General features: G+C 39.5%; 1 protein-coding gene across 4 annotated transcripts; it reads right to left on the bottom strand.

Annotated features, from left to right (window-relative positions):
• Positions 1-11,645: 11,645 nt before the first annotated feature.
• Positions 11,646-48,527, bottom strand: GYPC (glycophorin C (Gerbich blood group)). Of its 4 annotated transcripts, XR_014590536.1 has the most exons (5): positions 48,274-48,527; positions 22,905-22,955; positions 19,843-20,688; positions 13,152-13,261; positions 11,646-12,256 (listed from the first exon to the last, which is right to left on the bottom strand). XR_014590536.1 is itself a non-coding variant. In XM_083865252.1 (3 exons), exons 1-3 carry the CDS (start codon positions 48,305-48,307, stop codon positions 20,492-20,494), a joined length of 282 nt encoding a protein of 93 aa, XP_083721378.1. In that variant the 5' UTR covers positions 48,308-48,527; the 3' UTR covers positions 17,586-20,491. The 4 variants fall into 4 exon arrangements, 2 of the variants coding, with proteins under 2 accessions (XP_083721378.1, XP_083721379.1); XR_014590535.1 differs by lacking the exon at positions 13,152-13,261; XM_083865252.1 differs by lacking the exons at positions 11,646-12,256; positions 13,152-13,261 and having other exon boundaries at positions 17,586-20,688.
• Between the last annotated feature and the right edge of the window lie 23,562 nt (positions 48,528-72,089).

The following is a 72,089-nucleotide window of genomic DNA, read 5'->3' on the forward strand; positions in this document are numbered from 1 at the left end:
AAAACTTGAAGTCTGAAAGTCAGAGAGTGGTGATCAGCTCAGTGCATGCTCATATACAAACAGCTTAGAGAGCTACATGCTTAGAGAACACCAAAAGCTGGAAAATAGCAATTTACATAAGGTAGGGTAATACAGGATCGTGGCATCTCTCTTCTCTAATAGAACTGGAGAGTCTCTTCGGATTTGTAGTTTTGAAGAGAATGGGAAGGGGCTGTGCCATATGTCCCTGCCAGACCTCACTTTGTTAGAGCTTCCTCGTCTCTCACACCTCCAGTTTTGTCTGCTTTTTTTAGCAAAGGACAATTAGTCTTCAAATTATAACAACCCCATTACAGAAACAGCAAGCCTTTCTAGGGGAGACAAGAGCAGCTCAAACCCTGCCATGCAGGGAAAAGCAAATCTCAAGGTTTCTTTCTAGACTTCCCCTCCCACCCTGTGGAATCCTGCTGCTACCTCCAGCTTTAACCTCTCTGCCTTTCCCTCAAGAGGTTCAATTACTTTCATCTTTGTGTTTACAGATCTCACAATGACCTGTCACAACATGAGCTCCCAGCAGCAAAAGGAAAGATGCTGATTTAGACTGGGGGTGGCTGAAAGCTCACTCCTTTTATTCTTCTTTCAAATCCCATTGAAAAGAAGAAGTAAGAGTTTTCAGAGAGAGAGGTAAGACCTCCTGGGCTTCCCAAAATCCAGCTGTCTGTAGGTGCCTACTTCAGAGCAGTTCATCTGTATTTTACCAAGAATCCTATGATTATAAGTACTTTATGAAATAAATAAGAGCAATCCTGCTATCCTGGAATAAAATTTAATGATCAGGTAGCAGGCAATTTTATTTAATTGCCTTGCAGGAGGGAGGTCTGCAGTCTAAAATGTGATTATGTTGATATACATGGCCTAAGCTATTTCTATCACCTTTCAGTCATTTGAATCTTAATGGCTCAGTTTTCACAAAGCCACACTGAGATAAATAGAAACTTATTTATGCTGGGTAGGGAGGGATGGCTGCAAAAGTCACCCCAGAGTCCATGTCCTCCTGTTTGCACTCATGCTGAACAAAAACTTCTGAAAAATTACACAGAGGAGGTACAGAAATACCTTCTCCTTCACTTATTTCTACTATAATGTTACCTTGCAGGAAATGTGCCAAGACTTTTGGCATGTTCTGCCCATTGGGCTGAGTTCATAGCCCAGCAAATGCTAAATTTAGGGTTGCAAAATGCTTAGAATGCTTTTTGTCCAAGGCATGATGCACGCTTAGATGAGAGTTCCCAGTGCTGCAGTGAGCACTTCATCCAAGAAAAGGGCAGGGATCCATTGTAGCATTGCTCTAGGCAACACTGATCTAGGATATGTGAGAGGTTCTTGGCTAAAGGATTTAAAATGCAGAAGCCTGCCTGGACACAAACAGAACAAAAGAAGGCATCAGTGATGAGCTGCTAACACAAGTGGTCAAAATCCTGGTCTCCTAACTCCAGGAAGCTCAGCAGGAGATAGGAAGGAAGGATAATGTTGTTGTGTTTTCAGTGCACAGATCAGGTGAGAAGTGCAAAACCCTTTTAATAGAAACAATTATGATTGTGAATTGGTATGAGAAAAAAATATTAACCACTGTCATTTCAAAACATTATCAGTTAGTTCAGTTTTATTTATTTTGTTAAAAGGCAATCTGCAGATAGAATTTTGATGGAATGGACAATAAAACTTTAAGTCAGTCACATCAAAATAGGTATTTTAAACTTTTATTTCTTCAATGAAAAATGCTTTTCATGTAAAAGTTTTGTTAAGATAGACTAATTCTTGGTGAAAGTTTCACTTCCAAAGACACAAGCATTTTTTTGGAATAGAATTTCCACCTCCCTTTAAAAAACCAAAAAGCTTAAGAAGAACATCCCAGCAGTGTTGCTAGCAGTTGAGGTAATGTGCATAAAAGGGTTATTCTGTCTGATCTGTCACAACTGCTTAGGCTGAGTCCCCTGAAAAGTGCTGTAAATTAATCTTTAGAAAAAACCCCACATATAACATGCTATGTTCTGAGTTCGTGGACTTTATTGCCAGCTCTCTTGATTTTTCAGGACACACATTCATTTTCATCAAAACACTTTTGAACTCTTCACAAATGTACCTGGAATAATTTGGTAGGAAGAAAAGCCTCTTTAGGACGATGTGTGCGATAGGCCTATTTATTTGCTGCCTACCCTAAAGGCTGCTGAAATAAGTGAGAGGTTTTCTATTGATGTCCTTGGGCTCTGGCACGAGCCTGTGCAGGGGTCGCATACTTGAAAATGGTGGTGTTAGAAAGACTGGCAGATGAAAACCAAATTTGCTAGAGGTATCTAAGATGGGAGGTTATTTCATTGGGCAACTGAGTTATGAGACAGCAACGGAGAGCTCCTGCTGATTTATAAGTTGTAGATCTCTGTACTTTGCTGTGAGGGCCCAGTTTGCTGCTGCCTATTAACTTACATAGTTCAATTTGCAAATAGGCAATGTAACATGTAAGTTATTTCGGGTGTGCTGTTATTCAATTTCCATAGCAAATAGAGCCTGGGACATGCATGAAAAGCTTTCTGGGCAACTCCACACAAGCTTTTTGAAACTTTGGTTCTGCCTTGAGACATGCAAGTGTCTGAGTGTCATCTCAAGGAAAGGATGAGATTTACAGCATTCCTTTTACAGGTGTTTGCTTAGAAAATAATATGCTAAGGTTGTTTTGGAGCTTCCTCAGCTTAAAGAATTTATGACACAAAGTGTATGTAACTTCAGTGCAAGTTTGGGGAAAGTCTTCACATCCAACACTATAGAAATTTTATTCCTGTATGGATGTGCTTCCTTCTATGGAAGTATTGTCTTTCCATGAGTGCATTTGAAGAAGTGTTAATTCAGATTCTCCTTAATCTATTTAAATAGTGACTCCACACCTCCTTGTCAAGACCTTTTTATTGCATTCTGACTAACTCCTGTGGTTGCCATTGGACAGAAGGTCTCATGTTTCCAGAGTGTGGATGACGCCCTGGAAGAGAGGAACCACCCTTTGATGCACTCTGAGCTGGACTGTCTTCTCTCCTGCTGTCAGTCAACTCTCCCTGTGGCAATCCATATGGCTGCTCAATTGGAAAAGAAACACCAGGAAAATATTTATTCTTTCAATGTCTTAAAGCAAAATTAGCTACCTAAGAACAAGCAGAAGCCAATTTCAGAATAAAGTATCCTTGGAAGATCATAGACCCCATTTCAGTAACCTGTGCTACGTTCATGAATGACTACCTGCCTGGAAGAACTTCCAGCCTTTTGCCATAAGGTAGCCAAATGGTGTTCCTGGAACCAAGCTGGCTATGGTAATAATCAGTGTGACTCCCAGTAAATAATTCCTCCTTTCATACCAGACACACTGCAGATAAATGACTGTGATGCCAACAATGATTATGGAACTTGGAAAAAGATGAAACAAATTTCAGACCCCTGTGTCACATCCTTTTCCCAATATCTAGCTGGGATTATGCTCTTCATTCTTCAGCTGTGAAATGAGCCCCCACTGCCTCCTTTCAGTGATTCAACTATGTAGCACAATATCTCACTATCAGCAAATTTTCATTAAGAATAAACTTTCCTTTCCTCAGCTTGGTTTTAATAACTTTCTCTGTCAATTCTCTCTCCAAGAGATAGGTCTACACTTCCCAGTTTTTCTAATATTTTCTTACAGATGCTTAGATTAATAATGATACTCTTTTAAACACATTTTCCCATTTAGAAATATTTACTGCCTGGAAATCTTACTTAGGCAGAATTTTAGGATGTAGGAACTTTGTCCAGAATTTCTAGCTGCTCTATGTACATATGCATGAGCACAAATGACCCAAACCATCCTGTGTTTCACAGTTTCTTCCTGATTTTATCTATTTATAGCCTGGAAATCTCCGCTTGAAATTTGAGAGTCCCATTCATCAGGCATAAGCTCCCATATAGAGTCTGCCACTGCACCAAAGCTGAGTAAGCAGCCCAGATCAGATAGAGCAAAATTTGTCAGCTGTGGGGTAGAGCTCAGGTGTACACAGAAGAAGCACCTAAGGCACAGCTCTAGAAGAAGCCATTCTGTTGCCAACAATGAAGCATGACCTTTTGCAGGCAGGGAAAAGGGATCCAAGTCATGGATTTAATTTGGAGGGGGAATCTGTGAAGCATTGTATCTAGGAGAATCTGAGGCAAAATAGTATTTGCATCAGCTTCTACATCTCTGCTTTAGGTGAATTCTCAATAACAACAAGACTATTCTTTAATTCATCTCTTTCATCCCCCTATTTGTCATTCCCATTTGCCTTCTCTACTGAATTGATTCAAGCAAACCATAGCGTCTGAAGCATGTGCAGAAAAATTGCAGCATCTGTCTTTAAAGTGACCTGCTTTTCTTTTCAAGCAATTCTGTTCCTTACACAGACTACAGAGGCTCTTTGCTAGATAATGTAAAATGACACTAACTGGGCTATTTATATCACTGCAAAGTAGTACATGATGGGATAATTAGCAATGCTATATCTGCTGGAGTGAGCGATAACACTGTAACACGTTTTTGTGTTAAGCAACACAAACAACAATACCTGCAGGTTAAACAGCACCTGAGAAAGCTGATAGGCCTCCTGCACTTTTATTTCCAGGAGGCAATAGCTACTGGCTTCACTCATTCCTGAGGCACAGCTGTGATGCTGTTGTATTATTTCTTGCAGTACTTGCCCTCTGTGAAGGTAAGTGATTTTTGCAATCAGGCTTGCTTTGGGAATTGTGGGTATTCAAGACATTTGTGAACAAGGAAGGCTGTATAGATTTGTAGATCTGCTAACAAAACATCACCCTTGGATTGAAAAGACCAAGTGCTTGGCCGGTTGATCACACACTTTTATTCCTGGATGGAGTCCAACAGCCTCTACTGTGTTTTGGCTTACATATTGCTTCAGAAATGTGTAAGACAACCAGTCTTGACCTGAATCCATAAAAGTGTGACTGTGATCCATTTAAGCCCACATCTAGGCTGAAAGACTATAACTTTGCTGATGAGAGCCTGGGGTTTTTTTTAAAGTATTAACACAGACACAGAGATCAAGAACTTGCTATGCTCTGATTGTGTGTGTTTCAATGGTTAATCCCGCTCATTAAAAAATGTTTAGTATGAATTTGCTCAATTTCAATTTCTATAAATTTTCCATTATGCCTTTCCCTGCAAGATTAAAAGACAATTTTGTATATTCTATTTTCTCTTGAGGTAGGTTACTAATGCAGCAATCATGGTTGTCTCAGGTCCTCTTTGAGATAAGATCAAATTCGCTTCCCATAAATATTTTTCTCCATCCCTTGAGCTATGTTTGTGACTCCTCCCTACACACCCTGTAGTTTTTCAACATCCTCTTTAAAATGTCAACACCAGAACTGGACATGTCATTGAACTATTCAGGAAATGTGTCAGCATCAGGTGAGCAGGGCCAAATAGGGAAAAAAATCATTGCAGTTCTTGTCTGCTGGTTCATCCAAGGAAGGCGTCCACCCATTATATCACTCTCGCAAAGTATGTTGAGTTGTTTTGTTGTTATGAACTATAAATATATCACACTAGTTATTAGTGTTCTGTTCCTGACTTCTTTAGCTCAGTAATGTTACATTGCACTTAATGAAAATGGACTGCGTGAGATGGACCAAACTTTCAATGCAAAAACCTGTAACTACCCTTCCTGATCTTTATCCATCAAATCACTGATGAGGAGCAATTCTACATTTACCTTCAGTCCACTGATGTGATACCCCATGGGATGGTGGACTAGGACTTCTACAGGCTTGTAATTCCCTGGTTCTAATGCAGAGATAATTCATGTTTCATGAAAAGACAAGAGAAATCCTATTTGACGTTGGTAAAGAATAGCTTTATGATTGTGAAAAGAAATGGGAGAGTGATGTGTGCAACTCTGACACATTCTGATAATGTTCCCATGCTGTCCACTAGTGAGAAATTTGCTACCTCCATAACTAGAATTTACCCCATTTGCAGCCTACAGCTGTTTTGTGTTAGCAGAGATTCCTGCCACCAGTTTATCTGTATACCATAACCAAGTCCATCTAAAATAAGACAAACTTAGGGCTCAGGTATCTTATTTACTCATCAGTGCTTTGCTTTGCAAATTGTCTTTGTTCAGGCCAATGAGTTCTGTTCCTTATCTGGGGAAGAGAACAGCTTTACTACAAAGTGTGGAGGCCAATTTTATTTTTTTTTTTACTATCAAAACTGCACATGAAGACTGTCCTGAAAACCCTCTAGTGGTCTATAATAACATGAAGATTAAAAGGCTGTCTGTTGCATAGAAGCCATGGATTGCAGAGTGTTATCTTGAACAAAGCTGCTGCCACAAAGGTAGTGTCTTGCTGACTATATTATGCAGAGAATGGATGTCAAGCTTTAAAAGACTCATTGAACAGAAGTTGAGAGCAATGCAAAAAAAATATCTAAAGAATGTACCTTTCCAGCTAATTTAACATTTTTTGAAACTGCTGCTGTAGTTTTCCTCACACAAGATAGGTCATGTTACTGCTGCTGTTTTAAATAGCTTTGCAGAGGGTGGACAGGGCTTCATAGTGATAGAAGGACCACCAAGGAAGTTAATGGAAATAACTCTTCTTCATCTGTTCTGATGCAAAGACTATCAGTAGTCTGCCGAGAAACTCGAGTACAGGTTCAGAACAAAGAAAAGAAAGTACTGCTTTATTAAATAAATAAAATTGTGCAGCTTATTGCTTCAGCATGTCTGAGACACAAAAAAAGAATTATGGTAATTCCAAATATAACCTATTATATATGAACTAAAAAATTAAAGGAGGAAATCCCTTACAATCTGAAAATAAAACCTTTCTCTGAAATGAGAAATCTCTAAATCATAAATATACAGAATGTATTTTAGAGAAATTGCACTGAAAGTTTCCTCTGTTCTTGTAGCCTTCTCTCATAGACCTGCTATCAGTAAACATTTGGAGATGAGGTACCAGGTTGCATAGACCTTTTTTCTGTCCCACTACAGCTCTCTTACAGAGCTACACACATTCCCTACATTACCAGAGTCAGCCTCTGACTGCTTCTGAAGTTTACTCAGATGTCACTATGAGGAAGGTGAGAGAGATTTGTTGACCCGAGTCACTAGAGACAAAATAAGCTGAAAGAAAAGCTCACCACACAGGGAAGCACACTTACTGTTCACTGGTGGGAAGCAACCACTCTAGTAGCAAAGAAACAAGGGCTGGACAAAATCAAGATACTGGTTGTAGGGTTATGAAAGGACAGCAGGGTAGAAGAGGCACTGCCCAGCAGATCAGAGTGTGTGAGCTGTGCTTGGTGTAGTTAATTCCTCAAGGGAAATGGTGCAATGCTGAGGTCTGACTGAAAAGTCCACCCCACATTGGATGAGGTGAGTAGGGAAAGAAAAGGAGGCTGGAAGAAATTGCTTTCCCTCTAAGTATTCTGGTCTGCCAGAAAATCAGCCTTACATAGAAAGGCCATTGAGAATTATACAGAAATATGGACCTGCTCTTTTAATTCAGTGTCCTGTTCTCCAAGAGCTATTTTTAAGTGCTCTTCACTAAATATCACTGTATCTTCACACTGCAGTTTTACTTCCTTCAAACTTTTCTCCATACTTCATCTTTGGCTACAAATACATTCTGAAACCCAAATGAAAACCACGCTGTTTTGCACCCCTCTAGTCAAATCAAAGGATGACTGAAAAACTTCCTTATAAAATCTTTTTCCCAGCTGTGACTATTTGCTAAATAAGAGAGGATTTGCTCCCTAGTGGAAGTAAGCACAGAAATTTAACTACACCTAGTTTCTGTGCTAGATTGCAAACCCTAGGTGACTGGTGGGATTCGTGACTCTTGGATAATAGCAGTATTTTGGGGAATGAAGTCTAGGTGTGCAGCAATTGGGTCAGTGTTAAGAAGCAAGGTGTGCTGGGAGTTCTGAGTCATTGATAAAATGCTTCTGGTCATTGAAGCCTAAAATAGCTTTGGTGGAATATGAGTTTAGGCGAAATGAGTTTGAGGCACTTAATGGCAAAGTACTATTGTCAGTCTTAGCAGCAATGCATAAATAAAGTCTTTGGTATTGACCCTACTTGTCAGTAAATCCAGGCTTTCTGAGATACCTCAGGTGCAGAGGTTTACCTCTCAAATGCACTTCTGTTCAATTTTCTCTTAGGTCTAAAGGATCCAGCTGTGTATCTCTATTGCTTGCTCTGAAGCAGCTACTGATAGGAAGGCTGCTTCTGAAGATAGGGTTCAACTCTGACTTAAAAACTCTAATCAAGTCAGGGGTCTTCAGGCAGCTTCTGTTCTCAGTTATCTCTGTGGAAATTGAGCAGCTTTATCAAAACCAGCTGATAGTTTAAGAGCAGAATGGTGGGCAGCAACTGCTCTATGTAACTTTGTCTTCTAAATAACCTTCCTTGTGCTGCTACTAAATCACTATATTCCAGTTCAAAGTGTACCTGAAATCACTACTCTGCAGAACCAAAGGAGCAGCAAAATTTAGAGTATTCTTCTGGATTGTGTTTCACTCAGTCGTGCACTTAATTAAAAAGAAGGAAAAAAAAAAAGAAAAAAAACCTCTAATAATTCAAAAATAAACAAAACTAATTTAGTGAGCATTGGACCTTCACTTGCTGTTCACAGATTGGTGTGGGAGATGAATGTTGATTTTCCTCTAATTTTATCCTTTAAATTTAAGGGTGATATCTTTACTTTGCAAAATGCTTGGGTTATGTATGATGGTAGAACAAATTCTATTTCCAATTTCTAATTTTATCTATGACTAACTCCAAGTTTTACCATCCTTTTCTGTCTGTGGTAATTCCTGGCTGCCATACGAACAGGATTAACCATTTGAATCATGATAAATCCATCAGTAAACTCCCAGATTGCTAGGAATTCTGAGTCAGAAACTATATTGTATGTGGCCTTTAAACAGTAATAGGAAACTTAGATATAGTTGGGTTTTAAAAATGTATTTCTTCTAAATCAATGACTTTCCAGGAATTTTGATCAAAAGTAATTGCCCTTATAAAATCTGTATTTTTTTCTCATCTGTTTTAATTTCCAGCCACTAACTTATGGTGTTGCTCTTCACAGAAAATGTGAACAGTTGCCTTCTTTAGAGAAACTCTCCAGCTTATACCCAATGCAGGATTTTGTGCAAGAGGTGAAAAATCAAGTTAAATTATTTTTTTGGTCCTCTAAGACATTACACTCTTGTGACATAAAACTTTCAAAGTTTTCCCCTTGATCTGAATATTCCTGTGAGGTAACCAACTTTAGACAGGTCCATAATAGTAAAACGTTGTAAGTCTTCCTTTTCAAATGAGCAGAAAAACTTGTTTGAAGCACCTTCCATCTTTGAACGCATTTTCCCCCTCATAAACCTTGAAGTGCTACAGCAAAGCTGGCACTGTCTGCATACAGCAGCCTGCCTGTCACTTATGGAAAACTCAAATTTCATGTATCAAGAGCTTGTGTGAAAATTGCTTTGAGTGTTAATTGCCCAAATGATTCAGCTTTATAAGAGGCTCTCTTATGTACTGAAGTATGTCTCATAGCATGCTGAGTGCCAAGCTCCAATAGAGAGCCAGCTGTGCTCTGCTCCCAGATGTTTAAAGAAGATAATTCTTGCCCATCATTTCAGTCCTCCATCACAAAATCCTGAAAAATTTGTTTAATGAAGTCATTAATGCCCAATAGCATATTTCTTCCTTTTATTTTGGTGATACTCTCCCTAGAATGCATCCAAGTTTGCCTTGGCTTATAATTACAGTAGCACATTGTCAGATTAACTGTGCTGAGATTAAAAAAAAGCCATTGGTTCTGCAAAATTAACACTCTGCCAACATAATTTAGAAAGCATCAGAACCCTCTGCTTTCAAAGATGCTGTTTTTTTGCTCTGTTTAAGGTCATTTTCATTCTACAGTTTACATATTGCAACATTAATTTTTCCTGGAAGCCTAACAAAAAGTACACTTCAGTCCTAAGTGTTGGATTCAAGCCTTTTCATAACTTCTCTTCATGCAGATCTCATTTTTCAATGTGTTCATTGGTCCTTGAAAAATGTACACTGCTAAGGTTTTTTGATTTTGGTTTTATTGTTTGTGGGGTTGTTTTTGAGTCAAAGTAGCTGAAGTGAATGGCATTGAAGTGAAGGGATTTGTGTTAATTTATACAAGCTGCTTGTGGGCTGAGTCAACCCTCTGGATACAAATAAGAAAACAGCTTTTACAGGGAGATCTTGCTTGGATTTTGCTTGTCAGTTTGCAGGTGCAGAGAATTTAATGGAGAGGTTTTCTGTGCTATGTCATGATAAAATATTTGTGAGAACCACAGCTTGATCTTCACAGCGAGTGACTACCATCAATTCCTGCTGCTTTCTGACTCAGCTGTCAGAAGAGATTTCTCTTAGATATTGTTGTAGCTGAATTTGAACAACCACAGATAGGTGGGACTGGGTTAATTTAGCCTGTCTTTGTGGCCATGCTGCTCTTGAATGCAGGTATGTAGCTGTGTTTACACAATGAGGTGCAAGGCAGTAGGAATTTACTTTTCATCATTCCCAAGGCACCAGGAGAGAATTCAGTGCTTTCCCAGGTCCATGTGTTTGTGTGTTCACTCACCAATGCAGCATTTCATGATCACAGGTTGCTCTGGTTTTTCTGCATCTTATGCAGTTGCTCCTACAAGTTATGGACTCTGCCCACCATCTGTGGCCTCTTTCAGCTGTTACCAAAGTTAATGCAGAGCCCATTTTTGCTGTTTCAATTGCAGGTAATAGGACCCTCTGGAAAGCATTTTTTCAGAAGCTGATGGCCCTCAAGTTGGCAGCAGATGTTGGTGTGGAGGTTATTGATATCTGAGATTTATGAAACATCAGAGCTCCTTGTGATAGAGGTGGGATGAAGCAGCTGCTCTGTTACAGAGCTTCTGTCTCTCAAATGATCCCAAATTAGGGCACACACATCTGGGGATAAAAAAAATTCCCTGATCTTGTTCAGAATGGTGTTACTGGGTACAATGGAGCAAAGCTTAATTTTCTCTGTATGGGTTTAGCATTAGACCATAAGAATGGACATGTGTATGTTCTTCATTCCAGCAGCTGGAGGAGAAAGCTATGTATCTTTGGATGGATTGTTTTGTTTTACTCCTGACATGAATTTTGCTGGTTGGGTTATACTGCTGTTTGGAAAAACCTCCAAAAAACAACAAAGAAACAAGCAAAAAACTCCATAACCTCCCCCTCTTTATTGAAATCCCAGGGCAAATCAAAGCAGATGCAGAGGCATTCCTCATGGGACTAATGGAGTCTCTCATTCCTGCTTTTCCAATTCGTTGTAGACTCTGTTGTCTTTTTGGCTGGGAATTCCAACTTGACAGAGATACATGCTAAATATACAATTTTAGGAAAGTGTATGGCATTTTCTCAGCAGTTTAATTTGCCATAATAATATCAATAAAATGAAAAAGAGCACTTGGAAGATGGGAACTTGTACCTGAACTCAGAGCCAGACAATGAATGATTATATATATTTTCCCATCTCCGCCTTAAATACAATTCGCATATAGAGAGGGAAAGACCCTGAAAGACACTGCACAAAAAAAAATGTTTATTGGCAAAAATGACACAAACACACATTTCATGAATGTTCCTGCAGAGGGAAGATGAAGCAAAACATTATTTTCTTTGTGCAGTCTTAACAAATTTTACTGTACAACACAGAACTGATGGAAAGGAAATTGTTTTAGTGAATAATGACCTCTTATTCATCTAGTTGATTAAAAATGCTTTTTCTTCAAACTGATTGTTTATTTACTCTTTATTTCAGAGAGGAGAAAATTATGAGGAGTTCAGAATTTTTTTTTCAAAAACAATTAAACTTTAGCCAAGAATCTGGTTTATAGAAAAGAAATTGTTTGATCCATGTCACAAAAATATTCTAGTACTGTTTTCTTTTAAATCTTCAATGCCCCTATGCCCCTAAATCAACACACACAAAAAGCCTGACCAACAGGAGTTTAACAAAACAGTTTTGTCAAGTTTTAAGTTTTTTTTGTATGGGAAAAAACTCTAGCAGAACCAATAAAACAACAGTCTCTTCTCTCTCCTGGAGAGTGCATCCACGAAAAGATCAGCCAGAGTCTAATAAGAAAATTCCCAGTCTTACAGCAAGAGAGAATGAAAACAGGACTTGAAGGCTGGAACAAAATGAAAAAATAAGGACAGGCTTTCAAAGCCCATGTGACTTATACCTGTGAGTGGAGCTGGTGGAGTGAGCTGACTTGGTGGGTCTGATAAGGTTTGAAGTAATCTAATCCTGAACTATTTGCTCTTATCCTTGCGCCTGTAATCCATTTTTCATTGCAGTCAGTAAAGTTGCCGAGATGAGAGATCTGGTTAAAGTTAAACACAGCTGCCAGATGTTTCTTTACAGGGAAGAAGGTGAGAGAGGTATTGAATGAGAAGACAAAGAAAAATAATGCTGTGGATGCAAGTGTTCAGCATCTTGCTGTTCAAGGGAATCCATTTGTTCCTGACTCTGTGCTGTGCCTTCCATTTTTCATTTTGCTTTCTTGCATCCTGGTGTCAGAAGCATCACTCATGTCATGCATGAAGAAAGACTGAAAGAGTTCTGAGCTCTCTTCATGGAACAACAGTCCCTATCCCTTTACCAGAAAACTGAGAGATATAATAATCTCTGATTCTTCAACTTTTGTTCTGCTAGGTGAGTTGTGCTGCTGCTGAACAGAAGGGGATCGAGGTATTTCTGCTCTATGGAAGAAATTCTGAGCACAAGGCTCTATTTATGCAGAACATTACAGGAATATGAGAAAAGGTATGGAGAGCCCTGAGGGTCTCTCATGGACTTATGAAACAAAATCTTATGAATGGAGAAGAAAGCAAAAATTGTCAGTAAAGAATGGAAGAAAGTGTAATTTAATTGGAATACAATATAAAATCTTATTTATGATAAATATGAATAATAGGGGAGGTTATTAAAATGCTATTGATCACTCCATTAGGTGTTAGAAGGAATAAAGATGATTGTTCCCAGTGACTAAGGATATGACTCTGAGTATTTTATCAACATACCCATGCGTCACACTGAGAAGTCCTTCTAAGTGAATTTGGTAGCAATCCCTCAGCGAGATTACATACCTTCTTTTCAGGGTACTGGAAACTGAGTGACCATTCAGGTGTTCCTGGTCATTAAGCAAACATCAGAAATTAAGAAACATCTCTATGCATAGTTCTAGCAAGATTAGTTGCTAAGGTGTGAAACTTTTCTTTTGAAGCTGAAATAGAAAGGTTAATCAAAATATTTGCTGGGAAACAGATTTATTACTTCAAGCTATGGACCCTTTTCTTTCTCAGTGTAGTGAAAATTCTTGCACTGAAGCTTTAGGTTCATAGAATAGGTATGAAATGAATCATATGTTTGTGTCATGCTATGGTCATGCTATGTGATGGCACTTCATTCTGAAAGCTCTTATTTTCATGTAATGCCTTTTATTTGCTAATCTTTTCTTTATTCACCTCTTTGTTTCTGCTGTAAGCTCGTCAGCTACTACCCATCCATAAAGGATCCATTTGGTGTGAACACAGTTTAATTATTTCTTGTTAACTAGCCTGTGGCCAGTTTCCATGGAATTGTCATGCAGTGCCACTGCTAACAGTAAAAGCCATCACAGATTTGGGCTATTTGAAGTGGAAGCACCTCCAATGGCACTGAATCCTGTTGTCTGATGGGGAATGAAGTAAAGGTACAATTTACGCAATGTGCTGGCTAATAAAGGATCTGGTCTGTAGTCTTCAGCAGCCTTTCCTCCTTGCTTATCTTTACTTCATCATTAGAACATTGCTGATGAACCTCTTGGTTGGTGCTGGGCTCCAAACAGTCCACACATCAAAGTCCTGTGGCACATTGAAGGCCCATTGGAACAGCTTCTCTACAGATATCAAAATTTATGTGATCCACTGTCTTTCTGGACCCTCAGGTTTCACCACTTTGAGGTACCATTTTGGCCCAATAACATATTACCTGAAGACCTTTTGTCACTGACAGGAGTGATCTTTGAAAAAGGGCTTGGCAGTGGCAAGATTATTCATGGTTGGAGTGGATGATCCTACAGGGTTTTTTCAATCTTAACTATCCTATGATTCTATTACAATACTTGTTATACCAGGCATATCCTCTCAATACTCTTTAACTGGGAATATATTAGGATAACAAATAAGTTGTATGGAAAGCATGAAGAACAAAGCAGAATTATTCACATTTGGTACTAGCTGGGTGGAAGGCAGGTCAGCCAACAGCAAATAGCCATTAGATGTTTATAATCTGCCCAGAATTTTTAAGAATACCATGCCTTAGATCACAGAGCACTGCACAAGTCCACACCAGCATCCACAGAGTAATGTTTCTTCAGAGAGAATAGTTGTTTGATTTCTCATTTGAAGATTGACTCCTTCTTAGATCTATCAAAAGCTTTTTAATGCAAACACCAGCAGTATATCTTTTAGGGGTTTTGCGCTCTATTAAGAAAAATTCTAGCTGACTATTCCTTTTTGATCTACATTCTCATGAAAGCAGCATAACTGGCAATTCTAAAAGTTCATGATGTTTTGAAAAAGAAAAAAAATATGAGAAGAGCCTTTTAAATGCTGAAAATTACAACTTTAATTATAAACTTATTAATTTCTTCACATTTTTTCCATTCAAAATATAGTAGATTTACACCATCAGTGTATTAATAGCTTTGGCAAATACAAACATTATAGTCAGCTTTAACATAAAATCAGCAGTAAGCTTTGGATGCTCTTTTTCTCTGTTCTTTTCATAGCAATGCTGCAATCTAAATAGACTTCAGTACAACATAGTACTATCACCTACTAGTAGTACACCTACTATCACTAAGGTGTATTACCAGTACACCTTAGTACATATCAGATGCTTTCCATTATATACACAGTTTGAAACAACAGAAAAGGTGTGAAGGCAAGGAGTTATGCTGAAAGATCAGCATTGCTAAAGATTGCATTTTAATTTAATGTGTTTCTTTCTGACATGCATGGAAATACAATCTTTTTGCAGGAAGGATAAATGTGATCAATAAAATTGTTGTCCCACTGAATTCAGTGGGATTGTGTCCCAACCACACAGGGAATGGGCACATTGAATAAGGTTTCCTTATTTTAGGTCACTTAGAGTACTACTGTTGTGAATTAGAGAAGGATCTCTACTACCACAAATATTTAACTTCTTTGTAATATGGTTGGAAATTTTACTCACTATCTATATTTTATTTTGATATTGTTAGCTTTCTTTATTTACCCAAATTTCCAGACATCAGATGTGGGTATATTGCTTGTTCAGGTGTTTAGTATTCTGTCCTGAATGAACTGCTGCTGTGAGGCTTTGGCACTTTCTAAACATACAAAGCTTTCTTATGTGAAGAACTAGAGATTTTAGAAAATGCAATAAACAGCTTTTAATACATTTAATGTGAGTGTTCCATTGGCGTGTATGTACCATCATTTTTTGACTGGATATGCACACACAAGGAATCCAAACATCTCATTTAATTCAAAGAAAACATCTCATATAATTCAAAGAAATTTGTTGTCAGCAATTACAGTGAGCAGATACACTGATTTCTCCAAACAGGAATATCTATTTTGTTTGAAGAAAAACTTCTCTCCACCCCTATTAGCATCAGATTACCTTCTCTTGCTATGCATCTTTTTACTGATTTTCTCAGCATCTTGTCTCAGTGTTTCCTCTGATCTGTGAAGGATTCTTGCAGGCTTTAAATAGTTCAGTCCTTTCCTGCTTATCCTGGAACTATAAATGTTTCAGCACTTTGTCTGCATTCCTTGTTGAAAGAAAGTAGTACTTTTTATTTCCATGTACTGGTGTACCCTCATGATCCCTACATTTAATTTAAGAGAAATCTTGATGATCTGAGAAATCCCATGGTCCTATTTTTAATAGTATCCCAAAGTGATTTGGTCTTGGTATTCTAAAAAGAAAAAAAATTACACATATGTACATTTATACGTCTCATTTCCGTGGCAAGTGGCTGACTAAATTCTCCTCAGGTCTGTATTAATGTGCAATGATATACTGGACCCGAGGAAAACCTGGAACAATAGAAGCCAAGCTCCAAAAAAAATGCATACCAGGTCCATGGTCTGGTTGGCCAGATGCATAATTGGGACTGACTTCTTTTGCACAGACTTACTCTGCTGAGCTGCAGTGATGCTTCAGAGGCTGAGATAGACAAGCAGCCATTTCAGTGCAGGGGAGGACTGTCAGTTATGCTCGTAAAATTAGAAGAAATTGAGTTTCAGATGTTAAGGCAGAGTGTCAGAATATTGAATCTGTGAAAACTTTTTTCAAAGACTGACAAAAAGAAATGGCTTAAAAGGAGATTAATTTTGCTTTGCAAGGGATTATTTTTATCAGTGAAAGAATTTGAAAGCTTCATGAACCCACTCTTTAAACTCACTAATGTCACCAGAAATACTATGTTTAATTCTTGTCATTTCCATATATCTTAAAAAAATATCCTGTGTTCCTACAGGATCATATTTATTTTCTATCTGCCAACTTAAGCAAATATTGGTCATTTTGGTGCACTTCTTTCCCATACATCATTGAAACATGACTTATACTTGTGAATGTGGACCTATGGCTTCCTATGGAAAGTGGGATTCAACAAGTTTTCACAGGTCATTAAGGCATGGGGACAAAATCAAGCGGTTTGAGAGATCATTATAATGCTCCCTTGTTTAGGGAGAAACACTGGAGATGATCACTGGAGGTTTATAGCACTAAATTTAACAACTACAGAACTTGCAGGGCTAGTTTTAGACCTGTTGTCTGTAAAAATGTGGCATATGTGATCACTCTGTAAATCTGTCTCAGGTCAGATTGCTCAGGTTTGCTCAAATTTGACATAGGATTGGCAATCCAAACCTAAAACCATTTTGAAAATTTTTATTTGGTAGCAGAAAGGGGTCTTCATCAATAAAAATAGATAAATAAATACATAAGTAAATGGCTAATCCTTTGCCATAGAGAAGGCAGTAGAGATCCAAATGGGAGCAGGGTGACTGCAAGCAAGAACAGCAGCCACAGCTGAGAAGATGGGGCACCAAAGAGCTGCAGGACAACAGGCCACAGCATTAGAGGGACCCCCACATAAAAGTATGTGGGGGGAAGAAGAATCTGTTTCATTAATCACTGTATTCAGGAAGCAAATTTTAAAAAGTCATTTAACCATCAGTGATGAAAAGCTACATCTGCCAACTGAGATGTCTCAGCATTGTACACAATGTTTGTTTTAGCACAGCATGCTGCTTGCAGAAGGATGTTTTGCTAATTAGTTGTAAAAGTTATAGGAAATTTGTAATGTGCTCTTTTTACAACTAAATTGAATGACTCAAGACAGTAGAGTTATTGTATGAGTAAAAAACAGCAGGATGAGGCCATTAGAATCTGCCCGTCACCAGATATCATGAACAAAGAAGTTTTTCCTGAAGAAAACAAAGAAACAGAAAATCTCCACAAATCATTTCTTCTCTCTGTTGAGTGTGCTTGAGTAATTTCTAAATACACAAGGCCCTGAAACCCAGGAGGACACAATAAGGAAATAAATTAACTGAAACCACAGCTCATGACAGAAGTGCTACTGCCCAACTATTCAAAGTGGCTCCTTACCAATAGGGAAGCTGTTCCTGAATGTTTGGACTGTTTGTCAGCCTACATAAATAGGGAAAATGGGATAAAGATTGTTAATTAAGCTACTAAGAAGAGATACAGTCAGAGACTGGAAGTTGCATTCAGTTGAGATTTAAGGGAAGCAATGGCACAAAATCTGAAGTTGACTGAACTAGAAAGAATTGGCTGAGTTCCTCTGAACTCATGCTATACCACCAGAAAAGCTGGCCTCTACAATTCCAGTGTGGCACTTTTTCTAAGGCTATCTCATAATTGAAAAGCTCACAACCACACCAAAAGAAACACTAAGTCAGGTTCCCGTGTCTAACAGGTACGACACAGATGTATAATTAAAATCTGCAGAGTCAGCTCAAAAGCCAGAATTTCATGACTGGGGAAAGAGGCAGGAATTTATTTCCTATGTCCATCACAATTTTCTCTAAAGTCAATTTTCTTTAACAGTTATAATAATGTTACATGTTCTGAATGTATGAAAGGGAACAAAAGGTTTGTAGTCCTCTCTAGGTCCTGCTAGGGCTGGAGGAAAATTCTTTGGTGTTCCCACATGTTGTATGGGAGAGGCAGCAGAGCTCAAGCCACCTCAGTTATCCTTTTCTCAGAGGAAATATTTACATTTTTATTGAACTGGAGGGTTAGGTGTCTTCATTGTTATAAACTCATTCTTACAGTTAAGATCAGTGATTTTTTTCTAACACTTGTCCTGGAGAAATAAAATACTTCCTATTTCAAAAGTAGTAAAATGATGAAAATATAGAGGGTCTAAAAAGGAGACAGTCAGGTCCATAATATCAAAATCTTTGCGCTCTGTCAGTACTCTGTTTTGTGCATTTTATATTAGACTAGCCACAGAATACAATGTGGTTCTGCAATGGTATGTTACAGAAACTATCTTAAGCATTTAATAAATTTGGCACAAGTTTCACATTCTTTGGTTAAAATGCTAACACATGCGGATTTAAGATTCAAAATTAAAGATATTGGGATTCTAAAAATAATCCAGAGTCCATATTTTTCATATAGTGACAAAAGACTGAGATTGTGATTGAAAAAAATATCTTGTATCTTCAGTAGGGTCCTCAGAGTCTTGCCTTGCTCAGATCTTTTACAGTATTTTTGAGACCAACATCAGTATTGAACACCAGAGTCCAGGAGCTTTCCAAGCTTTGGTGCCAAGAAGTGAGCACAAGTGATCAGCAACAGTGTCGTGAAAGCACAGCTGTAGATGAGTTTATATATATGTACATACATATATAGATCAAAGCACAGGAAAAAATATATCAGCTTGAGCAGAGCTCATCAGTATCTTATTTGTTATCTTGTATTTCTCCACCTCTATTTTCAGTAGTCCAGGGCACCATGACAGCTGTGGATGAGCAGGTGCAGAGAACAATTATCCTATTTCTGGAGGTAAGCGTGGGCTTCAATTAGGAAGCCAACTTCTGGGGTAAAGAAACTGTTGATTCTTAGGTGAGGAATAAGATCTTTTTATGTGACCCACCATGAATAATCTATTTATTTATTTATTTACTTATTTATTTATAATAAAGCATTGATGTCAGTGTAATTCTCTGGTCTAGCACACTGCAAAGGATACGCAGAAGCCATACAGAGTGAGAAATAAAGCCAGTGGGATGCAGATGAACAAGCCTCTATAGTGACACTCATAGGGTTGCATTTGTGAAAGATGTACTCATATCTGCACCAGAACTGAATTCCTCTCCCTGCAAAAATCTGCAATCCTGCTGGCGAGCACTCAGAGAATTCTCTAATGCAAAATAAATAAATAAATATTCAGGAAAAAATATCTTACATGAAAAAAATGTAGCTGAGCTCCATTGTTTCAAAAGGCCTGCTCGGACCAGGATTCTTTACCTTTTAATATCTATCTATTTGTGCATGTGTGCAGAAAACCTACAGACTAATTGGAATCATATTTGTACGTCTACTGACTATTATATACTATATTGTAAATTCCAACATTTTGCAGTTCTCAAGCTGCCGTGCAGAGAAAGTCAGTAATAAATCCTTCACTCTTACCTTTTCCGTGTTTTCCAAGAGTTTTATTTCTTTGGAGTGTCTTCGATTTTTATATATATATATAATTCAAAAATTAAAAAAATCTCAGTGTAAATCCCCAAACAAACAAAATAAACTCCCCTGTGCCAATAAAAATGCACATTTAAGGGGGTGGGGGGGGGGATATCTGGGCTATAGATGTATTTTTTTCAAGCTAAATCACCTTTATCTAGTTTAATGTTTGTTCTGCTACCATTTGAAATTCAATTTCAGGTAGTTCTTCATCATATCAGAATAGGATGCATCATTAACTCTAAGAGGATGTTTTCATTTGGCATCTGCTATTTTCACCAAATGTCAAGGCTTGACATTTGCTATCTTTATCTGGTTTTGGTGTATCACTCATACCGAGATTTTGTTTCTTCTTATCTGATATTGATTTCAACTGTGACCAGCTGTGTTGCTAATAAAATCAACAGGCAAGTATCTGGCATTTGGTTCTTCACTGCTAGAGGAAAAGAAACAACTCAGTGACAAAAAAAAAGTAAGAAGATACTTTTCAATTAGGACGCTCGCCTGTATCCTCGTATTATCCATCTCTTAGTACTTCTGTTGATGTTATACTTCTGATTGATTCCCTTGGGGAAGTCTCCACGGAAATCCTTGCCTCTCAGATGAAATATTCCTTTTTGCTGTCATCCACTGCTTCCTGGAGAGCGGGGTCGTTTTTCAGAGCGGCATCTGCGCTCTCGGCGAACTCGGTTCCCTTGGCCTCGTTGGTGTGGTAGGTGCCCTTGTGCCTGTACATGTACCTCACCATCACCACCAGCAGGCAAATGAGGACGAATACCACGGCAGCAATCACACCTGGAGGAAAGAGACCACATGAATGTATCACCAGTGATACAATATGCAAAGTGTCTCACAGCCAGACATCATGACTTGAGCTGCCTTGTGTCATGAGGGGTTTGTGTGTATCAGGGGCCAGAGCCAGAACACGCTGCAAAAAAACAAGATGGGATATAGATACTGCAGGAATACAGGAGAAATTCTCACTAGCTTTCTTTCAAAACAATGGCTTGATATGTTTATTGGAGCTAAAAGTTCATTACAAAATGAGGAGAAATAGAAGAACATAAAGGAAAACCAATGGGTTTCTTTCATCCTTCTAGTAGCACATATCCGGAGTGGGGAGTGTTGCAGACAACCCAACCCTGTCTTCTCAAGTGTTCTCTATTTCAGGAAATGCTCTGGGCACTGAGTATTTCATAGGAGACATTCAACAAATAGCAGGAGCTGCGTGACTCTCTATTTGCAAGCTGCCATTTCATTCTGTGCTCTAATTAAGAAAGTTTGATTGTAATGAATGTGGAAGTGACAGAGGGAAGGGGTTCTGGGTAGATCTTTTTTGTCTCCTGGACTAAGGCTAATTTCCAGCTCTGTGTTGACTGGACAAAAATTTCTATAGATGACCCCAATGTGTCTAGGACTAAATGGTGAATGGAAACACACCTAGTGAAAGAAAATAAATTCAAGATCCTTTTCCATTGTGAAAGGTAGAAGTCCATAAAAGAGACAAGTCCTGACAAGTCCAAAGAATGACAAGTCCATGACAAGTCCATTCTTAAAAAATCTACAAACTCTCTTTCCTCCCAGATAAAACTATTCACTTATAAATATATATAAAAAAATTAAGTATTTTTAAGTTCATTCAACTCGTGTGACTTTTATAATTTTTAAACATGTTTTTTTTGCATAGATCCAGGATGTGGTTATAAACGTTTTTGCTGTGATTCTGTATGAATGAGTACATGATACTGAGCTGATTCTGTATTCATATGAATCCAGGAATAAGCCAAACATTAAAGAAATACACAATAAAATGAATGAGGACAGAAAATTCTTAGGGCTTCCTCTGCTGTCAGTGAAGGGGGTGTGTGGTCATTTTTTCAGAAGTGAATTTTATGTTTTGTCAAAAGAATTCCTCCCTGAAAATGCCTACTACTCTGCAGAGACAATGAGAGAAAGAAAAGAGAGTTCCTCTTTTCTGCATCTTATATTCAAGATAAGGGGCAAGAGTGGGTATCTCCAAAGCTTTAGATTTATCAAACTGAGTGGGATAAAACACAGGAATAGACATAATATTAGCAGGGTAAATAAAGATTATAACTCTGTCTTTAAAGATATACCTTAACATTATCCTCCAGACTGGTGCTCGGTTCTGGAGTGTGAAGTTACTGCTAGCAGAAATGAAATTGCTTATACAAAGAACTTCAAGTTTAAAATAATATCATGGTTGCAGTGTGGGCTTCATCAATTTTTAGGACCTCTCTGCTATCCCTTGACACAAGAGGCTCTAATAGGCTTTAGATATAGCACAGTATTAATAAGCCTAGGGGACTAAGTACAAATCAATTTACCTGCTACTTGTTCATAGAAAGCTGAAATTAAAGTTACAGAAGATGGGACCTGAGGGAAATATAGCAGAACCTCACCAATTTGCACTAATGATTGGTATAGCCCCTTGTGAATGACTGAAATTAGTGTGTTAGCATGGAAATGAACAAACACAATAAAAATAAAAAGACAGGTTCACTCCGTGAACATAGCTTTCCTCATTTATTCTGACAACTGTATTTAGTTTAAATGCATGAGAGAGTTTTAATGGAACACCAGGAAATACAGTGTGGTGAATTCTGCAACAATAAAGGATCAGCTTTAGTATAACCTAACATGGGTCAAACCAAAGGTGCTACACCAGTTCTGTACTATAGGACAAGCCTGACCCAGTGAATACTGAATGTAATCAGAGACTGATTATTGTGTTGGACTGTTTGGTATTTTGTCGTAAAATGGGGAATGGATGAGATGGGTACTGCTTAGTATATGGTTTATGCTCATTATCTCATCTTGTTGTCTTACCAATAGCCCCTCTGGGAGCAGATTTCCCACTGGCCTAATTAACTCTAATTGTGCCGCTCCTGTTGTCTTGTCAGCAAAGTAGGGGTTTTGCAAAATGCAAGAAATCAACAAACCTGCTGTTTTAATTCTTATAGTGTTGCTTAGTATGGTCTGCTACTCACCTCCAATAACAGCCACATCTGCTCCAGCTGTGGGGCTCTCCACCTCTCCATCTATAAATAGAACAGAACATAAAAAAGTTAATTTTAAGAAAGAAATTGGATCATATGGAGGAGCAGTGACTGCATTGGTGGTGTTGTATTATTTTAACCTGTGAAACTCAGAACTTAACATCTCTTGTTAGCAAAAGACATTTATGAAACTTCGCATTAGAGTTAGCCTTACTGTAACAGTTTTCTACCATCATAACACTGGAAAAGAAATAGCTAGCACATTATGCAAACCATTATGGCCCTCAGGGAAACACCTACTGTTTATTATAAGCACTTACCTGCAACATCCTCCAGTGAACGCTTAAATTAAGAGCATTTAGGTACTGTGATTACTCTCTGAAAGGTAGTTTTGGGGAAAAAAAAAGAAGGTGATGTCTATTTATTTTTCCATTTATGGCTCTTTAGAGTATGGTCTGGATTTTTAATAATTTGCAAATTATTCCATATGTTGATTTCAATTAATATATATTTATCTGCAATACCCTGTTTTTAATCTTTGCATTTGTTTTCTTTTCAACTTACATTTGAAATCTCATGTGTGTAGTATAAAACACAGTCCCCACTCAGAGTAAGTCTGAATTCCATACTGATAAATCAAATAACATTATTTGCATTATAATTTATAATAAAAACCAAACCCACAAACCAAAAAACCTTTACAATATAAATGCAAAAGGTAAGTACCTGACCATGTTTTTTCAAGAAGTAAGAAACTGGTCTGAAATGTAAGCTGCTGAAAGAGCAGTTAGAATTTGAGTTACACTTTGATCTTACTTATAGCACTTAATAAGAATACCCCAAACAACTAATGAATAGCCAAAGCTTTTTAAAGGGGAGATGAAAAAATATCCCCAAAACCAGTGAGGATATTTCTCTCTTAATTGTTTGATATGGACCTTAAGTAAAAGTAAAAACATACAGACAAGCATTTCTACACAAACTTCTTCTCAGCTGATCAGGACAGAACTCTGAAGTGTTTCCTGCTCCTTATTTCATGCTACTAATATCAGCCCACCTAGTTATGTGGACATCTGAGAGGGTGATAAACTCCTTGAGTTCTTATATCCTAGGTTAATGACAGGACACTCATATCTTTGTTTAGTTTTGTATGATGTATATAGTTCCAAATTATAGTGGTTTTGGAACAAGAAAAAAGGCTTTATGTGAGGTCTTTTTTTTTTTTTTTTTTTTTTTTTTTTTTTTTTTTTTTTTTTTCCCTTTGGTAAATGCAGTACATAGGTAAGTTCTCTGGAAAAAGTGAAAATGTAACTCCAAATCCTTCTATAAACTCCAGAGTGGCACTATGGCTGATACCTGTGATGCCTTTTACTATATCTGTATATATGATTCAAGGACAAAACACTATCAGCAGTTTTCTCCTTGCTCATATCCAGTCTCTAACATCAGTTTGCAACAAATTGAGGAGAGCTGAAATTCAAAGGATTCACCTCTTCCCAAACATGGGAATTGCTTTTTCTAGAAAGTAAGAGTACTTTTCTCTCCCCCAGAGATCGTTCCCATATTTTCTTCCATCTGTATACTGATGGAAAGATTGAGAACATCTTCTGTAATTTAAAAACTGTTATTATGTCTATGCCTATTCAAAACCCACGTGCTCAGAAGAGATTAATTGCCTCAAGTTCAAAATGCTCTGTATTTCTTTACACACCAAATACATGCCGTGTGCCAAAAAAGCAGGCTCCTCTACAGCAATCAAATACTTGAAGGTGTGAATTCCAAAGTGCTTCCTAAGCCACACAGCTTGCTGCCAAACCTTAATTCCAGATCAAATTATTATCCCCTTAATTTAGAAAAGGTTTATGAGTAACTCGCTGCACGTACCTGGCATTCTCAGGTGCCTCTCAGATTCAGATAACAAGCAGGTGCCTTATCTCTAGTACTTGCCATCACAGTGCTTTTTGATAATGGATTACAGTATCATCACTTTGCAGAAAGGTTTTCATTTCTATCTTTCTAAGCTTGCAACAGAATGCAGGACTCATCTTGAGCTATGGTATAGCTGGCACTGCTCTACTAAGCTGGCAGGGCTGTGCCCTTCAGCAACCAGCTGACATCGTGATGTGGCTTCTCTCACCACCATAGTTCCCATTTTGCTACAAGAACCAGAGCCTGACTACTCCTTTGTGTGTGTCCTTTAGACCACAGAACAGGTTTGCTGTCCTTCCAGGCAGCCTTTTGCTGAATCAGTTGGAGTGCCAGAACATTGCAGCTACCACCAATGACCAGATGGTCAAGGTGTCCCCAGATCAGTTTTGGGGCAATGTTGATGGAGGGCACAGAGACACCCTTAATCTCTCTTTCAATCTCTCCGAAATTTCCCTTTGTCCAAAAATATCTATGTGATTCATGGCAATATTACAGTATTGCTAGGCAGGAGTGAAAGTATTTGCCTTGTTTGAGGTTCAAGCAGTGTGGTCCTTCCTCAAATACAAGTGAGGAACACACAAGGCGTGTGTGACGGAATGAGACCATCTTCCCTGAGCAGGACTGAAAGAGCAGAAGGGAACCCATGCTTGGCCAGGATGGCCTCTCTAAACTCAGTCTGTGTCAGAAATAATGTGCTTTATTGTAGGACTGAATCTTCACTTTCTGAGGCACAAAAAGTCATCCAGCTTACTAAAGGAAGTTTTTGCTCAGAAATGGCTTTGGCCTTTACCTTCTTTATTCTGCTCTTCTTCGCATGCAGAGTGCTCAGGCATCTGTGTTTCAATAGCTGTTGTTGCACCTGTTTTGATTGTTTCCCTTTGTTTCAGGGACATCTTTTGTGTTTTCTGTTGCTAAATTGTCCTTGCAAAACTTCCTCTCCCTGTTATACTGGCCCTTGTCCAGCTACAATCTGGTTCTGAAAGTGTTTAAACACTTTGTTATTTACTGCCACTGGTTACCATGACAAACAAAAATCAAAGGATTGTGAGGAAACGTTTTTCATAAAATTTCTGGCCATCAGAATGAGTTGACTAAATCAAGAATAGAACACACAAATCAAATTGTCTGTTGTTGGAAAGTACGTTTCTAAAAGTCAGAATGATGGGAAAGAAATGCTTCAGTGTCATGACCTGAAATTCATCAAATTCCAGTTTTGCTCATAAACTTACAGATAAGGAATTTTTGCAACAGAATGACAATTGCTACCTGTCTCATTCTCATCAATCACATCCTGCTGAGAAAGCAGCAGCCTGTGAAACTCCCAGAAATATTCCTGACATAAATATTGCAAGCAGATCTCTGGCTTTGTGCTTCACAGGCGGGACACCAGTAAAACTGCCTTGTATGTTAACATAGCTAGCAGTGACTAATTCGTGCTAAATTTGTTGGCAAATTTGTTAAACTACCTCTTCCAGGTGCAATTTTTCAATAAAACTTGATTTTAAATGAATTTTAGTAGGTTTTTTCTCCCTAGTTTTAATCTATCCTCTTCCATTTTGGCTGAGGAACACTTTTTTGAAGCAGGCAGGTCCAGCAGTGAAAATCTTTGCTTGAGGTTCAGCACTCTCCTATTCTCATTATGCACTTTTCTGACAGTTGTAATAATTTCTTTTGTTCTATAGATTGCAAATCTGAACCAGTAAAAGTCATAAATCAGTTCCTGCCCCAAAATTCTTTGGCTTTAAAAGAATTTTGTTTAATTTACACTTTCTTTTATATCTGAGCTTCATTCAAGTAGATCTTTCCAGTTCTTCTTTACAATGCTAAGGACTAAATGTGCTTTGTAAAGTGAGGTTTTGGCATGATTTTGTGACACCAGAAAACAGGTCTTCAAGGAAAACACACAGTATTATGACAGTCCTGATAAAGACACAAGACTTATCTGTGAGCTACTTTAGAAGCCTAACCATGTTAAGACATCCCAACTGACAAGCTGTTCAACTTATATGGTGATGGGAAAGGGCATATTCGTCCCCCAAATACTTTCTCCCATTCAGCATAGAAAGTTCAGAGTTTAGATTTTGCTCCTTGTAGGAAACCATACTTTTAAGTGATTCTGTGGCTACTATCAGTGACACATGGAATAAACTTGTAAAAAGCTTCAAGCTTTCTAATCTTCAGGCGTCATTTTTGTCTGCTAAATTAGTTTCCATTAAGAAAAATCCAGTATTTGCACTCTTGGTGGTTTTGCAGTCAGGACTTTAGTTAACAATTTAAGCACCTACATGTTTGATTGCTATGAATGGAAAAGAATGAAAGGAAAACCTTATCTGCAAAGGGATCCCCATTTGGCACATTTGACAGGAATGCTGGGAATTACCTTACAGGATGGATCTAATCTACTGGTGTGAACTGCCAAATCCCTACCATGCAATCTACAAGGGCAATTTGACGACATAGCCTAGACCTTACCCCAAACTTCACAAGGCCTCTCTGATTTCCTAAGATAAAGTTCCAGACTAAAGCTGGTAGCATTGAGTAGAGAATGAAAAGCCCAAGATGGCACCTCAATTGCCATGATTACCGTACAGCTGTGGGGATCCTGCATTTTGGAGTTCTTCAGGCTAAATGAATATACAGATATCTATGTGTAGATACCAAAGCCACTCAACAGCAGCCAGGCAGCATTGCTCCTCCTCCTGTTTTTCAGGATTTTCCTATCCACAAGCTTGTGCTTTTGATTCTTAACAACCCCAGCATCTCTCGTCATGATGCCCCATTACTGACTGCTAGGTTACAATCTCAGACAAAGCCTTGGCTGTTAAATTACACTCAAGTGGGTCTTTAAAGTGCTTTCTTGGGCAACCTATTCTCTCTCTTGATGTGCCTGCTCATTGCATAAGAAGTGCTTGAAATTCATACAATCCATGGGTATGATGGGTCGAACTCCTCAAGGCAGTCATTTCCTTCTCAGGGCTTTACTAAGAATGCAGACTAGGAAACACACAGGAAGATTTCATGTGGAATTCAGCTCACCTAATCACTTTATGAAAAACTGCTCCTAATGGGACTTTCCAGGTGAGGAACAGCCCAACCTTATCTCAGTGTATCCAGGGATCTGCTTTGCAGGACCACCCCAAATACAGACCCAGTTGTTGTGGCAGTGGTGTGTGTGCAGCCTCTATCTGTCGGTTGAAATGTGTCTTTAGAATTTGGCTATTAAATGTTTAATGGTTTTTGTCTTAAAGATTTATACTATCTATCCATGTCTGTCCAGTAAACAAGGAAGATGTTCAAACTGAGTGAGAGTTCATGAATCCAGTGATATGATAGTTCATGACTCAGACCAGATAGATATAGAATTCAGAGGAAGCATTTACCTCAATATTGATTGTTCTTTCCTCCTTCCATACTTTTGATGAGAATTTTGGTTATAACAAGATGAATGAAATACAGTTTACTCAATAATACAGAATTTAGTAAATTTTTGTCTATTTTTTTGGCTTATATCAATTGACCTAGCACAACATACCGTACTAATTTTGCCTTATTTTTAAAAAGTTGTAATTTAAAAAGAAGACTCCCTTTTTATGTAAAGAACTTAGGTGAGGTTCTAATTGCCTCCACTTAAGATGATACTAAGGCATTTGATTGGGTTCAGTAAAACATTATAAACTGAGGAGTATAAGGAGTCTACCAGGCAGCTTTTGCAGTTGTTAAAAACCCTTGCTATAACTACTGCAATTAAATTTTTTTAAATATTCTTTATATAAAAATGTATTTATCATAACTGTACCTTTTCCAGGGGCTCTTTTCATTCTTTGTATGCTCTTCTACAGTCATTGTTCCTCTTGACTGGAAAAGCAGGTTCTAATGTGTCCCTGGTTTCCCCACTGATGCAAGACTTTTCTTACCACACACTCAGTATAGAAAAACTAATGAAGTCTTAACACCTCCATTGTTTATGCAACTGTGGTATGTCCTCCTTGCCCTTTGGTTTATATTTGTGCCTTGCCAACACACTGCATTCATGAGAAAATCATTAATCTATTAACCTTAGCACACTGATTTAATTTACAAGCTATAGTTAGAACTGGTTCACTGCAGCTGCATCTGTAAAAATGAGTTGAACCAACTTCTGAAAACTTCATGTTAGAAATATGTTAATTGCTCAAGCTGCTCTCTGGCCCGTTACAATATCAGATGCATCACACTGAGGCCATTCTGAATGAAAAAAGTCATTACCTATTTTAATATTTGCCAGTGAGTGTGCAGTGCCCTGCCAGAGCTGGCATCTCTTCTCCCAAAGGGTCATCAGCCTGAACCCATCAATTTGACATATTCGGCTGAAAAAGTCATCACCATCTCCCATCAGACTATGAAACACATTAAGGCTGTTCTTTCAAAATTAAGGAACAGTTTCTCATCTGTCAATCTGGAAAAGAGACAGAATAATTTGGCTGCCATTTGTATACTAAATTATTACAAGGAAAATAATGGTGTCATATAACAACAACAACCACATGATCTTTTGGGCAAGTAAATGGATTGTGTTGAAAATGTAAGTTACATCATGTAGATTAAAAATTCCTACAAAATCAAAATACTCTGGGCCCAATTCTCTTGTCATCCCAGCTAACAAGTACTTTGTCATTAATTCTAAACAGTTTCATTCAAATAAAGGCCTGTTCAAGATTTTTGACCCTTTATAGTATAGAAAGGATAAAAAGCAATTATCAAATTAGTTTAATTAGGTTGGGATTGTCACATAATTATAATTGCATTTAATTCTAGTATACAGTGTTAACAAAATAGTTTTCATTCTAGAATGTTATGAAGTAAATAAGAGAAAATATGTTTTACAGTGTTTGTGGAAGTGGTCGCTTCACTCTCACAGTTTCTCCTTCTTTCATGAAGCTGAATTGCCATTGGGTCTTGGGGAAAATTAGAGATGGAGAGATACATTAAAAGTCATCTTGTCAGAAAGTAATCATATAATATCCCTTATTGATAAGAGGGAAAAGGAGAAAACATTAATGAAATTTGGGGAGCTATTTTAGGTTAAAAATAATATGGGTCTTTTAAAAGGGAACAGTTATTCTATATTTTGAAATAAAAAAAACACATATCAAATTTAAAAAGAGAAAAAAAGATGTTTTAAAGGATTATATAAACTAAAACCACACAGATTTTTTTGAAACTAACTTTTCCATTTATCCCCCAAAAGAATTGAAAAAGAACTGACAGCCCTCTCAAATTCCCCTTCCAGTTTGAACAGTTTGAACAACATACTGTTTTGTTTTGGTTTTGTTTGTTTGCTTGTTTGAAATTACTGGAGACTTTTAACTTCATTCCCCAGGATTGTTAAATGCCTACCACCAATTCTGATGGCAGTTAAGTCCTCTAGTAAGAGCATTAAAATGGCAGTTCCCCCTTAGAAGTACTATAAATGTTGCAGTGACGAGTTTTTGCCATGCTCCTATGAGAAAGCTGCTCAGGGTCTGAAAACCAAATGTTGCCTTCTTATCACACAAAGGTGCCCGAAGTGTGAGAACCCAGAATAAGATCCAATCTATTAAAAAAATGCTGCATGTGACAATTTGGAAGTTGTGTCCTGTTTAGTCTGTTTCATGTGTATAGTTATATCATTACAAATTTTCCTTACTTTTCCATGGAAATAGGTTAATGTAACCAGGCCATCATTTACATTTTTCCTCTATAGTCGTCAAAGCCAGCTCATATACAACATCTTCCTAGGGAAGATAAATTGACCTGGAATTGTTTCATTGAGGGAGTGACAAATGGAGTATGAATCAATCTGTCATGTACAGTCCACGATCAGGACACTTTCCTGCCTTTGCCTCTCCTCCTCCCACCTTTTTCTTCTTCATCAGAGCAGAGTACTCATTTTGATGGCTTTATAATTTGGGAGGTTTTGAAAGAAACATTAAATATCCAGTGAATCTGATGATTCTTGCTAATTTCTGACTGACTTTCCTCTAAAGTCAACAATTTTAAGTCCTATTCATTTTTTGTTGAATTAAAATGGGAACAAACCAGCCATTTGCTCCTTCACTGAGGTCAAAGCTGAATAGACAGGAGTTGCTGGCTTAACTTATTAATCATTGCAAATGTTGCAGCTGACCATGGACATAGTGTAAGCCCAACTCATGACCTGTAACTGATATTTATCTTATAATTCTTAAGAAGCAGTTCATGAAAACAGGATACCCCACTGATCTAAACTTTTCGTGTTAAAAACATAAGCATAAAATTTGAATCAGATATTTTTTTCACTTTTCTAGTGAAAAGTAAGAGGCCAAGAGATCTTGGAGTAGGTGTTTATCCCTCCCCAATCCCTTGTGTAAGTGGTTACATGAAGCAGGAAGACAACTTAACTGCTAAACTGCTTGTAATTATTTACCAAGACAAGCTTTTAATTTGTACCTAACAGATCTACCTGCCACAGACGTGACTCTCAAGCCTTTTGATTGTGTCATAAGAGGATAAGGTGATCTGTGTTTCTTAATGTTGTTGTGCTTGATTTTATGACTGAAATAACTTTTAAGATTAGGGTTTGGTTTACATTTGAAACACACTCTCTTTAATGGACATGGCACTAAGCATTTATGGATTTGGCACTAAGACAAACATTAGTTAAAATTATTCCCCTTAATTAAGACAGTCAGAACTACTTGTTAGAATTTGCAACATTTTCATCAAATACACTCAACAGCATTGTTGCACTGATTTTCTCTGTTCCTGCTATCTGCCTGACTGTCCTTTTATCCTTCACAAATTTTGACTCCATTATTCAACTCCAACTGTTTTTAAAGGAGAAGTAGGCAAAGATAAGCACTGCTTCAATTTTCATGAAAACTGCAGACTGGAGAGAAAAGGGAGACCAGAGTACTCAGCATTTTTTAGCTGTGTTTAGCAGCAGTCAGTTGTGCAGTAACCATGAGCTTTCCAGCCATCAGGCATATAGATCCAGAGGTCCTGCAGCTCCCCCTCCCCATGGGAACCTGCTGAGGGAGGCAGACTCTGTGTACTGGAGGTGAGATTTAGGGGGCAGAGACATAGATCCAAAAGCAAGAGTGTTTCACTGACTCTGCTGGCTGAAAACTCATTTTAATGAACACAGACATGCTGAGATAGAAACAGGGCCATTATTCGATTGAGGCTATATATGTCTATTTCTCATTGAGATGAAAAAGCTTGACCTTGTGCTTAAACTAGAGATGATATGATCAAACTACACATAATGTCACCTAGAAACCACCTGGAAACTGGTGAAAGCCTGATAATATTCTAAGAGTTCAAAGAATGTAGCAGCAGGCTACTATCCTTAGCAAAGTATAATAATTTTCCCAACATGGGCAGGTTTCTTCATTTATGCTCATTCTCACTGTCAATATTTTGTAGCAAAGTGGTCCAACAGGTGATAATTCTTGGAAATGGGAGTTGTCTGTTCTCTGTCCCCTGGCTTATTTGATATGAATTGTATTCAGCTCCATCCAGCTCATACAGCAGTGCTCGCCTAAGGCACTGTCTACTGTGCCTTGCAAGTGGAAATGTCAGGATGTTTAGCATATGCTCTTCAGGGACACAGAGATCTTTCCTGGAGCACAGACGAGATTAATATTATTAATGGAGATATCTGTAGTGGAAACAATCTTCCAAATGCTTTGAATATTGAGCATATTAAACAAAGAAAATAAAACATGTTGAAACACCTTAGAAACTTGCAAGGCAAATAGTAGCTCAGGGCCACAACACTTCTTATTTCCCAAGGTTTCTTCAATGAATATGCATGTTTCTTTTATGTATTTGCTCTAAAGACAAGGGCCACATTATTATCTGAAAAGCATTTACATATCAGTTCAAGCTGTCTGAACAGAGTTGAGGAATTTTAGCAAAACTTCTTTACCATCATTCATCTGAGCAATTCTAGACAGATTATGCAATAATTGTTGGGAAAAAAAGGAAAAAGGATCATTTGTGTATTATTTTTGGACAAGTCTCTGGCATTATTTGAAGAATAGCATATTGAACACATTAATGGAGCTAAGCATGAAAAGACCTGCACTGAAGCCATATACTGAATGTATTTTAGCACAGTCTTGTATTGTTGTGAAACTCATTAACAGTTTATTGCTAATGTTCCTTTCTCCTAATGCAACACAAATGTCAATGACCATGTAGGTGGGAGGCTAATAACCAGCCTGACCAGGTGTTTGACTGCTGGAAAGGAACCTGTGTGATCTCAGCTGTCTCCACAGGTGCTGCAGGAGGATACTAATAGCCAGTTGGCCGAGATGATAGCTGTGTGTCTCTTCCAACTGGAGCTATTCTGTTCTGCTCTGCTCTGTTCTGACATGCCTTCTTGCAAGATCTATTCAGCCTCCACACAGTGTGGAGAATCCTGGAGTATGGTGTGGGAATTTCCTTCCCATCAACCAATAAGCAAACTTAAAATAGCTTAAAGAAGCCTAACTTTCTAGAGTCTATAATTAGGGAAAATAAATCCCAAACATTATTGCTAGCACTGCTTAACCATTCCTTTCCAAAGCTTGTGCTGAGGGTTTAACCTCACCATGAGGTAGTGAGACCCATTTTTTTTGCAGGGCTTTCAACATGCCCTGATCAGAAGGGCTTGATATCTCCTGTAGATGCTTAAACAGGGTCTTACCCTCTGTGTTTTGTCTGTTAAGTTGGAGTCGTGCTTATGGAAAGAAACTAATCATGCCAAATCTTGATGCTGCTACATTCTTAAGTAGAAAAGAACTTAATTTAGTTTAATCTCCTAATAAGGAGTACTTTTTGTGAATCACGTAAATCACTCTCTTAGACAGTGCTGACTTTCATGCAACCTGGAAAATGACGATAATTTCTGAGGCTCTTGTTTCTCTTTGAAATCTGGTTGAGACTGGTCAGTGGACCCAAAAGTTCTTGATGAGAACTGGCAGATGGATGAACAGATGATTAGGCAGACAGATAGACAGCAGGAACACATAAGACTCATTTCATTAGGAAACTGGACCGAAAACAGAAGTAGCAGTGGGTACTTGGATAATATTCATATTCTGGTCACTAATTTAAAAAAATGCCATGTTTTTGAAACCATTTCAAAGCTTGTAGATGACATCCTTAGTGCTTTAAACAGCAAAGGAAAAAACAAAGGAACATTGCTGAGATTTTTTCCAGCTCCTTTTTTTTCTTTTTTGGTCAGAATGCATTTTTATAGTTTGGACTGTATTTTAAACCCTTAAAGCCAGATTCAGCTTGGACAGCCCTAGAAATTTCAATGGAGGATTAATGTGTGTCATTAAGCAAAGAAATATGGTCTGGTAGTTTTCAATAGCAACAAATGCTTGCTATGGTACTTCTCTGACCAACATATTTTTCACTTACTGTAAAGCCTTTGGGCTGCTCCTAAGTGTATGAAATGTCCATGCAGAAAAGCTGACAGTGAATTGTTGTGATTTGAGCTGGCTGCTACATTCCTGCAGCAAAGGGCATTCTTGTTCCTAAACATTTTCCTTCCAAGCAGAAAAACAGCTCACGGAAAGGAAAGCCTCTTCCCCCATTTAATACCTATTTATTTACTGTTTACTTAGAGGGCTATTTACTTTTGGCAAATTGATCCAAGTCAATCCGCAGTCTGACTGTCAGTTGATCCATCAACAGGGAGAGGTTTGCTAGGTGCAGACAGGGCAAAAAGCAGGAACGGTTCTTTGTGTGGTTGAAATACATCATAAATCTACATCCAGGAAAAACAAGTTCCCTAGAAGGAAAGCATAAATAGAAAAGCAACTGTTTAAATCTGGAGACTTCTTTTCTAGAGTGCTCTGAGCAGAGCAGAGAACGCCAGACATTCAGAGTCCAGTGGATCCTTTGAACTATAGTAGCTTTAGAAGGCCATGGAAAAAGTTGGGCTTGGTATTTCCTATGTAAGATTATACTGGAATGCACTAAGATAATTCTCTTCTCATTCCCTCTCTCAGTTGTCAAATTGGGACCCTACAGCAGAGCTGTTACCCTGTGCCATCCTCCCTTCAGGGCTGCTGCTCCTCCACAGGCAGGGATGGGGCTCTGTGGCCAAGCAGCAGTAGCAGTCACTGCTGGCTCTGCTGGCTCAAGGCAGGGAACTTTCCCAACACACAGAGTGAAACACCAAGTGGTTCACATACAAGATGGGACTTGCAAGAGCTCCCACTGCTAAACTGCTTCTGCTTCCTTTGGAATCGCTTCTCCCACACTTTCCACCTGCTCAGTTGGGCCAATGGTGAAAGTTTTCAAAACTACATTTTATGAGCATGAGAAACATGATAAAATCAAGCCAGAAACACAATGTATAGCCTCTGCCCACCTTCTCTGCTTTCCAGCTTCCCAGTTTAATTTACCAATTGATGCTGCCTAGCAGGTTGCAAAAGTCAGCCTTCTCAAGCAGTCATGAGACAGCCTGCAAATTTCTCAAAGCACTTTCATAATATATCAAAACTATTTACCACTGCCTCCAGAGAAGTATGCCTTGGAACAGTCTCATAAGGTCAAGTTATCCCACTGAAATACCTATTAGTATAAAGAGAAGGAAAAAAAAAAAAAAGAAAAAGAAAGAAAAATGAACAAACCAACAGCAGTAGCACAGCCCTGGAAAATATGAAGTCATAAGTAGAGTTCAGCCAGAGCAGACTCCCATTAAATTTTGTTTAAGAGCCAAGTTCCACCCTGAAATATGTGTGAGTTGCAGTTTATTTCAGAGGGAACTGTGCTGTACTTCATTCCATGGCAAGGTTTGGACACAAGTATATATCTGTTACAAGAGAGGAGTAAAGCCCACTTCCTTTTTGCATTCTTTTTTGGTTCTGTCTGTATAGATGAAATAGAAAACTTAAAGAAATAGATAAAACAGGCCACAGGCCACAGCTTTACAGGGCCTCTCTGTCAAATTTAATTCCTTCTTCCACAAGACCTGAATATGTGTCTTTCTAAATCCACTAGGCTCCTTTCACAGTGTTAAATGTGAGGTCTTTCCCTCTTTCTCTGCTACACCCACGAGTGTTGAACACACAGGATTTCAGCAATCTAAGGATTGCTGTTCTAGCTTCTTTGCTCTTGAGAGCCCCTTTAGGAGACAGTCAGCAAGAAGTGCTCCCTAGGAGATGCACATGCTTTTTAAAGAAGGGTCATACACAGCACTCTGGCTTTGACCTTACACCGGATATTTTTGCCTGAGTAGTAGGAGGTTGGCTTAATGAGGAGGGAAGAAGGGATGGCAGAGATGTTTCCTACCCTGGCTGCATTCCAAGACAGGGGCTAGGTTTACCAGCACCTTTGTGCTGTGCTGGGTTGCAGAGCTGGCTTTAGGCTTTTGTCTAAAATTCTATCATTGCTGGGGTGGGCAGCTGCTGCACAGATGGAGGGGACAAAATGATAAAGTCATGGTCACACGCTCCTGGAGGCACTGGAGTTACCTGGGAGAACTGGACAGAGGAGCTCCCTGCTCCCTCTCACCAGCTGTGCATTCAGTAATGCTGAGATTCAAAGGTTGAATTCTTTCAAGTACAAGTTAAAAGACCTCATTCAAGAGGAGCGGCAGACAAGGCTCAGTCCCGCCAAGCGCCGAGTCTGGATGTGAGCAGGAGGTTAAAGTATTTCATATGAGAAACTCTGGGAAATGCAAGAGCTTTTATACCCCAAGGCAACCATTTAAACACTGAATTACTAATTCTGGCTCAAAACTTTCCCATTCCTCAGATCCCTTGATGGTTGGCCTATGCTTTAACTCTCCATTAAGCATCTGCTACTGTCTCTGGTGGGTAAAACAGCCCATCAGCTCCATGCTCAGTGCAGCACTTCCATGGGCAGAGATGAAAAAGCTTTTAAGTCCTGGTTAGTCAAGAAAACCCAGCAACATCAGGATCAAACCCACATTGGCTATCACTTGTCATGGATTCCGCAGCAGATGGGAAGAGGTGGCATTGTCCCTGGGAAAGGAAGACTCTTTTCCTTAATGCTGGTGTAACCTAACAGCTGGTGAGGGCTAAGGAGACACATAGGCAGCTCTGGTCACGCTACAACACCACTTCATCGTGCAATGGCAGTGAAACAAAGGACAGGGAAAATCCCATTAGCTAGAAAATGGGTTGGAAATATCCCAGCAAGGTTGGGGAATGGAAAAGACAGATGTGTGTGGCCCTGGAGTCTGGAGAGACAGCTGACACGCCATGGCTTTGTGTCTGTTAAGGGATGGAGTTTGCATTTCTTGCTACATCTCCTCTCACCAAGGATATTTTCAGTGGAGGGGGGAGTGGGAAGAAATTATCCTCTAAGGGATATGGATGTTCATGTCCACAGACAGCAAGCTGGCGCCCTAAAGTGCCAAGCAGTGGAAAACAAAATCAATTGCAAAGCTGAACACCCACATTTGTGCGTATTTCCCTGGCAAACTTCCCTCAGCCACCCACAAGTCCTGGACCTTGCTCTGTGCTGCAGGGCATGACTGGGGAGGGCTGATCCCCAGCTTCTTCTCAGGTGTGAGCTGTGAAGGAAATCACTTGGGTGGAAAATGGCATGTGCAGCCTGTTACAGTTTCCAAGACTCCTTTTCTAATTCCATGAGGAAAATACACCCCTTTCTTCTGGAATAAACCACAGACACAATCTTCAATTACAGAACATGTGCTTTTCCCCCTCCCACATCTCCCCCAATGACTGCTGCAGTTTCATGCTGCATTTCTGACAAAAATAGCCATCCAGACCTCCAAAGGGAGGAGCTTGTATTTCTCCTTCTGGCCATCTTCAGCAGCTGCCAGCTCTGCAAAGCCCTGGGGCTGCACCACGATTGAGAGGGGGGAAGATTCACCCAGAGATTTGGTACTCAGCTCCCTTAAAAACAGCACAGTGGGAGAAGCAGTGTGGAAATTACACTACTGTCAGCTCTGCTACTGGACTCTGGAGAAAACAGGACACAGGATATGCTTCCTGTCTGGGGAAGGCTTGCAGCCGCCTGGGAAAAAGGCATGACCTTTTCCTTAAAGGAAATGCAATTTGTGGAGAGGAGTAGGGAGGAAAAGTCCAGGCTGCATTTTTTTCTTAAAAAAAGAGTCATGCAGCTGTACCTCATCTCATTTACTCCCTCTTTAATGCTGATATTTATTTATTTAGCAATGCCACATTTTAAAGGGTTTCATACCTCTCTGTCAACCCCTTGTTACTCTAGTCAGTCATGAACCTTCTGACACAAGTCAGAGGCTGTTAAAATAAAAGGTTTCATTCATTGCAAGCAAAGGAAGCCAGAGGAGGTACCTTGAGAGCAGAAGGGCTCAGCTCATGCTCTGTTTCCAGCTCACAAATGGTTATGTCCCCAGGATGCAGAGATTAAGCATCTCACACAGAACGTGGGAGGAGGAAGAAGAGTCTTTGTCTGAGATTCACAGATTTTAATGGATTCCAGAAGGGGAAATCTTTTACCCAGGAGCAACAGCAAAGTTCAGAGAAATGTAAAAGCATTTATCTCCCCAGTTATATTCTTGCCTGCCAAAAGCAGGAAGGGTGATTTACTCCTCCTTGGTACAAAGAGTCCCTTTTGGATCATTAATCCACAGGGGGAATGAGCTCCGGAGCCACAGACATCTTTTCTTAATGTGTAAGAACCTTGAATCAGTGGGGAGTTTTATTTGGGAGCATATAGAATCAGTTTATCTTTATTTGCTCCCCACTACCTCGTCTTCAATAGTGTTTCCTACAAGAGTTCTAGTTACCATTAATAAATCACCTTGCCTTCATTAAAATCTCTGATGATAGTAGACAAGGCTGCTGTGAGCTACACCAAGGTATTTGAAGCAGAGTAGTATTAAAAACTTAAGATCTGAAATCAGCAAATTCTGATACAAAGTCCAATAAAATCAATATGAGCAGTCTCAAGTTCCAAGGTACAAGTATCTCAACAACACTGATTTCAGCACTGCAATGGCAGCTTGCAATAAGTAAGGCATTTCCTGAGAAACTCTTCAGAAATGGGAAGGACAGAGAAATAGTAGACTATTTGTTTACAGGACAGGACCTCAGGTGATCTCAGGTGATGAAGTTTTCTACTTACAGCTAGAGCTGTACAGAAAACACACACCAGCACTTATGGTAAGGAAAGGGGTTAGATCTGTGGACACCACTTGTTAATATTTTCTCATTTCTTTAGGAGTAACAAAAAGAAAAATAGTCTCATTTTGTCTGACTTTGACTCTGTGAAAGCACCTGAAAATATTTCTATACTGCCTCAGTTGCCAAGTGAGGAACATTATAGACTCTCTCTTTCTATATATTCACAATATGCAGACATTTACAATATGCCACTGTTTTATGGTGGATGGTATTTTATATACTTTACCTCAGCAAAAAAGAAGTGCAGCAGGGCATTAAATTTCCGTATTCAAATCTCCCAAGAAGCACTCCATGCTTAGATTTGCCAGGTCCCACATAAGTCTGGTAAATACACATCCTTGTTACTGTAAATGACTTACAAGATCAGAAATGTGGCTGAAAGGGAAAACCCAAAGCTGGCTGGTGTCCTTGGGTTTTATGCTCTCGTGTGTGTCTGCATGTGCCCACAGCATCCTTTATTTTGTCTCTTTGTCACACAGTTAGGCTTTGACAAATTGAAAGTATTAAGATTAGAACAATCATGTTTACATGTTTTACCACCTGCTACTTCGTTTCTTCCATGGTGCTTAAATGTTCAGGCATGTGGCTTTGAAAGACAGTACCTTTAATGCACTTAAAAACCCTGCTGGATTTCCAGCTCTCTTTGATCTCCACAGTCTAGAGACTATCTCAGAGAATACAAATAAAAGTGTTTAGGGAAAAAATATTTTCAAGGAGAAACCCCTAAAGTCCTTCCAGCTTGATATGCATTACCAGTTGATGTCATACCTAAGGTTGTTTTTTGCATTTTATCTTCATGCTTCAGGAGGCTGAAATCTCTATCCAGAATCAGCAACTTGATGAGGTAACTTGTGAAGACAGATGTGGTCAGCACCACAGGAGCACTAAAATATCAAATAATTATTTGGTGATTTTTATTTAGGAAGGAGATGGAGGGAGAGATGATTCGCCCCTGAGAAATTTACAGACTAAACAAAGTAAAAAGGATACAGTTTTGCAATGAAGAAGACTGTATTTTGTCAAGAGAAAATGCAAAAGATGTGAGTGGAAAGCTTGCTATTAATCATGAGTAGGAAGGAGACATTAGGTGGAGAGCTGGAAACAGAGGAAAGAGTCAGATAACCAAGGGTATGACAAAAATAACTTCTTTTGGGGGCTCTACAATACCATCTTTTCCATCTCTTGCCATGCCAAGTTACCATGTCTCACTACCCTTGTGGTAATGACTTGGATTTGTAGTAATTTCAAATTGTCCCCTGAACAGCAAGTACAAATCAGATCAGGGTTCTTTGGTCAGGCTGTGGGATGGTTAACTCTGGAAAAGGTGCTCTGAGGAGCCACATTCATTCAGTTATAGAAAGGTAAGATAGAAGGGTATTTCTCAGTTTTTTAACAATGTTCTTGGGTCGAGTCACTACCTAGTGGTTGACCTGTAGGTATGACAGCTCTCAGTGGGAGATGGTAAAGTGCCAAAGGCAATCAGCAAGGTTTCAAACTAATTCATTTCTTCACATTAGGTGGACGCAGCCATACAAGGAGGAAGGACCTAGCAAGCACCCTTTGTTTCCAACCACATCCCCTTGGCCAGTGACATTTTCCACTAGACCACATTGCTCAGAGTCTCAGCCTCCTCCCTGACCTGGTGGTGTTCTGCTTGGCTTTGGTGATGTTAGCAGAAGTTGTTCACTCCACTCTTCATGACTGGAGCAGAGATAGGTTGAGTAACAGGAGCAGTGACAGAGTGTTCAGAGCACACTGAGTGGTTCTGCAAAAGAGTGAAAAGCCCCCTTTTTTCCCAAAGCAAAGAGGAAGCTGGAACTTGGTCCTCAATTGTAGATTTGTTACCTGGTGTACTCCACAGGTTATGCAGGGTTTTCTGTAGAGAGAGATACAGCCTAATTCTGTGTATAGCCCCTCTCTCCACCAAGGGCTTAATTGCCATTAGTAACTGGTAGCATAGCTTCTTTAAACTGAAAAAAAGTCCCTGTGAATTCAGTGTGGGGAAAACTGGGTTTTTATGCAATAGAGTCCAAAAATCAAAGGCCATTGACGTAATTAGGGAAATTCAAGAGAGACAGACAATAATCATCTCTCCCAATCATGCAATTCAGAATGTAAAAAGCATGTCGCAGTTGTAAATAAAAATTGCTGTGTGATGACAGGAAAGATCTGGAGAGGGGAGGTGCTGTTTCATAGCAAGCTGTGAAGATGAGAGAGCAAAGAGAAATCAACAGAGAAGAGGGAGAGTGGAAGAGGCCAACTCTCAAAGGAAACAAAGCTTCAGCCCAGATGGTGACAGAGAAAGATCTATGTCTTCCTGTCCTGTTCTTTTCTTCCTTCCCACTGGCAGCACTGTGGAAGGTCCTTGAGAGAAGGGGGGAAATGGCATTTAACAGCAGAGACCTGCATGTCTCATATGTTCAGATAGGACTATTTACTTGTGGGCTAAGAAAGGGACAGACAGGTAGGATTAGGAGGTGCAGAGGATATCTGAACTAGACAACATGAGAGGGCAGGTGTGAGAGAGGCCACAGATGCATCAAGGACTTAATTTCTTGCTTGCTTTGTTAGATGAGACTGGGACTGTGCTCATTACACTTGCATGAACCATCCCTAGAAGAGCAACCTCAGCTAGCTCATGAATGCTGGTTATAAAGTTCCAGTAATAAAAGGCTACACTGTCTCATAATAAATTGGTAATCTTCTAGCCCTAATACATGCTAAGAAAATCTTGAAAGCAGAGTTCAACAATATTGTCTAGAAGATAGAAATAAAATATAAAAATTCAACATTTCACTTTAAACATCAGAATTTTTGGAAATGTACACAAGTTTCCTGAACTCTTGGATGACATTTTTATGGTAATTCTTTACAATCCATTTTAAATATATTTTCCCTCTACTCATTCATACATGTAACTCTTTAATCACTTGTGTTTAAGTGATTGTGGTCTCTTTGTCTCACCTAAGGATTATTTGGTTTATCTACAGTCAGCTATGAAGACCTGCTTTTTTATTCCTTCTTAAATGACTGAAATTTTTGAATTGTTCAATTAGCAGAAAAGAAGTATCTTGCTTTTGTCTTAGTAAGAACACTTTTCAAAGAAAATGAGATGAACAACAGAGAAGTTTGCCTATCAAAAAAAAAAAAAAAAAGAGTTAAATTGGAATAACAGTTCTGTAAGATCTCTTCCAGTATAAATTAACCTTCTCAACTGTTTGAAGGAGACACAGAATCATGTAATATGATTGAATTGATTCTCAAATAAGTATTTTGTTACCAAAGAGGGTACTTTTTTTAAAGAATAACTTTAATTTCAGTATGAATATGGTCAGTGTTTCTAGAAAACTGTCCTAAAGATGCAACTACCAAATTCTCTCAGCACAGATGAGCTAGAAGAGGAATATAAATCTGAACAAATAAAGCCATGTGAGTACTGGAAAGGGTGGTGGGTATAAATACATACCCTGTGGGTATGTATATACATGTGACAGAATTCAAACCCATTTTCGAGGTCTGGTGTTAGTAAAAGAGTCTCTGCTCGCAATTCTAAACATCTACACATATGTGTGGATTTGATGTCTGATTCTGCAAGGCTGTGACCCTGTTACACACGTTCTTCATGGTGTGGACTGCCTCATAAAACTAGACATTTTAAACATGTAGTCCCCAGTAAAATAGGCATTTATCACTCACAATAACAAAGAACTGTCTCAGGGTGTGTTCAAAAGCCCCCCTGCAACTTGCTGATAAAAAGCTTAACTCTGTTTCAGGGCTTATCTGGAGAAAAAAGAGGTAGAGACCCTCACAAAATAACTGAATTTTTTTCCCTCTTAAGATGAAAAAGAGAGGCAGAGGAAAGGAAAGAAAAATCACTTTAAAACTCCAATGCAGCAGAACAAGTTTAACCCATTGAGATTTTAAGTGAAGTTTTCTGCTTCATCAGGAAGAACCCTGTGGTGAAACATATGTCAGAAGAGAAGAAGATATGAAAAACTGGCCTCCTTTGCATATGAGATGATTAATTAAGAGGAAAATCACTTAGCCAGCTGTCTCATTGGTGAAACTACACGTGCAAGGTACATCTGCAATAGAGGAGCAGTATAGTATAGGCAGTGAATTTGATTTCCATGTTAACATAGCAGAGATAGGAGGAATCTGGTGTGGATTAGATTGTGCTGACTTTTTGAGAAACAGAGGAGTCTAGATCTTATTTCAGCCTCAAATTATGAGCTGCATGTCTGTTGTTATAGCATTACAGTGTTGGTACTTGATGCAGTTGAGTTATCAGCTAGAAATAAATTATCCAGAGAAGAGAGGCCTTTCCTCCATTCATGTTCATAAATTGTTGGCAAACGAAGCCTGAATTTCTCTAAGTGACACTTTTCTCCATTCTCCAAGTAGTTTTTCAGAATGCTTAGCAGCTGGTGAATTTTTCATCTGCTCATTACTGGGGTAATGCTGGCAGATTCATCTGACTTAGAAAATTAAGTAAGTAAACCACAATTGTCTGCTGTCCCAATACTTGCCCTCCTAAGGTGTTCCTATATCCTTGTCACTGTGGCATCTGTGTTTTTCATGCATTTTCTATCACAACTTCTATGTGAAGCAAAAAAAATGTAAACAAAGTTCTCACTTATGCCAAATGCTGTTTTCAAAAGTTTTCTGGCCTTTCTGTGGGAAACAAGCAGGCCAGTTGCTAAATAACTTCAGAGCTATGTTTTTTTTTCCTGAGCATGCATTACAAAATTAGGGAGTGGGAAGCAAAGAGCTGTTGCCCCAGTGAATCTACTGGAATCAAACCAACTCCTACCTCCCCAGCTTTTCCCAGCTAAAAGCTGCCTCACCAGCAGTGTCTATGGAGAGCAGTCATTTCTCTCCCACCTGTAATCTCTCCTCTTTACCAGCCTTTTGAAGAAGAGGTGACTGTACAGCACCTAGCACAATCAGATCCCTCTGTTGGCTTGAATTTCTCTATGCTATAGGAATACTAATCCCTCCCCAACAATAGAGACAGGCACTGCACAGAGCACACACACAAACAGACTTTCATTAGACAATGCAGTCCTGAAAGCATGTTTTACAAAAGACTTTGCTGATTGGACTCAGTCATTTGAACAGTGATGGATACAGGGTATATTACACAAGAGCCTAGAAAGAAAGGTGCAGCAGTATCAGCAATGAGATGCAGTCACTGCATAATTCTGTAATATTAACAGGCTTAAGCACACAACTAGCCATAACCTGAATCGTTAACATCTACTGTGTATTTTTTTTTAATGATGCTCAGCAATGCTGAAAATTGTGTATTTTAAAACAGCAAACTCCTATTTGGGTTGACATCCTCCCTATTTTCTCCAGCTCAGTGGTTTGCCAACATTTCTGCTGTTAATTACTGAAATTTCAGGTGCATTCTGAGCTTTTCAATTGCCATACTTTCACATAAATATGTCAGACAATGAGGATGTCAGGAGAGCCCTGGGGTATAAAGCCAAATTTTCCAATTCATATGCACAGTGGTGGGAAACAAACATACAAGCAGAGACATTCAATTTACATAAATGCTTGTAGGAAATGTTTTGAGATTTCTGTGCTAAAAATGAGAGGTTATTATAATCTGTAGCTTTCCTTGTGCATAAATGCTCACAGGGTTACCAGTGAAGACCAGATTTTCATAATCAATAGCCTATGTTTTTGTTTATCACTTACTGTCACAGGCAAGCACTTCTGCTGATTAAGGGCAGTGAAATCACATATATTGCCAAGGTGTGAATAACACAATTAAAAACCTTAAGGGTTCATTCAAGGCTTTTCACAGGCCCTGTAGGAAAGGCAAGTGGTATTGCTCCAGGAACATATAAAAGAACCAGTTTGCAGGCCCAAAATATATCTCATTATGAGTTAAAGATGTGGCAAGGCTGTTCTCAAACCACACTCCCCATTCACAGCCAGAAGTCACTCTGCCATTACCTGAGGCCCCCTTTGCAAGGTCCCAGCCTCTCTGAGGGGACAGCCCACACACACGTGGCTCATTTTGCCAGAAGCTCTGTGATGGGGGCAGGTGGAGAAGCTCGGGTTGATGGAGCCAAGACCTCCTGCTTGTAAAACAGAGGCAGCACCAGACTCTGCTCCCTTAAGCAGGGCAGTGCCTGGGTTACTGCTGGAGGACAGCTGGCAATGCAGAGGGAGGGCATACAGCTCAAAAAACTGGCTTTGCTTCACCTTCTTCCTCACCCTCTTCCTCCTTCTGCAGCTAGAGCATGGCCTGAGGACCAGCCTTGCTTGGTTTCCTTTTGGGCCAGTTCTTCTGTGTTGCACACAACACATTGCTTCCCTATCCCCCCAGGAAGAGGACCTTATCCGTTGATGGGTGATGAGGAAGAGGAGCCTTCACAAACTTCTCTCCTTAACCACTAAATCTTTTGACAGCTGGCATTTGGACTATAAGAGGCCACAGATAAACATTCCCAGTCTGCTGGGTACAGATGAAATCCTGTAAATTCCAGAGCAGCTTCTCCAAAGGAGTGAACACCTTTGACCCCAAAAGATGGCTTTGCACGGATCATTGCCTCCCCAGGTTGAATCTTTGACTTGGTGACGTTTATTGTCCTAATCCTTCACCTCATTTGAGCTGTCCCACTGACTCAAAATAGGGTCATTGCAGTCTAAAAGGAAGAGGGCAAAAGCAGCCAACTGAATTGAGATTGCCAAACCTGTGGAGTTCCTCAGGTTTCATAGTTAAGTCAGGCAGCTACTGCTTGTACATCTGAGCAGGAAGCAAATGCATCACAGAGTTATTCTCTCCCTCATCTCTGTACAGAGAGCCCACTCAGACATCTGGGGGATATCTGAGCTGGGAATGGGAAGTGCCCAAGGTGAGATGGTGGGGCATCCCCATATAGAGGCAGAATAGATTTACAGCATTCACAGAGCTGAATATTTAAAATCTGAAACAGTGCATGCTCCCCCCTGGATTGATAGGATCATACTGCATTTATAGAATGAATAAAAATTCCTTATCAGCTGTGGGTAAAGACAAGGAGATAAGCAAAGTACATGAGCAATTAGGTAACTTAACACTGTTTAGTTTACATCAGTTGGCAGCTGCTCTGTGGTCTCACCTGCAGGTATTCAGCAAAGAATTAATATGTTCAGTATAGTCAAAAGTTTTTGATGATTTTTTAATGCATTTTCACACCCATCTCAAAGATTTGCACTATGGCTATGAAGCAAATTTGTTTTCCCAATTATTCTGCCTCTCTGGCAAACATCTGCTGTCCATGCTTCTCAGCGTCTGTCAATACACTGAACTTTCAATTGTTTCTTGTCTTGTTTCCTGAAAAAACATCAAGAATTTTACTAGGAAATAAGACGCTTTTCCCAAAGACCTTCCCTCAAAACCTCAACCATTATCAATGCACCAAACTTGCATTATACAGAGATATGGTATTATTAGACTTTCCCCTAACTTCTGTTCCTAATCTATAAATTTGATCCATCTAATTAAAACAAAACAAAACAAAAAAACCCCCACAACTAAAGGCAATACATTGTGACTATTTTTCAGCCAGAATACTTGCTGAATTGCAAGCAATTTATTTTCATGAAGAGAATCATATGATCTTAAAATAGTTCAAGTTGAGATTTCCTGTCCACATTTTGGACTAAAACCCCAAGAGAACCCGACACATCTTCTTTATTATGAGCAGACAAAAGGCCCCATGGGGCATTAACTCCTCATCATCCAGTTTCCTCCTAGAGCCTTCTGTGGGGTCTAAAAACCTGGGTGTGCCAGGGAAATTGTTTTTAATGTATTCAAGACTGTAGAGCTGGATGTGTCACTTGGCCAAGCCTGTCACTAAATATACAAGATTGGGTCTGGACCCTTGTTGATATTTCACAATACACAAGAAGAACCTCAGTGAGTCATGATCACCCTCCTGGACATGCTTGGAGAGCACCAATAGCAGTAATTTACACAAGCTTTGACAAACCCAAGCTCTCAGAATGCTGAATTAGCCTGCCTGTATCTTTCCTGGCTATTACAGAAAACAAGCAATAGAAAACAAGCTTTAATATTCTAAACTGCAGAACAAAGTAGAATAAAGTATAAAGGTAATATCTAATCTTTCTTGTTGGTTAGAATCTGCAAAAAGGATTAAAGGGTAATTAGAAATTGCTGGTTGGGATTCCAGAGATTCTGCTTGCTGTGTCTTTTCTGCTGGATCAGCCTGCCTCATTCAAAGCTTGGGAAATACTGTCAGTGTCTACAGCCATACAGAACAAATATCTTTACAGCAGTATCTGGATCAAACCCTGAACTGGAGGCTGCTCCCAGTAGTGCTGTCTGTACTTTATGCCTTCATTACTGATACCATGGTAGGATAAACAATTCTGCTTTGGCAGTGTATTTATTAAAAAAACAACAAAAGTACTTTATTGAATTAAAACAAGATCACACTAAAGCCATACGGAAAAAAAAAAAAAAGAAAAAGATATATTGCAGTACCAAAAACTCACGAGTTTTTTGCAGCTTATAAAATCATAATCCACCCCTTTCCTTCACCTTTCTTTCTAATACTGTCCCAAAATGAGCACTGCCATACTGCAGCTGAGCTTCTGTGCTCACTTAACTGTTCGGGCCAAACTCTCTCTTTTAAAATTTACTGAAATATGCGTAGTTATGCAAGAAGAGTTCTTGCCCTCCTGTTACCCTCTCTTGCTGAAAAACCAAATTGCTTGTCCTTAAGCCCATGTTTCTAAATTTCTAGGAGCAGAAGCACATTGTGGCTTTAAATATAGACTGTCAGTTTGTGGCTCGAGTCTCATGTTACACACAGACAGCTTGAGACTCTAAAGGCAAGTTGGGCAGCACCATTACTATCTTAGAAAAGCGTCAGCACGCTTTCAAAACACTCTATAACACTCTTCATTCCTGAAGGCGGGGGGAGGGAAAAACATTCAAATGTAACTTTTCTAAGCTGGGGTTTAGGCAGAAACATTGCTAACTTTGTTTGGTCCTATTCGGGAGCCAGAGTTTGCAGAGCCTGCTACATTTCTTCCCTCTCTCACACGCACACAAACACAAATAATTAAGAAAGAAAACAGCTTCTTCACAACTTTTTTTTTTCCTTCAGGATTAGTCTCAGGCATTCCTTTTTTTTTTTTTTTTTTTCCCCATACAAACTGCATTAGACAAACTTTTCCTTAAGCGACGGGCTGATAAATCCACTCTTACTGTAAGGGAGGAGGGGGGTAAGGGTACTCACGTGGTTGAGATGTCGCATTGTTTTGGGAACTCATAATTTACGCCTTTGAAAAATGCCTTATTTGTGTTGACAGTCTCTCTTCCCTGCTCAGAACTGACGGCGGGATTGAACAGAACAGCTGGAAGAACCCAGGAAAATGCTCCTCTTGTTCGGGCTCTCCTTGCCTGGCTCCTGACCCCTTTACAACTGGAAAAGGAAACAGCACGTGTGTCATTCTCTTTTGCCTGTGTAGCTCACATGAGCGGGGAGGGGCACCCATTTGCAGATAGCAGTAACTGTATTCAAGTTTTGCAAGTTGGATGTATTCCACCCCTTTGCTTTTATTAGCCAGCAACCAGTGGAAAGAAAATGCTCTTTTCATTCTTAGCCAAATCTAGGCGCACCTATTAAATCCACTTCCCAAACCCCTATCCGCTTCTGCTGATGTTATTTTACGGCAAAACTTGCTGCTGACTCTCTTTCCTAAAATGTCTACCATTAGTAGGTAAGATTGAAAGTAGGACTTTGAATTTTCATTGCTCATCATCCCCCTTAACACTCACAGTCTGACTGATTCTGTCCTTTCAACAGGTGAAAATTGAGGATGGCATTTACTGGGTCAAAGTAGTTACATCAGCGTATACCATGAATCTACACTGTGCTCAAAACAAGGAGGAACCTCTGGCTACAGCACAGGCTGAGGCACAAATAACTCCAGTCATGGCTCTGACACAGGCTTCCTATGGCACCTTTGGCAAAACTTTTAATCTCTGCCCCAGTTTGCCATTGGTAGAATAAAGGTGAGACACCTGGTTTCTCCCTAGTCTTGGTATTTTTATTTTAATGCACAGACAGGTGTTATTTATAAATAAGATGTATTTATTGGGCTGCAGGGGCTAATTTGCATACTCCACTGCAAGTTTTTCAGCCTGGACTAGGGTGCCAGCTGCCTTGTTTATATAACTACCATTTAAAGCTATCTGTTTGGCTGTCTGCATGCTGTGCTGCAGTCAGTGGCATGTAGTCACTGTAAGGGTGCATACACAGCCTGTATGGAGCTGACATGGACTAGCACTTCTAGGTTTTACCAGAATACAAGTAATTTTCAATACATATACCTTAAACACTAAGAAGAGTGGACAAAGTTTCCATTTTCCTGGTGTCTGTTATGGAGTCAGGATGAATTAACAGCCTGCCTGTGACAGCAGAAACACAGTAACCATCAGGATGGAAGTGGAAAAAAACCGAGTAATGAAATTCAGGCTGTGACCATCCTGTTTTGCAAAATTGTCACAGGATATTTCTGTGAAATCATCTCAGTGACCTCCTACAAGAAATTAGTGCCATGAACTTGGCTCACAGTATTTATTTAACAGCTATAGGATGGAAAGAACAGTAACTTATTTGCATGCCAACAGCAACTAACAGCTTGTTTGTGAACACGGATGCAGTAAACGACTTCAGTCAGCATTTCCACACTCTGGGCTTATGGTAGAGAGCTCTGGAACACTGAATGATAGAGCAAAGCAAGGCACAAAACAAAGACAGGGAAATAATAGGAAAAACTGCTGACGTTCCTGCACTGGCTTCAGCTCTATAGTGTGACATTCATTTACACCTGACAGCTTCTCTATGAGAATACTGATGGGCATGTTTTTGATTACTGCTTCTTCTGTGTAAGAAACACTATGTGCACAGGTAAATTTGTGGCTTTCTGTTCTGAGGCATGAGAATTGTTGTCATGTGAAGTTTTTACATTTAAATCTTTCATCATCAAGGACAAGTTGGGAGGCCTTTGAGCAACCTGGTCTAGTGTAAGATGTCAGGAGGGTTGTAACTACATGATCTAACCCAAACCACTGAATGATTCTATGATTCTGTGATCCCTAAGAATTTTCAGAACTTCTATTGAGAAAAGATTTACTAGCTGCTGCAGGTGATGTTAAGGATGTGGTAGTGATGGCTTTATCATGTTAGAGCCAGTGGTCTGGACCGTCCCAGGAATTTTGTGGCAAAGTACTCAAAATGGCATGCACCATTAGGTCCTGGTGCTTAACCCCTCTGCATCTGTGCAACACTTCCTGCATCTGTCTGTGTTCTTATTAAAACTACTCTGTCTACCACCAAAATCACTGGTAGAGTTATACCCAAGTTAATGTAGGAGGATTCGGGCAGATCCAAACTCACATGGGAAAGTTCCCTGTTGTTATCTTCACTTTTCTTGGGACTTCTTTCTTTGCTCATTGAATAGACTGGGGTTCCCAGAAATCAGAGAGCCATTTCCCAAAGCTATTTGCTCTCAAGCAGGCCATTAAAGAGACCTGCCTGACCTTTTCCACTCATCATTAATGGAAAATATGTGATGTTGACAAGGGAAGCACCATGTAGCCCAGCATGCTTCTGGGGGAGCCTGAGACCGGGCACTGAACAAAAAGCATCTCAGTGCTCTCAGCCAACTGATCATGAGGGACAGAAGGCACCAAAGGAACCCAGAACAAAAGATGGGAGTGGAGTGCTGGTGGAGAAAATGTGCGATTAATCATTAATTTTCAATTTGACTGAACTCTGTCCTAATCTTTAAATAGCAGTTGCTTTTAGCAAGAAACAAAAGCTTCCCAAAAGAGAGAAGATAACAGAAGGATATTTAAAAGTAATTTATACCTAAAGATTGTGGCATTCATATAGGATTCAGCAGGTCTCTGGGATAACACAAGTGTGCTAGGAAATGTGTGTGTCAGCTCTGTAGTTTTCATCAGCCAATTACTTGATCTTGAGGCTGTGGTGTTTCCATTAACCTACAGAAGAAGTATTGTTTTACTTGCCCTGGTAAAGACTTTTGCATCTCCAGCCTTTGAAAGAGTCTTTTTCTGAGTAAGGAAATGAAAATTCCCTTTTTTTTTTCTCAGTAGTGCTTTCAGATGTGACAGTGCTTTCAGGTCCAAGACTTTTAGCTCAGAAGTGGGACCTTTTTTGCCCCTGATACTGCAATTTATCCTACTCCTCCTAAGCACAGCTATGTAATGAATGCATGGTCAGGCCCACATAGTTGTTCTCTTTGATGCTATCTTGCTCCAAGATAAATGATATTTCACAGTCATTCAGGCTTGGCAAGCTGATGCTGCATGCTGCAGCTGTTGTTCCCAACAGGAAGGGAGAGTTTAGGCTGCACTAGCAGGAAAATAAATAAATAAAACAAAGAAAAGAGGCTCTCTTCAGGAAGTTATGCTTTACAACAGCAGGACATCACACTAGGAATCCCTCCCTCTGATGGATTTTCATGGCAAAACATAATGCAAACTCTGTAATCTCATCCTGTAAAGGCAATGGCAAGATTGAAAGAGGCTGAGTGGAAAGATATCAGTGATGTCCTTCACTGCACACCCTGCACAGCCTGCAAGCTTCAGAGGAGGTGTTTGGATCAATCAGGCAGACATTTGAGGGGAGGATGTAGCAGCAGCTGTGCCTGGCTGTGAGTTCAAGATGGGCCTTGTGACAGCACTGGTGGGCACATTCAGATGAGCCAGTGGCTCCGTGTCCCACTGAGCTGTGTGCCATGGTCACCTGGCCAGCTGGCGGGAGAGGTGCTGTTGGCTTTCTCCTCTCCTTTGCTGGCTACACACTCCAGGCTGTCTTAAACATGCCAGGCTGCTGAGCTGTGTGAGGTTGGGTGGAATCCCAAATTTTGAAGACTTTGTGCAGGTCAAGCACAAGCAGATATTTAACTGCTAGGCTGAAACCTAAAGGAAGAATTCTTTGTAGGAAAGCATTTGGCTCTGGACATTCCATTAAATACTATTTTCTACTGATTATTTTTCTCTCTATCTCTGTAAGGAATTACAGTTTATTTATTTGTTACCTTGTGTGGTGGGTTCTCCCTCCTGACTAGTTTCCTTTCTGTTTTCCATTTATTTTTGTGCTGAAAGGGCAAGGAATATTTGCATTGACTGTGTGGACCATCTCAGGTCTGGTGTAAAGTAATGGAGAATGAAACCTTTGTGATGCAAAAGGGATCAATATGGACTTATTACCCAAGATGGACTGTGATGCTGATATAACTCATATTTTATGTGGTGCCTATGCAGCCTGCAACTTTAAGTGCAACAAGATTGTGAAATCCTTGGAACACAGAGAAGGAATTTTTTGTCTGCATTCATAACACTCAACAAGTTCTTGACCCTCATACAAGGCAAAAAGAGAAGAGTTTACCCTGGAGATAAGAGATCAACTCTCCTACCTACTTTGCATCTCAGGCATTTGTCTTTATTTTTACCACTCCTCTGACTTCTGCTTGAACCTTTGGACTATATTCTTATCCCTGAAACACATATATCCCCTTCTTTGCCTTACTGGATTTTTATTTTCAGTTAAAGGATGTAGTGTGCCTGTTTATATTTAAGGTCCCCACTTAATCTGTTACTTTATTTGGACCAAACTCTTTTCCATTTGTGTCTGGACTCAGGGGAGGCTCCAGTGTCACTACAATGCAAATACTTCTCAAAACATGACATCTCTTTGTGAAATGGAGATATAAGGAGAGTCTACATCTACCCTGGAGCCTGGTGCTTGGCTTTCCAGGAACTGTGGTTATTTAATGACATCATGGAGGGAAGATGTGTAAGGGTAAGAGTTCAGTGGACAGTGATGCAGAGTCTTGTAACTCTATGGTGTTGCTGTGTACAAAGGTCAGACAGAATGTCTTAGAGCCACTGCCTCCTCTCCAGTCTAATTTCCAACACCACTGGAAAGCACATCTGTTTACAATCTAGACCAGTCGACAGGATGTTGAAATGCAGTTTGATAGTGCATATTTGGAACGGTGGTAATGTCATCTGGGCAGATGTGGAGAGGGTGAATCATACTATCAGCTCTTGCTGAGTTCAAGAAATCAGAGCAGGCTTTGACACATAGATTTTTCATAACGAAAGGACAGAATGATAAATAAAGTGAATCTTCTGCAATTTAAAACAAAAGGGAAGACTTGCTCCCACAAAGCAGAATTAAACACAGGAAGTCATAATTCCTGGAAGATCTGGTGTAGTTGGATCTTCAGTTTGACTGAAAACCTTTACTCTTCCTTACATAGATGGGACTGTGTTACTGTTGCATAATTTCAATGAGTTGAGTTTTTTAGTTGCTGCATGTTAGAGAGTGTCCAAGGGAAAGCAGCAAAGAAAGATGGTGAAGGGCCTTGAAGGGAAGCTGTATGAGGAGTACCCAAAGTAACTTGGTCTGTTCAGCCTGGAAAGGAGGAGACTGAGAGTTTTCTCTCTTCACTGCAGTCACGACTTCCTCATGAAGGGACAAGGTGAGGCAGGCACTGATCATTCTGTAGTGACCTGTGACAGAACCCAAGAGAATGGCCTGAAGTTGTGTCATGAGAGGTTTAGGTTGGATAATAGAGAAAATTTCTTCACCCAGAGGGTGGCTGGGCACTGGAACAGGCTCCCAGGAAAGCAGTCACAGCACCAAGCCTGACAGAGTTCAAGAAGCATTTGGACAATGCTCTTGGGCACATGGTGTGACTCTTGAGGATGGTGATGTTCAGCGTCAGGAGCTGGTCTTGATGATCCTTCCAACTCAGCATACTCTGTGATTCTGTGATAACCCCAAAGTGGCCAGAAAATTGAAAGTCAGGAGTTCTGATGATTGTGGAGCCTGCTGTGTTTTGTTACTCAATTTTGCTTTCATGGCTATCTAAGTGCAGGTGAAAATCTTCTAAAATGTTGCTAGTACAGCATCTGGCCTGTCCTTGTGTAATGTAATGATGGGCTTGTCTCAACCTGAGCTGTCTGGGAAACTGAATCTCCTGTACTTTAGCAAGGCTTTCAGCCTCTTTTCTGCCCTTTTGTAGCCTGGATGTATCAGGCACTGAGGTGATATGTCCAAAGTAGAGATTTTTCTAATCATAGTGTGAATGCTTTGGCCAAAGCAGTAACTGGGTTGCATTCAACAAAGGTGTTGGATAAGTGTGTGTGCTTAAAAGCTATTCCTGAGTCTGCTTCCCACCTTGCTGCAACACTTAGCCAAACAGACTCAGCCAGATTGGCTGATGATATTTCCCAAAATATCTGTGGCATTTGCTCTTTTAGGTTGCATGTACTATTCTCTCCAGAGAAAAAGGTATCATCTTAAGATTACTCTCTTCTATAAGTGCAAGAGCAAAAATCTTGTGCTTCCCTTCTCTTCAGAGATACTACAGTGAAGTTTAGTGTTTCAACCCACTATCTGAGCACAAAGCTGACATGTGGTAAAGTCACAGTTACACTGAATGAAACTAGGGCTCCATAAGGACGTGTGTGATGACCCCAAGACTTTGTTGCTTAGCACTGCTCCTATCACTGTTTTAAAAATAACTCCTCAAGATTTTTAGCCCAAGGGAGGCTTGAACTTCATTTTTCTCATAAGTAATGTGGCTTGAGTTGGTTTTATCTTAAAAGAACCTTAAACTTCAGTAATTTTTTCTTTTGCTCTGCAAATTGTTTGAACTATCATGAGGACGTTTGTATTTACTGACTTGGCTTGCTTCCTTTGTTAAGTGATTAGTTAAATAACTAGAAGATGCAGTCAGCAATCCTAATGGAGTTTGTTAGAATCCCACAAACAACATGGCACTGTGGGGGGAAGAAAGGGATTACAAGAGATTAGAACAGACCTTAGTCCTCCCAAGGTCCCTCAGGGTATGTTCTCCTCTGATTCCTGACTGTAACACTTGCAAAGCCGTAGGCTCTTGGAGATAATTCCCAAAGTGCAAATGGTTACCATATCCTGCATGCAGAGGATCAATACTCCCCCCCCCCGTTTTTTTTTTTTTTTTTTTTTTTTTTGTTTTTTTTTTTTGTTTTTTTTGTTTTGTTTTGTTTTGTTTTGTTTTAAACTTTATTTTAAACAAGTCATAAAACACCATTGGTATAGGATCCAGGGGAGCCCTGGGGTAAACTTACAGCTACAGTAGAAATAATTTTTTGTTTTCTGCTTACTCCTGCTAAATGGGTGGTTGTAGTTCTCTCAAATAATAAAATATTAATCTTACTGAAGTGAGGTTCCTAAGCCTCAGAAGTTTGTTTTATTGGTTTTATATGGGGTGTGGGAGAGAAAGAGTTCCCCAAGTGTAACTAAGTGCCCTGGACATGCCTATCCTCGAGGTCCACTCTCCAGTGAGTCCAGCTGAAAATAGGATATGGTTTTAAAGCCAGCTAATCTGCTGTTCCTTTTATTTGTGCTGACTGAGTTTTTTTATACAAAAATGGATATAGCTGTCTGCTGTGATGGAAGTAAAAATTTAGAATGGTCTATTCTAATAATAAATTGCATGCTGATAATTTTTCTTACTGCAGTACAGGCAATTCAGCTGTATCTGATTGGCACTAGTTCAAGATTTTTGATGTTCAGCAGGAGAATATACAGCTGCAAGAAACAAAACAAGGCTAAAAACTCTCAAGCTGCACATGCTGGGATGGCAAGAAGCCCAACTGCAACAGCTCAGGCTCACAGTGACTCGGGCACTAGGACACACAACAAATGCTTTTGCTGGGGAAATTGCACAATGAGTTTTGTTCTCATTTAATGCAGAGTCCAAATGTTTCCCTCTGGGTACAATGTCATGGACTTCCTCGAACCTTATTTAAATGACATGCATGAATGTGGTTGAAGATTTCAGCTGTCAATTCAGCAACACTCAGGCAGATCTACTTTGTTATTGTCCTTGTGCTCCTGTTAGACATGGTAGGCATTTAAGCTACAAGGGAAAGGTCAGATGCTGAAAAGAGACTGTACAGAGATTATTCCTTTCTTGAAGTGAGCTACAAGCAAACTCAACTGAATACTATGAAATACACAATGCTTTATTTGGAAATAGTTTTTTTCCTTATTAAATCAAAGAGCTGCCCAGGAAGTTATAATTCAGAACAATAAACATAACTACAGGGAAAATATCTGATTAATCTAAACATATCTTTTCTCTATGAGGCAAATAAATATGAATTCTCTTTGAAGTCAGGCTGAAAAAATGTTACAGAGAGAGTTCAGGAATGGGATTGGTTTATATCAGGAAGTTTTGAGAGAAAACTTAGTTCAGAAATCTTTAGGATCCCTAGATCTTGTCAGTTTTTTTCAAACATTGAAATAAGAGCTGGAGTAATGCTATGTAGCACAGTGCTACACTGCTGATTCATCTCTGGAACTCAAACTTCTATTGGGGAGGCACTGAACAATGCCCTTATGGCTACCAAGATTTAAGAAAACACAAATATTCCTCTTAATTTTAAGCACATGATTAGATCTTGTTGCAAGCTGAAAGCATGCTGAAAGTTTTTTCTGATTACCAAAGGCTTCCTATAAATATTCATATATGGACTCTTCCTCTACAACATCACTCAAATTAAATTTCCTAATTAGACTCTACGATGAGGCAGTCTATTGAAGAAACTTTCTAAAGATAAGGGATTTGTGTCATTTTATGCAAATTTTGTGTTTGAAATATTAGTCACATAATCTATCTTAGTCTTCTGCATACCCTCTGGAGTCAGAGGAGGAGATAGAGGTTTCCAGAAAATGATTCATTCTGTGGCTAAAATTAGATGTAATGGACTACATCACATTAAACATTTTTCTCTCCCCCCTAAGAAAAAACCAACACCCTTCTTTCCTGAGATCCAGACATAAAGGATGTTGTGGCATTTCTACGAATATTTAAATTTGCTATTTCTATTCTGGTACTGTTTTGTGCTCCTCCCAGAGGCCATTCTGCTTGTACTTAGCCAATATAAATGGACAGAGTCCCTGTCTTTATGATGTGAAAGTGCTGTTATGCTTTGGAACAGTGGGCAATCAAATCCTCATTTAGTAAGTGTAACTGATTACATGCACTATGTAGCACGAATAAACACCCTGTGTTAATTAACACTCTCTATCAATATTCCACCATTTGAATTTTCACCTGCCACAATCTTCTGCTTTTTTTAAACTCCAAAAACTAATTTTCAGATGTCCTCTGAAATGTCCTGCTGTGGTGGGTTTGCCCTGGATGGACTCCAGGTGCCCAGCAAACCTGACCCAGCCCTTCCCTCCTCAGTTGGTCAGAGGAGAGAAAATATAATGGAAGGTTTGTGAATCGAGATGAGGGCAGGGAGGGATCACTCATCTGTTACTGTCATGGCAAAACAGACCTCACTTAAGAAAAAAAAATTGCCAATCAAATCAGAGTAGCATAATAAGAAAGAAACCCAAATCTTAAACCACCTTCTACCCACACCTCCCTTCTTCTCAGGGCACAAATTCACTTCTGATTTTTTCTCCCTCTTCCCCACCAGTGACACAAAGAGACAGGGAATGGTGTCACTCCATCACAGACTGTCACTGCTGCTTCTTCCTCCTCAGGGGGAGGGCTCCTCACACCCTTCCCCTGCTCCAGTGTGGGGTCAGAGGAGAGGCTGCAGGAGCTGGGCCTGTTTAGTCTGGAGAAGAGGAGAGAGGATCTCATCAATGTGTATAAATATTTCAGAATTGATGTCAAGAAGATGGTGCCAAACTCTTTTCCGTGGTGACCAGGGACAGGATGAGGAGTAATGACCATAAACTAAAACACAAACAAGCAAGTCCCACCTCAACATGAGGAAGAACTTCCTTGCACTGAAGGTGGAAAAGCACTGGAACAGGCTTCCCAGGGAGGTTGTGAAGCCTCCCTCTCTGGAGACATTCAAAACCTACCTGGATGAAGTCCTGTGTAATCTGCTCTAGGTAACCCTGCCTTGGCAGGGAGCTTGGACTGGATGATCTCCAGAGGTCCCTTGCAACCCCAACTCTTCTGTGATTCTGTGATAATGCATTTCTAACAATTCTCTGTACTCTGCCAGTGAGCTGATATTGCAAAATTGCCATTTTCTGGCAGAAACCTATTATTTATATTCCTTAGAGGAATAGAACATCATCTAAAATGTACTGCCAGAAAACATTGGAAATTCTGAGTTTTTGATCACTGGGGTAAAAAGTTTTAAAAACATCTTGCACTGCAAATATTATCTATCAAGAGAAACACACCTAACAATATTGAGCTATAAAGGGCTTTTCTCCATTTAAAAGTCACATTATTTTGACATAAATTAAGTAAAAAAAAATATGTCAGAATAAAAAATTATATCAACATGGTCTGTCTCCTTGTAAATATACACAAGTACAATGAGAATTAAGCTCATGTCCACTTTACTTTTAACTGAGGTCTTTGCCACAGATAGATATTGATTAACCTTCCACTGGGCTCATGGTATAGTGCTGTAGTTAGAGCTCACTCTTCGTTGATTTTTCCACTACCAGGCATCTGTTTTGAATAGTGCATTCATCATTGTGAAGAATGTTTGCTATATAGGATTTCCTTGGATTCCTTGGATATTTGAGTTTCCCTGAGCCCCCAGTTTCCAGCCTGGGAAGTCCATGTGGGAACCCACTGAGTGTGAGAAGGTCTGATCACCCCATGGAGAAACAGAGGTTACTTGTTGAAGGAGAGCACAGGAATATGTCTCTTAGGCTTATTAACTTGCCTTTTGGTGTCATTTAATTTTCCTCTGTTGACTGTACAGGGACTTGAGCTCCCTTTCATATACTGGCTGAAATTCCTGGGTAGGCCATTTAACTGCTTGAAACTGAATGTGTCTTTCCTCTTCTGCAAAAATGTCTCATGAGCTGTACTTTGTAAAAAGTCTGTGATGAAAAACCCATGGCTGACCTCACCTATTCTGGAAATTGATGGCTTGAGCTAACTTCTGTGATCTTGCGACATTTGAAGAACAAGAACAACAGAATGGAAGACCTCTCTCTTCCACCTTTAAAGCATGGCAGACAAACATCTTATAGTATATTTGGCTCATGATTCATACAAGGTCTTGCTGCAGAAATGTCTGTTTAGCTTACCAGAAAGAAGCAATAAGTTCATCGCTCACAAGGATCTCAATGAGAAGCAAAAATTTTTTGCTTTTTTGGACCTAGTGGAGTAAATTTGAATGAGTGTTGGCAATTGCGCAATTGCTCTGTAACAATGCAAGTGATAAAAAAGAGACAATTTTTTAGTAACCAAGATTTGGAAGAAAGCACTGAGAAAAAGGGCGAATTTTTCTATTTCTTGAAATCTTGCAGACACCTTCCTGAAAGATTTATGAGTCAAACGTAAGTTATTAGTTCAATATCATTCTGTGGCCTGAGTGGCCTTGAAGATATTAATCTGTGAATCAGCCAGTGAAAATCTATGGTCTGTAAAGGGCAGAGCATCCAACAACACAACCGTGATGTCTCTTCTGTCCCTACAGGCCCCAGGCAGGTGAAAACATCTGTATTGGCTCACTCCAGAGCTGACTGTTGTAGAACTGCTCAAGAATCTCACTGTAAACCACCCTCTTTGTTCTGCCTTTTTGTGCATATAAGTAAATTTGGGACCTACACATTCAGTTGTGAGCACAGGGGGTGTGGGGTGTCACCAAGCAAGCTATCATTGTGACATTTTCAAGCTGCTGGCTGACTGCAAAGTGATATGTAAGCATATAGATGAAGCATATGGGGAGGCAGGAGACATATATCAGATAGCAGCTGGCATATCAGGTCCAGGGCAGCTTCTACTGGGAAAAGAAAATAGATTGCAATTCCAGGCGGAGTGTCTTAACTCTTCTCTCCTTGCCTTTGAAGATTTTAATTTCTTATATTTGTATAATCCAAGTAATTTATGTCCAAAGTTAGTAATTTTGCTGTATTTTTCTTCTATTCTTAATGCACCAAAGCACAGCTTATTTTCTGTAAAGTAAAAGTGGGACAAACCTGTTGGATTTGCACTCAGTACTCTTAAGCTCAAAAGAGTACAGTAACTTCAGATTTATCACTGTGCGACCAAGAGTGATATTAGGTGTTAGATTTAATATCACCCATCCCTGTGAGAAAGAGAAGGCCAAATTCTCTGCTAACGTAAAGCAATAGGGACTCACTTGCAAATAAAAGAGATTCTGACCTGATATTCAGAATACTTAGAAACTACCCAGAGAGAACAATTGAGTAGGAAGATATATTGTTTTCTACTTTATTCCATGATTTCAGTACAACTACTTTTCTCAGCTTGAGACCAAGTCATCAAAGTTTCTCACTACAGAGTAGTTCACTACAGGATTTCTCTGCTACCCTGCTGTGGATGATGCCATGAGCTCTCTTTGCACCTGCATTTACAGTTCCTAAACAGATTGGTGTCCCCTGGAAATCATGAAATATTTGTCCTTGCAGTGTAACCTCTTCTTCCCTGGTGTGATGAAATGTGCTCTACCAGAAATAACCTGCTTGTTGTTCCTTTCCCAAAAAGCTCTCGGAAGGATGTGGTGTTACCACCAAAAGTTATGCTGACAGAACATATGGCAAACAAGGGGGTCAAGGGAGGGTGTGGTGCCTGAAAGTGAGAAGTAGGAGATTTAGTAGAAGGTAACAAGATAAAAAAATAGCAGCAGCTGAAGTATTTTAGCATGTGATATTATTGTAAACTGATTCAGAAGATGCAAAGGGGAAGAAAACAGAGTGGAGAAGAAATTCTCCTTTTAGAAACAGGCAAAGGCAGAATAGAGGGAGACTGAGACTATTCTGTTTGGTGTAGGAGTGTAATAAAGTACACCAAGCTACCTCTGAATGAGATGATCTGTCTGTCCGTCAGCATTCAGAACTGGGGCAGGTGTACCAATACTGTGGGGAGCTCTGGAAAGGAAAACAGCTCTGGCAGAGCTCTGCACTCCTATGGTTGTATTCCTGCTGGACACAGCTCCACTGAATAAACCAGCTTTCCATGGCACTCCTTCTCCACACCAAACAGGCCTTTTCTATGTGTCCTGTAAAAGGTCAGCCAGGAGGTTCAGACCAGTCATCCTCCTGAGAAGAGGTCAAGGACATGAACCACAAAGGCATCCATCGCCTTGTTTAATGTAATCAGAAAACCAGTTTTGTGTTGGAACCAAATTTATGGATAGTCATGCACTGAGCCAACTCCTCACTGCCTCAAATGCTTCTCAGCAGTGAGAACTGGAGTCCTTCTTCCCTGGTCTGCCTCCAAGGAATGCAAAATAAACTTCTTTTCTCCCCTCCTCCTTCTTGTTTATAACTTATGTAGTTCGTATTCTGTGTCTGGTCTGTCTTGAAAATGGTTGTCACCTCAATTTTCAACACTGTCAGAAATGTTTATCTCATTAGAAGAGCTGGAAAACCAGCGCAATAAAGTAAAATTAAATCACTAAAGTAGCTTGGATATTAGTAACAAAGGAGGAAAATGAAGCAACAAGAATGACTGAGGAGGTTTTACTTAACACTGTAGCAGCTCTTCAAAACAACTCTTATTTCTTTTTCATGTCTGCTTTTAATATCTACTCCTTTTTTTGACACCAGATTTTTCCAAACAATGTATTAATGTTTCTTCCTTTTATGCTTTATGAAATCCTCTGGAGTCTGTGGGTTTTCTAATGTCTGAATGCTATTTATGAGGCATCTCTTTTCAAAGCTGAGGGTACCTGTCCCCAGATTTCCTGTTTGAATTATATGATGTGCAATTCCGCTGAACTTTCTGAAAGGAACTTGTATCAGAGTGGGTCCATATGCCACAGGATGAGGCTGCAGACTCTGGAAACAAATGGTACCCCCTTGGAAAACTCCTTGTATTATACTGCAGTTGATGATTTGTCAGTAGACTTCAAAGGTCTGTGTGCATTTCATCAGAAAGGGAATATATCCTTGGGACACAATGAATAAAAAGATGGAGACCAATGCTGATGAATGTCACTGAGAGCCTTTTGACAGAAAGGAGGGCTCCAAACCAGCAATATCAATGATGGATCTTAGTATTCATTTTCCAGACTAGTGCTGGTGAATGTTTTCACTAGAAAAAGGCTGCTTGGTTGATGTCTGGGCAGGTATTTTATTATTTCTTTATGCAGAGAAACTTGCTATAGTTTTTCATACATAGATATGCCATTGCTTATCTAAGTGTATCAGTAAAAACTGTCTTGGCAAAAAGCTTGAATCATAATTTGCCTTTTGAGATGTCTTTTATTACTCCTTTTCCTATGATGAATATTTTTCATAATTTTAAAACTCGTGTCTAGATAATTCTTTACCAAATATGGAAATTCTTGTAATTCCTGTCTGTGCAGAAATATCTGAGGGCAAAAGAAATAAATAACAAGATCCGAAATAACTGAAAACTTTGAGGTGAAGATTATGGCAGAAATTCTTATTTTATCTGTGAGGTTTGCTGATACACTAGTCAATTGGGATATAATGTGGGAAAATGAGTGCAATTACACACTTAATGCATGCAAAAAAAATGGTGGCATTTGCACATCAGCCATCCAACAATTTCTCCTGTTTTTCAGCATGTCCAGCACACCACATTCACAGTGGAACCAATCCCAGTTCTGGGGCACTTGTTCTCTCTTGTGGTGTCATAATCTGAAGGCCAGAAGAGAAGCCAGACTCTCTCACTATGTTTCACACAGTTCAACCCCACTAAGTGCTGAAGACTGGTGTAATCTGCCCACTTGTATCTCATGTGGCTGGCTGCAAAGTGGTCATATCTTTAGTCACGCATTTGCAGTGTGCTGGCTTAGACCATGCTAATATAGCCATTAAAGTTTACAGAAACTGAAGAGTCTGTGCCCCTTAACACTGCAGAATATGCAGCCACTTGATATAGGACAATGTTAAATGTCCAGTCAGAAAGGAAATGTTTCTAAACAAAATGTCCCAGAATGACAGGAGTTTCTTTTATGCCTCTTCTGTGCTATCCGATGTGTTGTCCACTTGGTGAAGCAAGCTGAGTGTTTACTGCTTGCTTTCAGGTTGTCCTTGGAAATGAGAGCTCATCTCATTGCTCTTTCCTGTTTAAAAACAGCAGATCTTTCCTTCCTATTCTATTTTTGGAGTTGATCCATGAAAGGCATGACCAATGTTTAAGAGGATTCTCAGAGACAAACCAGCTGGGTCACTCTAAAGAGCTGCACTTTCTCTTAAGATATCTGAAATGGTAGTGAAATCACCTAGCAGTTTTCTTCTCTGTATTCAGCATATTTATTCTCCTGAGCTTTTTGTAGCCTCTTGTCATTTCAGATCATAAGGCTGTTCATCCTCTATCCATTCATCTACCAGGGGCTGTTAGTTATTGAGGCCTGACTCTGTGCTGGATGCTGTTAATGGTTCTATATGTATGTAACACATAAATACTGAGTAATATACATGGATGTAGTTATTGTATTGCTCACTCACAGCCCCACCAGTTCCTTTAAAAGAAATTGAGGGGTTTTATTTAGCTGTAGACTTGTTTTTTGTTTTTATGAAATCTTGGAAATCTGTCACCTCATCAATTTGTTATTCCCCAGCTAGCAAATATTATATGCAATTTTCTGATATTTTATTTCAACTAGTACAATTAAGGTTTGGCTGCTCCCAGCTAGAGGGTCTGACCTTGTGTATCCTGACCAAATCTCATTTTTTCCAGAGCTACCATTTATTGTACCAATCCAGAATCAAGCCCAAGAAAAGCATGGTTAAATAACAACAGACCCTTCCTTTCTTTAGATTCTCATGCTGTGTTTACCAGCAATGATTTCTGTGTACTTGCAATGCTTAAATGTTACATCTTTGGTCTTCTTAATACCAAGCCCCTGGTTCTTTTCTCTGCCTTCACTGATCTCATTCACCACCTGCCCATGCACAGTGATGTATTAAATCTTACTGAAACCTGTGTAAGTCACATCCACTCCCCTGAATTTCCAAGGGTGCTGTATTATACCTTCAAAGACATGCTTTATGTTATTTTAAAGTGATTTACTCTGGAAGTTCCTTGGCTGATAAATGTCTTCACTTTCCTGGTAAAACATTGCCGGAACTTAAGTGAGCAACTCAGAAGGCTGCCTCTTACAGTAAAGTTAGTCAAATGAACTTATAATTAATGTTTTGTCCTCTGTGACCCAGTTTTGAAAGTCAGAGTTATCTGACATTATCCAGCTGGGTCTTACCCCTCTGCTGACATTTAGCACAAAGAGAAGGGGTTTGAACACTTAATACAGTCTCCAGGGAATGGTGACACTTCCAGGGGCTGTGTTTATTCCCACCAGTTCAGCAGAGAAAAGTAGTACAAGATGTGACTCTGACACTGAGTTCAGTTTTGGGCCCCTCACTACAAGGAGGACACTCAGGTGTTGGAGCAGATCCAAAGAAGGGCAGTGAAGCTGAGGAAGGGTCTGGATATTAATGGATATACCAATCACATTGATTCATTTTATGGCTAAGGGAAAGCAAGAGGTGTTTGCAAGCCATGAGTCATTCAGTCCTTTCAAAACATGTAATTTAGACTGTGACAAAACACCACTGAGAAATTCCTATTTCTGTCCACTGTCTCTAAGGGGAGTCTAGAAAACCTCAGAAATGGACACTAACCCTGAAGACTTTACAAGTCAGATGACGTGCATCTCATCTGTGATGAGACTCTTATCATCTATGTTTATATTATTTGTTGCTTTTTGGCAATAGATGTAATAATGTGGACTGCATCTGCATTAGGTGCTGCAGTAAGTGGTCTAAATGTGGCCTGGAAAGGTTAGCTAGGAGTTGCAAGTATATATATACAAATATATTAGTCACAAGAAAACCACAGTGAACGGCACACAAGGATAAAAAAGGGATTTTGCTGCCTTAGGTGCCTTCAAATAGCCTAGACTTCAGTTCTTTATTCGGCTCAAATTTACTAATATTTCTGGACTAGATTTTTGGTTTGTTCTCCCCCTGAAGTAGCTTGTCCCTATTATCTCTGAATAACAAGACAAGGGGGGTCTGGCATGGCTGGACAAATTATTTTGTACATCCAGGAAGGAGGAAATGACTGGGCTCATCATTGGTGGGACAATACTAGGAAATAATTTATGTTCTTTATTAAGAAAATGCATTTTACCAGGCCCCTGCTTTGTGCACTTTCTATCAGCTTAGCAGCAAAGCAAAGAAGCAGGAGAAATGGGATCCAGCAGACTTGCAGGCAGGCAGTGAGAAACACTGAACACTCAAAGCTCACAGGACATTTTCCTGTTCCTGTCTTCTGTCCTCGGTTGTGAAAGAAAAAAAAAAACAAAACAAAAAAACAAACCCATGAGAGAGGAAAAAAGATGCACAGGGACTTTGTGAAACAGAAAAAAAAAAAAAAAAAAAGCGAGAGAGGGAGGCTTATATGATGAAACTGATATCCAGTGGATATCAACTGAGAGAAAAAGTAGTGTTTCAGTGATTCCATCTTCAAAAAGAATAATATTTTGCCTGTAATTCTGCAGGCTTATCACCCAAATCTTTTAACATTTTCATGAATAACCTTCCTAGTGCAATAGAATCTATGTTTATTAAAATTGTAGAGGCACTTGCAAAGATACCAGAGAAGAAGATAAGAATTCAGACTAATTCTGGTATGTTGGTGACAAGGTTGGGAAAAATCTCTAATGACATAACATAAAAAGAGAAAGAATGAGATGCTAGAATGAGAAAGGAAAAATTAAGAGCTCAAAGACAAGGTGAATAATAAATAATAGTTCTTCAGAGAGATGAAGAGTTACAAGAATTGAACAAATCCTGTCATATTCATGATGTCATGGGAAAAGCAAACATAAAAGCAGAAGTATCACCCACAAAATACAGAAAGTTATCTGAGCATTGACAAGGCTTCACACAAACTGCAATGCAGAGCTTTCTACACTGCACTGTAGAAAAAATGTGAAGCAACTGAACACTTCAGGGGAGATAGAGTGAATGATCATTACTCTAATAAACATGACCTGTAATAAAATGCTGGTAGAAAAAAATTGGTGGTTTAGGTCCTTGGCCTAAAGAAAAGACACCTAAGTGCAGAAATGATCACAAATATGCAATTTTATAGAAAGATGCTGTTTTTCATGATTTCAGAGCCAAGACAAAAAGTAACAGAAGCAAAATGCTGTAAAGGTAGTCTTGTATCAGTCAGTGTTAATGGAGAAGAAAAGGGCTCCTTAGTTCACTGCTTCCATAAAAGCTTCCATACCTAGGTTCTCTTCTAAACATTTAATTGCCTTGGCTTGCATTGGGCCAAGGCAATAAAATTATGTTTATATTCTATCCCAATATGTGGGTAGAGAGTGGTAGAGAGGAAAGAAGTTAATAATAGGAAAAATTACAATGTGAGGAGGAAACCTGAGTTGTCTTAGATCAACACAGAGAAAACATTATTTTCAGCATGCATATTTTTAAAATTTCATGTTTGTTTAAAAGAAATAATTTCTTTCAGCTGCCCACTTGAAGGTTTAAAAACAACTCGAAAGGCTTATTCTCAAACTTAGAAGTATGAAAAGGAATTAATTAATTCCCTCTGATTAATTAATTTGGTTTAATGGACTTCAGCATTGCAAGGCAGGGTGGCATATTAGATTAGATTCTCCAGCTATGTTTCAAGTCATATAATGACAATAACACAAATCCTGTGTTTATTTTTGAGTAGTCATAAAGAGGATTTTAAAACCTTAATTTAAAGTGGGTGTTTGCCTTTCCAGGCTGTAGCTTGGATTAGTTTCTTCTGGAGTTTCAGGGGGTGAAACTGGGAACACTCACAAACTCTGTTCAGAATTAAAGCCTGTCTCTGGAAGGTGAGGAACATCATATTAGCATTTGTTTTGAAAAAATCTCTTGATGTCAGCAGGAGCTTTGCGATTTTTTATTTGCATTGAGAAGAAAACACAATGCAACTGAAGTAGAAAGTTTTTTTTTTTTTTTTCCCCAGGGAAAAATTCTGATTATCTTAGGCCTTGGTATTTAAAAGAACGCCAGAATATTTTCCTGCCCTTTTTTTCATTGCCAGCTGTCTTATCTCTGAATAATTCTGCAACATAACATATTCCAAATTATTATTATTGTTATTATTATTGTTGTTGGTGGTGTTAATATTGCTAGTATTGGTATCTTCCCCTTCTCTTTGTACTTGAAGAGCCAATTTTCATCATGATGAGGCCCAAACACAAAGACTCTGAAGCTAAAACACAGAAACAGCAGCTGGAATAATTTCCATGGGAAAGGAAAGGAAAAGAAAAGAAGGGGTCTGGGGATCCCTAACACTTGCACTGGCTTCTTCTTCTCCTCTTAGATTCCACTGGGAGGAGCTTTGCAATCACTGAGGCAGGAGAGTTTGGCAGCCACTGCTTTGCTCCTGATTTCCAGGAAGAGCAAGAGGAGGGATAGAGCAATACCTGGAAAACCAGCAAGACAGGGAGCCAAAAAGATCCTTGCCGTTTTGTCATCCCAATTTCTCCCCAATGCAGCTCTGGTACCCCAGCTTGTACGAGGGCCAAAACCCCGGGGTGAGAGGATGGGCAGTTATCTTCCCTTCCTAGGGATGCCCTGGGCATCCTGCACAGAAAAATCTTTGTCCATGTATGACAACAGCCCACTACTGATGGAGCCCCATACAGTCATCTCCTAAGGGAGATATTATAGTATCTTTGTTTTCTGTTTGCTGTTTAAATATTTCCTTCAGAAAGAGATAATGGCTTGAAGAATGTAGAACTGTGTTTCCATTTTGGAAAACTACTTTTTCCCTTTTTTAATGTCCAGCTTTGATACTGTTCATTACTTCTCTCCATTGCCCATCATACCTGTTTACTCTTTTCACCCTGCTCCATTTCTTGCTCTCCTGATTTCTTTCAAGAAAAATGTAAGAACTCTTTACATTCAGACAAGCCTCCTTACTTGTTTAAAGTCACTCAAACTCCCCAGAGTCTTTTTTTTTTCTTCACATTAGAAAACAAACAAAAGGTTTAGAATCCTTCCCCTATCTTTGAGCCAAGGCATCCTGAAAGAGGAAGACTCAGATAAACATCTATTCATCTCCACAACTCCCAGATGCAGCTCAAGCAGTCTCCTTTATGGATTTGAGATAAGACACTATCTGTAAGCAGCATTAAGAACAAGAGCTCTGGTCACCAGCAAGGGAAGGGAGATTGCTCCAGCCCTGAGCTTCTGTCACAAGGACTGATGTGCTGCGCTGGGAGAAGCACGTCCCTCTGACACTGTGCTGTAGCTTAAGATACTCTTCACAGCCCAAGGCCAGAAACAGAAAATAAACTTGTCTCTGTATTACATGAGAGATTTTCAGGCAGGCTGGGCTGCACATCTGAGTAGGTGGGTGACTCACTACAAAGTCCTGTGAGGGGAGATTTCAGTTCCTATGTCCATAGGGCTGAGTCAGCCCTGCATAAACACATTGGAGGAGGAGGATGTGAAACATTAAGCACCACAAGCCCTGGTCTCCAGGAGTTGTGTTACAGCAAGGAAAATACATTCCAACAAAAGCCTGGTTCTGACACCCTCCTTTTTCTCTTTGCATTGCTTGGGAGAATTTTCTGTCACAACTATTCAGTGCACTATGCTCTTAGTAGCCTGGATTGGGAGGGAAGGATATCCCAAGTGCCAGGGGCAGATGTTTGTGCTGCCTCACCAAAGGCACTACAAATCCGTGCTTTGGGACACTATGCATTTATTGGGGCTAACAAACCTTCAAAGATGCAGAAAAAGGAAGTCGAGGGAGGAATGTTGATATAAATGTCCCACTAAACGGAGACTAAAGGAGAGGTCCTGGATTCTGAATGCCATTCAGCTGATTTGTGTTTTCTTTGCTTTCTTCTCAAATAAAAAAATTAAGAAAAAGGAGAAAGAAAAAAAAAAAGGAAAAAAAGTGATTCTTGAGGAGGAAACCCTACCAAATGACCAGGACACTTGGGTAGGACAAGGAAAATGTTCTTCTGAGAGTGTAGGGACGTATATAAGCTGATTTTTCTTTGTGGTATGAAACCTGAAAATGAAATTTCAACACTGAATTCCCTGTTCATAAGGTTCAGGCTGTTTACTTTTATGTAAGGTTGCCTCTCTTATTACTGTCAGAGGTCAAATCCCGAGCAGTTAAAAGAAGTATGTTATTTTAAAGCCTTTTACATTTCTAGGCAGGCTTGGAAGGCAGGACTGGCTTACCCATAGAAGAGTCAGCAAAGTGCAAGCTCTTTCACATCTAGGAAATGAGTCGGGTCGGGCAGGAATCAAGCACTGCTAGTGCCTGGCAGCTGATGGGCAGTCTCTGTGCAGTGACCTCCTTGCTCTGACTGCTCTATGGCTGAATTAAAGTTGGCAGTTTCAGTCAGCAGAAGGAACAGGGAGGTCAGGTTGGCTGAGTTGTGATGTCTGTGACTCTGGATCTCTGACACTTACCTGAGCAATTGGCTCCTGGTCCCAGTCTGTGCTGCTGGTCCCTGGTTCAAAAGACACAGCACAGGTATCACACGAGCAGACAGCAGCCACTGCCAGCAAGAATCTTAGCCTCATTCTTGCTTCACTAAACAGGCACAAATCCTTTAGCCCCGCTTGGAACATTTTGTGCTGTTCTGGGAGCCACATGTGGCTTGGTTTAACTACCACTTCATAAAATATAAGAATAATTTCTGATACATGATAGCAAAATGCTTAGATTTTGAAGGTAAGCCTCATCCATGGAAGGCATTTTACAAAGTTATCACATAATTTCACCCCCTGGGCTCAGCTGGAGTATTAGCTGAGAAAGGATTCACTTTATACTGAGTCAATCTGCAAATTCTCTGAGCAAACAAAGCTGCTGCAGCATTTATATGGTATGTGTGTTTTTCTACAAGATATTCAGGACTTTCAGATACAAGAAGGAAAGACCAGAACCTAATGTTTCTCCTTTAAACTTCAAAGGTCCTTTTGTTCTCAATTCATTTTTTTGTGCCAATTAAAGGCAACTTCACCAGTTCACTTGTGGAACCATTTATTCAGGACAAAACGATAACACAAAGCACTGAGTAAAAGGCAACTGGAATGATTGTCACACTCCCTCTCTACTAGCAAGGATATTGGCTTCTGATCCACATTCCAAACTTGGATATCTTGCAGACAGCACTAACATTCTGGCTTTTGTGGTCCAGAAGTGATTTTTTAAAAATATTTTTATTAAATTTCTCTGAGTTTTTCTGTTTTAAAAGCACAATTGTGGTGGTGCTTAAATTCAATTCCAGTTGGGTTTTCACTGCTCCAGTTTGGTTTTATAATTTGTGTTTTATAATTTTGTAATTATTACTATTGTTTAAGATGGCCTCTCCTTCCCTCTCCTTCTCCCCTTCTCTCCTTCTCCCCTTCTCTCCTTCCCCCAGACTTTCCCGCCAAAACCTTGGTTGTCCTGGTAACCCTATCCCATAATAGTTGTTTACCACTTTTCTGTTAAGTGTCAATCTTTAAGTTATATAACTTCCCCACCCCCTCATCATGTATTCCTCCTCCCCAAGTTACTTATTATTGGTTCAAAAGTTGTGCATTCCCTCATTATACATTGGCAAAAGGTTGTGATTGGTCCCACGCAATCCCACCCCTGTAACCCACTCAATAAAGAGCCGTGCCATCTCGAGGCCAGCGTCTCTCCTCGGAGCGCTGCCTTGGGGACCACGCACCCCTTGGTTGCACACCCTGAGAGTCCCACCTTTCTATTCTGCGCACTATGCGCACCGTGGTCGGGTTTGCCCACGCCTCTGGCAAAGTGGCCCCTGGGTTGTAGTGGCGGCAGGGCTGGCCGGAGCTGCACCCATTGGAGAAGCCGAACCACTGCACACAATGAATTAGACTGCTTCAGGACATTTTTTAACATGTTTGTTTAAAACAATGTTGACTCTTAGATTCCTGTTTGAATGCACAAGTCATGATTTGTTTGACCTTTTTAATCAATATGCTACTTTGTTCATTATTGCCCTCTTTTCCAAAATTACTGCCAAGTCATCCTGTGAACTCGTTACTTGACCATGTGTTTGTTCATTTAGGGATGAAGGAAGTGGGAAAAGCGAAAACAGTCTCACAGTCTTCCCTGCTAACATCCAGTCTCAAATATTTGTTTTGCTATAAAGTAAATCAAGCATGAAAGGATAAAATTGTTTAAAATTCGTAGCAAAACCCTCAAAAGTCTTAAAAAAATATTTTAAACCCAGATACTTTCCACTCGAAACTGCAAAAAACAGGAAAGTGTCCAGCAGTGTGTCACACTCTAGAGTAGTCCTTGCGTCCATGACGTGAAAACAAAGCAAACCCTTCATCAACAGCAAGTCAGACTGCAGAAAATTCCTGCTCCACAGAGTTATGTTAGTCTTTCTTTTGGCACTTTGGATATCCTGACAGAAATTACTCAATGAATTAATATTTGAAGAAGCAAGAAAAAAGTCAAGAAAGAATAAAACAAGAAAATAACCTGCACAAGAAAACAAAATGTACCTTAATGGGAAAACATGTTATTTGAATGGCTGTATTTGTCTTCTGTGTGAGGAGACAGCTCTGGGCTCTTGGTGACTTCACAACTCCAATGTTACCTTGTGTCATGGGAAGCAGATGTTCTGCCTCTGGAACTATCCAGGATCTTGTGACTGTCCCAGAGGTGCACATCCAGCCATCTCATGTTGCAGGGCTTCAACTCTTCACAGAAGAGCTGCTGTTGGGCAAAGTCAAGGAAAAAAATCCTTGAGAAGCGAAAACCCAATTTTGACAAATATGATTCCTTTCAAGGTATTGTAACACCTTCTACCTTCTCATTTTGAGCATATTTTAATGAAGATCCGCCCCTATTCACCTCAATGCTGCTACTGATCAGAGCCTTTCTGTTGCAGAGAAATACTTAAGGGATAGGAACTTGAAGAAATAAAAGAAGGACTTTGTGCAGTGGTTCGGCTTCTCCAATGGGCGCAGCTCCGGCCAGCCCTGCCGCCACTACAACCCGGGGGCCACTTTGCCAGAGGCGT

This window comes from Zosterops lateralis, assembly GCF_965231275.1.
Source record: "Zosterops lateralis genome assembly, chromosome: 7".
In the NCBI taxonomy this organism is placed as follows: domain Eukaryota; kingdom Metazoa; phylum Chordata; class Aves; order Passeriformes; family Zosteropidae; genus Zosterops; species Zosterops lateralis.

What these genes read in the sequence shown, in the direction of transcription:
- GYPC (XM_083865252.1), bottom strand. Translation starts at nt 48,307, where the DNA reads ATGAGTTCCCAAAACAATGCGACATCTCAACCAC. An exon ending in CAATGCGACATCTCAACCAC is followed by an intron (nt 22,956 to 48,273) that starts GTGAGTACCCTT and finishes TTCTATTTATAG; the next exon opens with ATGGAGAGGTGGAGAGCCCC. An exon ending in AGATGTGGCTGTTATTGGAG is followed by an intron (nt 20,689 to 22,904) that starts GTGAGTAGCAGA and finishes TCTTTCCTCCAG; the next exon opens with GTGTGATTGCTGCCGTGGTA.